The following is a 72,089-nucleotide window of genomic DNA, read 5'->3' as shown; positions in this document are numbered from 1 at the left end:
AGTACATGTAACGAGAATAATCATCAATAAAAGTGATAAATGAAGTATGTCCTGTTATGCCAGCGATTTGGTAGGGACCACTAATGTTAGTGTGAATGAGTTCTAATAAATTAGAGCTCCTAGTGGCACCTTTCTTATTCGCTAATGTCATTTTACCTTTAAGACATTTGACACATGTTCCAAAATCAGAGAAATCGAGAGGAGGTAAGACTTCATCCTTTACAAGACGATTTAATCGTTTTTTTGAAATGTGGCCTAAACGCTGACGCCACAACATGGATGAAGTCTCTAAGTCTTGTTTCTCTTCCATCTTTGTGAGTGATTCATTAATGTTATATGACAACAAAGATTTGGAAAAGCCATCATCTAGTTCTAATCTATAGAGACCACCATCCAGAACACCAGTACCATAAAGAGCAGAATCATAGAGGATAGAGAGTTTGCGATGACCATGGGAAACAATAAAACCGTCCATGTCTAACTTTGGTCCTGGTACAAGGTTCCGAGTTACCTCAGGAACATATAAGGTATCATAAAGTTTAATACATAAACCAGTTTTCATAACTAATTGTAATGTTCCAATGGCCTTCACTTCTAATTCTCGATCATCCCCAACCTTAAGCGTTCTTTGGTTTCTTTCCAGCTTCCGGATTGAAAGGAATCCCTGAGTTGAATTGGTAACATGAACCATAGAACCAGAATCAAACCACCAAGAATTAGCAGGAACACTTAAATTATAGGACTCAAGTATCATAAAATAATCGTTACCTTTCTTAGCCAGCCACTCCTTAAAGTCAGGGCATTCCTTCTGCATGTGTCCTGTCTTTTTATAGAACTTGCAGCGGATACTGCCTAAGGAGTTCTTAGAGCTGGAAGGTGCACTTGTATTAGGATTAGGATTAGGCCTTTGGACTTTTGAAGCATCCTTCCTCTGATAATTGTTCTTCCTTTTCTTAGGATTGGAGGTAATGAAGTTTGCAACATCAGGATGGTGATCCATCCTCATACGCTCTTCCTCCTGTACGCACATGGCGACCAGCTCACTCATCGTCCATTTTTCCTTCTGAGTGTTGTAGTTGATCTTAAATGCTTCAAAGGACGAAGGAAGCGAAGTGATGATAAAATGAACGAGGAAACCATCACTGATTTCCATTTCCAGCCCCTTCAGCTTATTGGCCATGTCATTCATCATCATGATGTGCTCGCGAATGCCGCTCCTCCCATCATACTTAGTTGTCACCAGCTTGAGGATAAGGGTACTAGCGTGTGCTTTAGACGTCCTTTTGAACTGCGCCTCCACATGTTCCAAGTAGGTTTTAGCATCTTCAGAATCAGGAATAGCTCCTCTGATTGCATTGCTTATGGACTGCTTCATAAATATGAGAGACATGCGGTTACACCTAATCCATTTTTCATGAGTTAACTGCTCAGCAGCAGTACTTTAAGTGGTAAGGTCCGCTGGCTTATTCTCTCTTAGAGCATAATCAAAATCCAGCAATCCAAGTGTAAGCATGAGAGCATCCTTCCATGCAGCATAGTTATCACCGGTCAAAGGTGGAATCCCGCAATTGGGCGCTGATAGTGGAAATAAGATGAGCAAGTTATGATACTAAGGAAGAAGTCCTAATGTGATCTAAGGGCACGTTAAACTAAGGCAGGCATAAATAATGACCATTTTACGTTATGAAGCTGTGATATTGTCTATTACTAACATCAAAATAATAGACTTAGTTAAAATACTACTTAAATGAAAACAAAACAGCTTTGGCCAGAAGTGTAATCATTTAAGCATATGTGCAAAGTGGTTGTAACAAATCAGCTTTGGCCAGAAATTGAGAAAATCACTTTAGTTATGCACTTGTTAAGTATGCCATCTATGAAAGAATTAAATCAGCTTTGGCCAGATATTAAGACATTCATGTTTATGATGCATATGTAACATAGCTTTCGTAATACTTGGATGATAAGTAGATGTATCAAGTCAGCTTTGGCCAGAAATGATACATCAAAACTCATTCAAGTTAAGCCATTTTGGTTTTGTAAAACATTATCTGATTCTGATTAATTAACTAAGTAATTACAAAACCAATTATTTAATAGCAAACCACCCGTTAGCGCGGATCGAACTCCGCGGTGAGTTCGCTGGGGGGTGCAGAGGGACAGCGTGCCCCCGCACGGGGTTCAGGGCGGAGCCCCGAGCCAAATTTTAGCTCACATTAACTGCCAAATTTTATGAACACTCATGATTTCGGATAGATGATGTCTTGGATTCATCCGAAATGAATAATTTCGAATCATTTCGGATTATCCGAAATGGATGATTTCGAATGATTTCGGATGTGTCCAAGACGCGTAAGTCAAGTCATTTCGGATGATTTCGGATGATGATACTTAGTCTGAGATTCATCCGAAATGGTCAGTTCTTGATGATCCGTGATGGATTTCGAATGATTTCGGATGGTAATGTTTAGTCCGAGACTCATCCGAAATGGTCAGTTGTTTGATCATCCGTGATGCTTAGTCCGAAATGGCCAGTTGTTGATCCGTATTGGGTGAACAATGTTCATCCGGAATGATCAGACAGTTGCTGATCCGTAATGGGTGAACAATGTTCATCCAGAATGATCAGACAGTTGCTGATCCGTAATGGGTGAACAATGTTCATCCGGAATGATCATCCGTAATGATCATCCGAAATGTGTTCTGCAAGCTGTTAAATGCGAAATCATAACTGAAAATTCGAAAAATTTGGGATTGTGATAGAGTTTCCTATTTTATTATTGATCTAATTTTATCAGTAAATTTCGAAAATCATAATCTGTTTATCCTATTAACAGATTTCGGAAACTTATTAGATAAAAATTAGATCAAAATTAAGAAAACATTCCACAATTCAAATCATATTCCAAAACATAAAGGAAATTTCGAATTTTAACTAAGAACATGATGAACCCTAAACTAAAATATTCAAACATTCAAATAAAGTTCATCCGAAATCTGGAAATTTATTACACATTTAAACATATTTTGAATATCCTGATTTCGGAACAGTGACATAAGGACGAGCACATGATCCGAGATGGATCCGGAATGCATCTCGAATGACAGAAACCGAATTTTATAATGTTTTTTCAAATCCTGTTTTCCAGTTTAATCCAGATTTACGGATACAAAACAGAACTGACTAATCAACATATGCTCTGATACCACATGTTGGATCAGTTCTGTTTAAACATAATGGAAAACATGAAAACATACCTGTCACCGCAGACAGTGCAGTGGAGAATCCAGTGAGAGAAGACGACATGGAGTTCGACATCTTTGTCAAGGTGATCTGGTTCCTCCTTAGGGTGCTGACTGATGATGGTGACTAAGAAAACCGAAAAGGGTATCGGTTATAGGAAAGGAGGTCGAACGTAATGATGTTATGCTTATGGGGTGTGTCTAATTGTGTAACTGTCTAACCCCTTAACCTCCACATAAGTCTCCTTATATAAGCACACAGGAGGAAACCTAATTAGTTAATAAGGGTAATATGGTCCATCAACAATTACCAACTAATTATCTTAATAGGTTATTAAATATTTTGATCTATATTATGTAAATGATTATAATGGCTATAGATTAAATATTAATACATAATATATTTAATCTTACATAATAAACTTTCGAAGTCTGAGTCAAACTCGAGCTTGTAAAATTATTAACAAGACAAGCTTGACTCTAGAATCAAAGATACAAGCAAACCGAATTCGAACTCATCTGCCCATATATGTTACCAAAAAATCATTGTCATCCGTACAAAAGAAAATATTATTTGTTTTGTAAGGGAAATATATTTTTATAGTATTAGATAATGTTTTGCAAGGGAAATATATTTTTATAGTATTAGATAATAAAAATATTATTTTTATAGTATTAGATAATAAAAATATTATTTGGGACCATACAAAATAGTCATATCACGTTTTTATAAGTGGGCAAAGTAGCCGAATATTCGGAGGGCATTTGGAAAAAAAATGGTCATTACCCATCGGTGGAGTATATTCCTCATTTCTTTATATCATCACCATAGATTCCATTCATTTTAAATACTCATGGATCGCCTACTTGCGCCTAATTATAATTGTTTTACTTTAATGTCTTTGGATATTAGTTTTGGGTCACAATATTATTGGTTTGTGTCCTTGAATTGGCATCTTTTATACGAGTCATATGAGTCGTATTCGTATAGTCTTATACGATTCGTATAGGGCAATAACAATTACTAAGGTCAATCAAAAACTGACAATGTTGTCACATGTGAACCCTATACTAGTTGTATAGGGCTATACAACCCGTATTAAGTACGAGATAGTACAATGTCACTCTACAATGACAAAACAAGATAAATGTGATATTATGTCAGCCGTATACGACTCATATAGAGTTATACGAGTCGTATGGAACTGTGAAAGTTGTTTGCTTTTTGATATGCATTCTCCCTTTATAAAAACGAAGGAAGGAAGATGAGTATTCATTCTTTTTCTTCTTTCTTTCTTTCGAAAAACAATTAGGGATGTCTTGGTTCGACCTAAATTACTTTTTTGGCGAATCGTCCGACAAAACGAGCACGTTTATTTCGGAAATCCGTGTGGTATAGTACTTATTAACTTGTTTTGTTTGTGAAATACATATCACGCCGTTGTTTTAGGAGGAGCCTGCCGTCCATGATTCTTACAATGGGAGAGTAAATGATGATCATGCGGATCAACGCCCACCGTGCCCGTATTGAGGCTCTTTTGATGCGGGTGATCTAGGGCGATATCCAAGGGCTATCGATCGTGGTAGGAATCCGTACCGATGCCGATGATGCCGCCATACCCAGGTCAGGATCCGCAACCGTCTGGCACCGCTTAGGATCTAGGGTCGTCTGGCACCACTCAGGACCCTCAGGATCTGGATCGAACAATTTAGGATAGTTTGTTGTCCTTTTTTTCGTATTTAATTTATTATGTATTTTGGATTATATCATGTATAAACAAAATTATTATCTAGTTAAATTTGCAGTTTTAGTTTATTTATATCTGTGATGTTTATTGATAATGTTTAGATTGGTTGGTTTGTTACGTCTAATGTATAATACGGTATGACACATCACGATACGATACATCATAATATGATACAATACGACACGTTCAACATAAAATAATACAAAATACAAATGATGATAAGATACAAAGAGAATACCCAATGCTTTATACTCCAAATTAATGATTTAAAAGAAAGAGTAAACTGCTAAAATCATCCCCGAGGTTTGACTCAAATTGCTAGATCAGTCCAAAATCAACTTTTTTTTGCTAAAACAGTCCCCGAGCCTAGTTTCTGTTGCTATTTCAGTCCAATAAATTAACACCGTTAGAACCTTCGTTAATGAATGGGTAAAACTGCTAAATTCGTCCCTGAGGTTTGATTCAAGTTGCTAGATCAGTCCAAAATCAAGTTTTTTGAATTTGTTAATTATAAACTTATTTAGGTATATAATTTTTCTAGACTTGCATTAATTTTTTGAATTTGTTAATTATAAACTTATGTAGATTATAAACTTATTTAGGTATATAATTTTTCTAGACTTGCATTAATTTTTTGAATTTGTTAATTATAAACTTATGTAGATTATAAACTTATTTAGGTATATAAATCATTAATATCACAAGATTATAAACTTATTTAAGGCGGGTCCAGTTATATTTATGTTCGTTGAATAAATCATTAATATCACAAGAGAAAAAAAATGGTAAATGACAGGTTCTTAATGCATCAATACTTGTACAAAATGCATTATATATTTTCTTAAATGTCTTAAAATTTAAGATAAATTACAAGTCTACCCTAAATATATAATTTAAATTTGTGTTTATAAAAATATAAACAGAATGTAGCTCTTTTGGAGAGCGCAATTTTATTTGACCTGTCTTAAACACTGGTTTGACCCGAACCCGTTTTGACTCAAACCAAAATAATCCTTTTTATGAGACTTGTTCTGGCACGACATGTTGTTCGACCTCACCTGAATGATAAGTATTATTAAATAAGAAACCACTTAATTAAGTAGAAAAAATGAATAAAAGAACTTTATAATACAAATATTAAATTAAAATAATTGATAAATATTAAACATTAAATATTACGGTTTAAATAAAAACAAATAAAAATTATGTTAATTTCTTAATATTTAAATTTACATATAATGTTAGTATTTTTCATAACTAAATATTGTTTAAATTAACTGTTGTCTTATTTAAATCCTTAAATAAATACTAAATATTTACATGGTAACAACAACAACAACAACATCAAAATAAAATCAGTATTTAAGGTTGGACTGATCTAGCAACTTGAATCAAACCTCAGGGACGAATTTAGCAGTTTTACCCATTCATTAACGGAGTTTAGCAGTTTTACCCATTCATTAACGGAGGTTCTAACGGTGTTAATTTATTGGACTGAAATAGCAACAGAAACTAGCCTCAGGGACTGTTTTAGCAAAAAAAGTTGATTTTGGACTGATCTAACAATTTGAGTCAAACCACAGGGATGATTTTAGCAGTTTACTCTAAAAGAAATATGAACAACAATCATACGGGAAATCATGTATATTGATATATCGATAACTTTATCTTTCCAATTGAAAATGTTAAGATGCTATTGAAGTTAAATTGATATCATTTACTTAGTCTTGTAAAATTAGAAAGTCGTAGATAGAATTTTAAACGGACTCGGATAGAACTCATTCTAGCGGCATTGGAATTGTCTTATCAAACTCTATGATCTTAGATTTTAGGTTTTCGCCTTTGGATTTTAGCTTTTAGATTTTATAATTTTTGTTTAGATCATTAACTTTTTTATTTAGCATTGTGTTTTTTATTTATTTTCGTCATTGTAAATTTTTTTCCAATTCATTTTATCTTTCTTTTTTCTCGGCATTGTGTTATATTTTATGATTTATTGAGTCTTTGTACTCTTTCTAGATTTCAGAAACTTTGAAGAATAACTTTACTCACTCTTAGTTTACAATATATTTATTAGTTGTAACTTCTTTTTACTTATCTTTTATCTATACTGACTAATTTTATTTAGTTTATATACAATTTTACTATAATATATATTTATTTTTATATTTGTGTATGCCTTTTATAATAATAATAATAATAATAATAATAATAATAATAATAATAATAATAGTAGTAGTAGCAGTAGCAGTAGGCAGCATCAGCAATCGTCGTCCTCGTAGTAGTAGTCGTAGTAGTAGTCGTCGTCGTAGTAGTCGTAGTAGTAGTAGTTTGAATTGAAAGAAAACAATAAAACGACAATACCTCTATATAGTAGAAAATAAATGATGTAACTTTAACACGTTACATGTAGGATAAGGTGGAACGACACTTAGCGTTGCGGCGAAACTTTTAAAACAAACAAAAAGTAGAAGTAAAAAAAGATTAAACTACAATTTATACTAAAACATAAACATTATGGTAAAAAAGAAAAGCTAAGTCGAATTTTTAAAAATCCATCTTCCAACTTCTAACTAATATAGATGTCATATAATTTTAGAAACCTTATTATCATAACATCAATTATTCTATCGTACAAAAATTTAAGGTTGTTGAATAGTAGATTTAGATATGGAGGTTTCTGCGATGGTGCTAAGTTAACCAACAGGTAAAAGTCTCACAAAGTAAGATTGTAAAGGGAAAGTCTATACTTTAGTGAGTTATACATATAGCTTTATACACTTGTAAGAAGTTGAATAGTAAAAATACCTCAGAAAGTGAAATTTCAAAATAATATAGAGGAAATATCTAGTTTTCATTATTAACAAACTAATGTTTTTTTTAACGGCCAACGGATTTTTCAAACAGGCTAATGGCGAAATTCACCACATCAGGAGCTACACTCGTCTCTGAACTGGGGAAAACCCTCGCCTAGGGCAGAAGCTCGTGAACACTCGCCCAAAGGCACGACAATGCGGTGAGGTAAAACCCATTCAGTTCAAGGATCGAACCAGCGATCGCCGACTACTCGCCTAGTCTCCTATCATCACCAGGTACCGCTAAAAACTAATGAGGAGAAGCAGGTCGGGTCTCTTGAAAACTCAAGTCTCTCCATTACCACTCCACCACAAGCTCATTGACAACAAACTATTGTTATTACCTTAATCAAAACTAGATAGGCTTGTAAAATAAATTAACTTTTTATATTTATTGTTCTCGATATGTTTAGATGCACAAATGCACAATATAATTTCTTTTAAAATAACGAAAATGTGGTATTTGAAAAAAAAAAAATTAATACGTCCCTTGGGTGAATGAATGGTCATTTGTCTCTTTCTATTTAACAGGAAAACCTCATTAAATTTATACAAAAGGATATTCAAACGCTAGATATAGACGCAACATGTAATTTTAATTGTCGCATAGCATTATTTAAAAGTGACAATTTCTAACATGACACGGATAAGATCTGTAAATAATTAGGTTTTTGGTTTACCAAGAAAAGAAATATAAATACAATGTAAACTTTGATATTATAAATGTGTTGAAACAATGGTTAGCACAAGGATAATCAAGAGGGTCGTTTCACTTATGGGGTTCAACCTCTTCTCTTGCTCGTATCAAAGGCCTGAGATCTGCAAAACAGTAAACACCGTCAGTCTCGTTAAGAGGGGAAAAGGGGGTTTTCCCTCTTAACCAGGCTCCGGCGTGAGAATAAGTACTGCTCTGAGATGAATAAAACAGTGTGTGTATAGAGTGAGTAAAGAGAGCCAAGATCCTCAACCTGAATGATGAAGGGTCCTATTTATAGCCGGATGGTGAAGAAGGAGGAAGCAGCTGTGCCAGCTGTGGGTGTGTGCCAGCTGTCCGACCGAGGGGAATATCCTCTTGGTCTGCTCTGTCGCGAAGGGTGTAGTGGTACACGTGGCGTCCTTCTATTTGCCTACGCTGGATACCTCGTACTGGTTGCGTCAGACTTGCTCCCTGGATTGTCGCAGGCCTATGTGGCCTTCTCTCAATGGTGACACGTGTTGTCCTTTATGTTGGGCAAAGCATCTTTGATGCCAGCTATGAACCGCCTAGATGTCTTCTGGAAGCTTCTAGAAGGTTCTGGTGACATGGGTGCCTTGTGTGCACAAAAAGTGGTGTGGTCCCTGCCATGTAGGCAGGGAATTGGGACCATACCTCTTCAAGTCCCCCCAGTCCAGTGTGCCTTCTAGTTGAGTTGATCGTCTAGGAGGGATTCTGGACTTATGAGAGTTGTGGTTTCTATGCATCGCGTTGAAGTTGGTGAATATAAAGTGAGCCAAGTGGACGCGTGCCGTCTGGTTATTGGCTCTCTGAAAAAGTGAGCCAAATGGACGCATGCCGCATGGGTTTTGGCCCCTTTGAAAAAAAGTGAGCCAAATGGACGCATGCCGCATGGGTTTTAGCTCTTTGAAAATAATGAGCCAAATGGACGCATGCCGCATGGGTTTTGACTCTCTTGAAAAAAGTGAGCCAAATGGACGCATGCCGCATGGGTTTTGGCCCCTTTGAAAAAAGTGAGCCAAATGGACGCATGCCGCATGGGTTTTGACTCTCTTGAAAAAAGTGAGCCAAATGGACGCATGCCGCATGGGTTTTGGCCCCTTTGAAAAAAGTGAGCCAAATGGACGCATGCCGCATGGGTTTTGACTCCTTGTGCTTCCTTCTGTTGGAAGTTTGGTGGTTATGTGGAAGTGTTTGGTGTGACCGTCTGACGTCCCTGTCTTTTCGGAGGCGAACAGTTGCTTTTGCAGTGACTTTCTGTCACATCAGCAGACCCTGTCGCCCATGCTTCCCGAAAAATGAGCCGACGTCTTCTCTCTCCTGTGACGTGTCAGTCATCTATTGGGCGCTTTTTCTGTTCCCTGACGGTCCACTACCCATCGCATTAAATGCGATGGGTATAAATATGGGGCGGTTATCTCTTTCTTCCCTCACTTTCGAATTCTAAGTGCAATTTCTCTCTATCTTCTTCCCCTTTGTTCTATCTTTCACCTTTTCAAGTCGTCTTCTTCTTGATTTTTATCATGGCTGATAAGAATCCTACTCAAAAGAAAAGGAAACATAGGAGTAGAGCGCCTCCTGGTCCTGACCAAGCTGTGATTAACTGGAAGGAGGATGAATTCCAGATGCTTGTGAGGGGATATAACTTTCGTCCTGAGTGGGGGGCTCGTTATCCTCCCTCTGGATCCACAGCATTGGATGCCCCTCGGGGTTTTATCACGCTGTATGCTGCGTATTTCCGGGAAGGCAATTTTAGGTTGCCGATTACAAAGTTCACTGCTGATGTTTTGAGGGGTTATGGGCTCCACATTTCTCAGATAAATGCGATTGGGCTCCCTCGGATTACTCATTTCGAGTTTGTCTGCAGGTCGTACCGTGTTGAGCCTACGTTTGAGATGTTCAACGCTATCTACAGCGTTTCGTATTCCAGTGGGTTCTACTCTTTTCAGGCTAGGATGGGAGTTGCTCAGGTGTGTTCGGTGCCGATAAAGGGCATTCATGATTGGAAACAAAAGTTTTTTTACATTCGCCGTGGTGTGATTCCGACGGATATGTCGTATAGGCAGGTGGGTCAAGGGGTCCCTAAGGTGGATGTGTTGCCAGATTACGCTGCCCAAGAATGGTATGGTAAGATAACTGCTAAGCCGACTGCGATTTCTCAACTGGATGAGATGGCTTTGGTTGGTGCAGGGATGAGTTTGCTGTGGGTGCCTAAACATCCGCTGGGTCAGCCTGCGTATAGCCATAAAGGCAAATGTATTGTTCTTTCGTGTCTTACCCTTTGGTTATTTCCCTCTATGTTTACTATGTGTCCTAATTTTGTTGCCCTTTTGCAGTTGGTTACAGTTTGTTAAATGCCTTGGACCCTAAATCAGCGGGTGCCATGGTTGAGGCTATCCAGGCTGATGGGAATCCAACCTGGTTGGAACAGATACGGGACCGTTTCTTGCATCCCACCGACGCTAGTTTGAGCAGATATGCGAATGAAGTTCTTGGTGAGGATGGTTGGGATGACTTTGTCGACTCCGGTCGAGAGGAAGTCGTTATCCTTTCTAGTGGGAGTTCTGACCGGGATGTTGAAGATCTAATATCTCCTTCCGCGCGTGCAGGTACCGCGCCTGGTGGTGTTGATGAGCCGGTACATGGAGTTGAGGATGATGATGATGCAGAGCCGTCTGTTGATCCGTCTGCCCAGTTGGAGACGAGGAAAAAGGCACGGAGTGATAGGTCTGGAAGGAGGGAAGAGAAGAAAGAAAGCGGAGCTGCTGGATCTTCTCGTAAGCAACCTTCTACTCTTCCATATCTAGATTATGTGGTAGTGTCTGATACATTGTCTGGCCTAGGCCCTGGGGAGGTGCGTCAAGGGTCAGATCCTGATGATAAAGCCACTTTGACTGAGCATATGAAGAAGAAAGCTCTTGATGATCATAAGCGTCATCTTGATGAACAAGCTGCTGCCCTTCTTGCGGCCAAGAGGGCCAAGCTTCAAAAGGATGCCCCCCCAGCCCCTTCTGAATCTGAAGTTGATTTGGGGGTTTTTAGTGGGGGTCGAGGGAACTTGTTGGAGGAGATATTTGCTGCCTCTGCTCCCCGCCCTGGTAACTTAGTTTCCGCGTATGTTTCTGGTATCTTTCCTTTGGTGCTTTTTACTAATTGTAGTTTTATGGCAGCAACCAAGATTAGCAAGAAGCCGCGGCCGGTGGATATTTCTCAGATTACTCCACCTACTTCTCCTCCTTCGAGGACTGTTGGCTTGACTCCTCCTCGAGATGGTGCTGATGCCGCTGTGAGGGGCGGTGAAGGGTTTTTTGAGGGTATTTTTGAGGGAGGTGACGCTGCTGGAGGTGATGTTGGTGGTGATGCTAGTGGTGGCCACGGTGCCGGAGGTGATGTTGCTGGAGTTGATAAGGGTAAAGGTGTTGAAGTGGAGATGGGGTCTAGTGAGACTACTCCGCAACAAACCATTTACACAAAGCCTGGTGGGGGTGGGGCTACTTCTGGCACCGTGCGGGACTCGCACTTTGAACGTGTTCCTGATGATTCATGGGGCAATCCGGCTTGCGATGATATGCCTCATGTCCCTCGTTGGAGCCTTACTCAGGGTTCTCGCATGACTGACTTGCAGAATTGTCAGGAGTTTTTCTCTTTGTCCCTTCCTCCCGCCGAGAGAATGTTTCAGAAAAACCGCAGCCGCTTTGCCCTTATAGATGATCATGTTACGGCTGGGGTTAACTTCTTTGCCACCTCTCAGGAGATTCTTCGCGAATGGCGATCTATGGGAGAAGAAACTATGGCGTTTGAAGAGGCCAAGAAGGCGTTTGCTGAAGAGAAGGAAAAATTTAACGCAGAGCAGAAAGGTTTGCAATGGCGGGTTACTGAGGCTGAGTGGAAGCTCGAAGAGCAAAAACAGTTGAATGAGCAAAAACAAAAGGATTGGGAATCCGCATGTGCTCGTACGAATACGGAGATGCAGTCGCAACGTGATGCTATTGTGCGGCTGTCTGGTGAGAAGACGGCCCTTGCGGAAGAGGCTCATCAAGCGCGTCTTGCTGCGGAGAAGAAGGAGAAGGAGTATGTTGCGCGGATCGATAAGCTGGAGCTTCTTGTGCAGGAGAAGGCTTCGGAATGTGAGGCTGCTCAGCGTCTTCTTGATGAGAAGACGGCTGAGTGCCGTGCGTCTGAGCTCCTTGCTGAGGAAGCCTCGGCTGATAGTAGGTGGTTGCTATCCCGTGGTGTTCCATTGGTAATGTTCTTTGCTTATTCTGTTGCTGTCTTCCTTTATTTTTACTTTTGTGTATTTATTTCTGCTATCTTATTCGACCTTGTTTTTCATGCAGCTTGCTGATCGTATCTTGCATTCTCCTGAGCTTGCCCGCTCCATGTTTGAGTTGGGTGGAGCAGGCTATAATAGTGGCCGCAAGAATGGGTATGCTGAAGGCAGGTGTGCCGCTGTAAACAATGAGAAGGATTACCACTTTGAGTTGTTTAAAGAGGATTGCGAGGGTGCTTATGCTGCTAAGCGCCGAGAATTTTCGATGCTTGATTTTGCTGTCGTTCGAGCCGCTGGTAAGTTGGCTCATAAAGCGAATGGGGTGGCTTTGTTGAAAAAGGCCTTAGGAGAAGAAGGCGATGATGCTGCTGGAGGTGCTGGCTCCAGCCATACTTAATAGTTTGCTTCCGGCCTGCGTGCCGTGTATGGCCCTGAATGGGTTTGTAATGATTGTTTTTGAGACAATTTGAAATTTCTTACCTGTGGTGTTGTGTATTTGACAAATGTGTTGCTACTTTGATTATGTTTATGCAAATTTTGAAATCGTCATAATATGTGCATGTTTTAATTACTTTGATTAGGTGTCACGAATGAATGATGGCGCTGACAGGTGATGTTGTGTTACTACAACGTTTTTATTCTGTCGTTTAAGTATGCGCGCTTGCATGTGACATACGAAGTGATCGAGTTGCAGGTTATTGTGTGAGCTCAGCTGGGATCACAGCCTTGGGAGCATTACAATGTTTAGTTGCCTTGCTATCGATATTTTCGTGTTTATGTGGGCACGAAGTTATGTTTTTTGGCGTTTTTGTAGGCTTTGGTTGTGTTTTCGACCCGGCTGTGCACTTGGTTGTGACGAGCATTGGAGGTCTACAACGTTTCCTATGGTCGAGCCATTGATGTTTTCGTGTACGCCCGAAGTGATAAATGCAGTTGTGACAAAAAATTTGCATGAAGTAAATATAGCCAAACACTTCTTGTATTAGGTAAATGTGTCGGCGATTCGCCCTATACGATTACATGTTTATATGTAGCATTTTCGTAACTGTTGGGCATTCCAGGTTCGTGGAACCTCTTTGTCGTTCATGGTGCGTAGCTTGTATGCTCCCTTGCCGAGGACCTCATCGATGATGTACGGGCCTTCCCATTTGGGAGCCAGTTTTCCCGGTTTTTCTGCGTTGGACGCTTCATTGTCCCTTAAGACATAATCGCCTGGGTTGAAGGTGCAGATCCGGACTCGGGAGTTGTAATATTTTTCAAGCTTTGTCTTGTATTTGGCTTCGTTGATTGCTGCCATCTCTCTCCGTTCTTCTAGGAGGTCCAGGTCGATCCTCCTTTCTTCTTCGTTATTGATCAGATTCATGGAGAGCATTCTCGGAGATGGAAGCCCGATTTCTGCTGGGATCACAGCCTCAGACCCATAGACCAAGCTGAACGGTGTTTCTCCGTTGCTTTTCTTGGGCATTGTTCTACGGGCCCATAATATGCTTGGTAGCTCGTCGACCCATCCTCGTCTTTTTTCACCGAGTCTTGCTTTGATGCCATCAACGATGCTCTTGTTGACTGCTTCAACTTGACCATTCCCTTGCGGATGTGCGACCGACGAGAAGGTGTGTTCAATGTTTAGTTCCTTGAACCATCGTTCGAGATCATCTGCTGCAAAATTTGTACCATTGTCGGTGATGATTCGGAGTGGCAGGCCGAAACGGCATATGATTTGTTCCCAGATAAATCGTTTAACGACTGCCGATGTGGTTGACGCAAGTGCTTTTGCTTCCACCCACTTGGTGAAATAATCGACCGCGACGATGATGAACTTGACTGCCCCCGGAGCTTCTGGGAAAGGGCCCACCATGTCTATGCCCCATTGCTGAAAGGGCCATGCGGTTGTTACTGGCACCAACTCGTTTTTTGGACGCATGGTTTTTGGTGTGCCGTTGGCAGCCGCTGCATTTTCTTAATTCCTTCACGGCATCGAGGTGCATTCCGGGCCAGTAGTAACCGGCGTTCATTACTTTAGCCACTACCATGCGCGGCCCGGCGTGGATGCCGCAGATGCCTTCATGTACTTCCCGGATCAGATAATTTGCGTCGTCGGCGTCAACACATCTTAGCAGCGGGCCGAGATATGACTTTCGGTACAATATCCCGTCCGCCATTTGATAATGTTCTGATTTATACTGGATTTTCCGCGCCTCAGCTTTATTTCCTGGAAGTATCCCGGACTGTAAGTACATGATGATGGGTGTCATCCAGGACGTGGTTCCTGTTTGGATGACGCTGACTTCTCGGAGTGGGACAGACGGGTTGCTTAAAACTTCTATGCGTACGTCTTTGGCTAGGTGCTGAAAACTTGTCGACGCAAGCTTGCTTAAGGCGTCTGCCGGCTTGTTTTCACTGCGGTTTATGTGGTGCACCTTGTAAGAATAGAAAGTTTGCAGCAACGTCTTTGCTTGGTTGAGATAGAGTGCCATTATGTCTCCTTTGGCTTCGTATTGACCGTTGATTTGGCCTGCCACTAGCATGGAGTCCACATGTGCCTCAATATGTCGGACTCCCATTTTGATTGCCAAGCGCAAGCCGGCCAGAAAGGCTTCATACTCTGCTTCGTTATTTGTGCTCTTGAAGTCTAGACGTATGGCGTAAGTGAACTCGTGTTTGTCAGGGCTCACTAGCCGTAGCCCCGCGCCTGCCCCATCTTCGTTGGACGCACCGTCAGTATACAGCAGCCATGGCTCTTCGGTTTGTTTTTTCTCCGCTTTCTCCATCGCCTTGCACTCTCTGTCTTTGTCATCCGGGACTTCCGTCATGAAGTCTGCCAAAACTTGGCCTTTTATCGACGGTCGTGGTCTGAAGACTACGTTGTGTCCCCCTAGCTCTATCGCCCATTTGGCCAACCTTCCTGATATTTCCGGCCTTGCTAGGATATTCCCAATATTGTAATTTGTTAACACGTGGATGACGTGATTGGCGAAATATCGGCGCAGCCTTCTTGACGCGTGAATCAGTGCAAGGACAAGCTTTTCCATGATTGCGTATCTTGTTTCTGGGTCGGTTAAGGTTCTGGACACATAATACACAGGTGTTTGGACACCTTGTCGATCAACCAGCAATACGGCACTGACGGCCCTGTCGGAAGCTGAGAGGTACAAGACCAAAGGCTCTCCTTTGTTTGGTGCGGTTAAAGTTGGCAGCTTGATGAGACAGTCTTTCATCTCGCGGAACGCATTTTCTGCTTCCGGAGTCCATTGGAATTGGGTTTTCTTCATGCAGTTTCGCAAGGTCTTGATGAATGGGAAGGATTTTGCCGCGTGGTTAGCTAGGAATCGATTGAGGGCTGCCAATCGTCCTGCGAGCTTTTGCATATCTTTGATGCTTGCTGGTGAAGACATCCTCTCTATGGCCTGGACCTTTTCTGGGTTCACCTTAAAACCATCTTTGGTGACTATGAAGCCCAGAAACTTTCCTTCCTCCATTCCGAATGAGCACTTTGCTGGATTCAGTTTGATGCTCACGCTGCGCAGCGTGTTGAAGGTTTTCTGAATATTTGCCAGCATCGCGCTCTCCTCCCTGCTCATGATTACCAGATCATCCATGTATACCTCGATGTATCTACCGATGGCGTCACTGAATGTTTCGTTCATCAACCGTTGATACGTAGCACCTGCATTCTTTAAGCCGAACGGCATCTTGGTGTAGCAGTATAGCCCCGTTGGCGTGCGGAATGCGGTTTTATCCTCGTCTTGAACAGCCATCTGGACCTGGTGGTATCCTTTGTAGCAATCCAGAAAACATTTCCATCGAAACGTTGCCAAAGAATCTATTTTCTCGTCTATGTCTGGCAACGCATAGCAGTCACGGGGACATGCTTTGTTCAGATCCTTGTAGTCGACGCACATTCTCCAACTACCATTCGGTTTCTTTACCATAACTGGGCTTGCTACCCACGTTTGGTACCGGACTTCTCTGATGATTCCTGCGTTTAGCAGTTCTAACACTTGTTCTTTCATTGCATCATGTTTGATGTCCCCCAGATGTCGTTTGGCATGCACTACTGGCTTTGCATCCTCTGAGACGTTTAGCCGGTGTTCCGCTATATGCCGTGGAACACCAACCATATCGGCCGGTGTCCAGGCGAACACGTCCATGTTGTCATGCAGTAATTTCTTTAGCGCCGCACGCGTTAGGTCAGACATTGCGGGTCCCAGAGTGACCGTTTGTTCTGGGTATGCGCTATTCAATACCCATTTTTCTGCCTCTCTGCGCGGTGCGGGCTTGCTTGCTTTTGCCGGCCTGATTTCGTCTGTTGTTAGCACTTCCTTGCTTGCGTATATCAACGCAATGCCTGTTTCGGTTGGAAAGCCTATGGCAGAATATGGTGCGGAACAGATCATACTGAAATCTCCTTGGGATTCTCGTCCTAAGAGGATGTCATGTCTTGAATGTGCCGGTAGCACCATGAATGTGACTTCTTCAGTTCTTGAATTTCTCCCATCAGAAAGTAATACTGGGAAAGATATTTGTCCTAGGGGAAAGACGGCCTCGTTGCAGAATCCAGTTAATGGGTAGTCAACTGGTTCTAAGCGCGCCTTATCCTCTTGGTCGAATTGATTGAAGCACTGTTCATATATGATGTCTGCGGTGCTTCCGGGATCAATAAAGATGTAATCTGTTTGGTAGTGGCCGATCACCCCTGGAATGACTATTGGCCGCTTTTCTCTTGGACCTCCCCTGACAACTGGGAACACTACTTGCTTCTCGCGCCATGAATCATCCTGCGCGCGTTTGTTGTAGTTTTTTCTTGGTCGCCGTGGTCCTCCTTGCACCATATGAGTTTCTAGCTTTCTGAGCTTCTTGTTGTCTGGACCTTCATCTCTTCGTTGTATCTGGCGGTAATCGCGCTTTCCTCCTTTGACTAAGTGACCGAGCTTTCCGTCTCTTAGAGCTCTTTCGATTTCTTGCTTTAAGCTAAAGCAATCATCGGTCAAGTGGCCCGTATCTTTGTGGAATTCACAGAAGAGATTTGGGTCCTGACCCCTTTTGTTGCGCATCTACAAGGGTGGTTTGAACTGATGGTTCTCTGTAGCTAAGACTTCAGAAGGTGTTTTGGTTAATGGAGTCCACTGCTTTTCTCTATTTTCGCGCTTTACTTCTTTTCGATGGGCTATTTGATTGATCGTATGGCGTGCGTCGTCCCGTGGGGGGCTTCTTTCTCTGTTCCCAGAAGCCCTCCAGGGTTGATTTCTGCCCCTTCTGTTGTTTCGATCGTGATGGTTGTGTGCGCGCTGACGGTGATCGTCACCGGTCAGTTGCCTATCCGTCTGCGCAATGGTCTTGGCCGCTTCAATGAAGGTTTCCCAGTCTTTGGGTCCTCCATCTCGCCCTTTGATTCTTTTAACCAGATCGTCGCACTTGACTGCTCGCATGAAGTGTGCACGCATCATTTTTTCTGGTATGTCTCCGATCTCTAGACATTCTTTGTTATACCTCGTAATGAAATCTTCTACGCTTTCATAATCTTTTCTCCATATGTTCAGACAATCACCTGGATCTCTGGCTTGTCTTCGTTGCTGGGAGAAGTGTGCCAAGAACTTCTCTCGGAAGTCGACCCATGATTTGATTTTGCCAGCCGGTAAGTTGTCGAACCAAATGCGCGCCGCGCCAACGAATGTCTGAGCGAACAGGTGGCACCATGTTGGTAAGTTCCATCCGCCTGTTGCTCCTGCACCTTTAAACACCTGGAGGTGATCGTCTGGGTCCGTCAACCCATTGTATTTACCTACGTTGTGGGGTAACTTCGTTTTGTCGATGGCTGCGCACGCGATTTCTGGAATGAATTTTGAATTTTCAGCCATGTCCTCAGGACGATAGCTCAAAGTGTAATCATGCTCTGCTTTGGGGTTGTACCCCGCGCGCTTGGTTGGTTTGTATGCCTCGTGTTCTGGAGGAAGTCTGCTGAACACTGTGGATTCTGCCTTGTACGTTGGGTCGTCTTCCTCCTCTTCCCATTCTGTATTCATGTTGCGTGCGCCCAAACGGGTTTGGATCGGCCTTCGTTGTTGATTGGAAGTTTGGACGAAGTTGCTCTCTGTTTCAGCATAGGTATCGCGCGTGTCTTGTATGCTGGGTCTTCTGACCTGTTGCACTGGTTCTCTTTCTGGTCGTAAGTTCCACGCGTTTGTCTGCTGAGCCGTGTGTGTACTCAGAGACCTTGGTTGTGGAGTTACGAATGCTGATTGGTTAGCCTGTGCTTGGAGCAAGGCTTGTTGTGCGCTGAGCTGCGTATAAACGAGGTTTATAGACGCCATCTGTTCGGCATACCAGGAAGCCAGAGTTTTTCCTTCGGGTAGCCCTAAAAGTGCAGAATAGTTGAGTTGTGCTTGTTCCGATGGTACAGAAGGGCCTGGCCCATGGCTTACAGTCTGCATCGGCGGTGGGGTTTGATGTAATATCCCCGTTGGAGGTTGGAGAGCAGCCCCGTTTGTGGTTTGAGTAATGATTCTTGTTGGTGTTTGGAAAATGGGTCCAGTTGTGGTTTGGCTAGCAGCCCTGGACGCACTTCCAAAAATGGATGGAAACTCGTTGTTCAGCTGACCTTCTTGGATGGTCTCGTTCCTTTGACCTCGTTGGACGTGTGCCGTGTCCGAAACGAGTTCAAAAGAAGAGATTTCTCCGTCAGCTGGGTGTGAATGATTCTGGTCTGCCATTTTCACGAGTGTTTTCTAAAAGAGAAAAAGAGGTGAGAGTTGTCTTGGAAAAAAGTCCCACGGATGGCGCCAATGTTGAAACAATGGTTAGCACAAGGATAACCAAGAGGGTCGTTTCACTTATGGGGTTCAACCTCTTCTCTTGCTCGTATCAAAGGCCTGAGATCTGCAAAACAGTAAACACCGTTAGTCTCGTTAAGAGGGGAAAAGGGGGTTTTCCCTCTTAACCAGGCTCCGGCGTGAGAATAAGTACTGCTCTGAGATGAATAAAACAGTGTGTGTATAGAGTGAGTAAAGAGAGCCAAGATCCTCAACCTGAATGATGAAGGGTCCTATTTATAGCCGGATGGTGAAGAAGGAGGAAGCAGCTGTGCCAGCTGTGGGTGTGTGCCAGCTGTCCGACCGAGGGGAATATCCTCTTGGTCTGCTCTGTCGCGAAGGGTGTAGTGGTACACGTGGCGTCCTTCTATTTGCTTACGCTGGATACCTCGTACTGGTTGCGTCAGACTTGCTCCCTGGATTGTCGCAGGCCTATGTGGCCTTCTCTCAATGGTGACACGTGTTGTCCTTTATGTTGGGCAAAGCATCTTTGATGCCAGCTATGAACCGCCTAGATGTCTTCTGGAAGCTTCTAGAAGGTTCTGGTGACATGGGTGCCTTGTGTGCACAAAAAGTGGTGTGGTCCCTGCCATGTAGGCAGGGAATTGGGACCATACCTCTTCAAGCCGAAAAATGAGGTATGGTCGCAAAATCAAGCATCGAAAATTCTCGGCGCTTAGCAGCATATTCCCCCTCGCAATCCTCTTTAAACAACTCAAAGTGGTAATCCTTCTCATTGTTTACAGCGGCACACCTGCCTTCAGCATACCCATTCTTGCGGCCACTATTATAGCCTGCTCCACCCAACTCAAACATGTAGCGGGCAAGCTCAGGAGAATGCAAGATACGATCAGCAAGCTGCATGAAAAACAAGGTCGAAGAAGATAGAGAGAAATTGCACTTAGAATTCGAAAGTGAGGGAAGAAAGAGATAACCGCCCCATATTTATACCCATCGCATTTAATGCGATGGGTAGTGGACCGTCAGGGAACAGAAAAAGCGCCCAATAGATGACTGACACGTCACAGGAGAGAGAAGACGTCGGCTCATTTTTCGGGAAGCATGGGCGAGGGGGGACTTGAAGAGGTATGGTCCCAATTCTCATACCTCTTCAAAATGTAACCGGGATACTTCAACAAAAATGTTATAGGTATGCATCAAAATCAAAAACTATAAAAGCTTGTGTTGAAAGCAAATTGAAACTCATTCGCGATTTCAAAAGGTTAAATTGGAACCCATATTCAAGAGCTCAAATTTTTTTTTGAACGGCAATTTTTTTTTTATTCCATGTCGTTTATGGGATTTTGGACCCGAGACCTCCCTCTTTCAAGGTGTTTAAAGGTTTTGCCTTTGTCAATGAACCACCACCCGATTTGTATTAAGAGCTCAAATTAGCAAGCAAACAAGAAACCAATGGTCGCCTCGGTTTGAGGCGGCTTTGTGTTTAATGAAGTTTACTTTTCAAAAAAAAAAAAAAAAAAAAACAAGAAACCAATGTAATCATTGAACTAGATATAGGAGTAAATCTATTTGTAGATACTAATAAGGTAAACTAAATGAGGGACATATGGCCCATGATCCCTAGAGTAAACCTTGTTATCAAATATACCAAAGTCTTAAGTACATTTCTATTCTTATTTAGTGAAATTTGTCATAAATAATATTTATTGAGATAAAATAAAATTTCTTATATCAAAGATCCAACTTGTACAACTAGTCATAAACTATCAAAATAGTTTTAGCAAAACTAAATGTAATTATTAAATTTAAATTACGTAAGTTGCCACACAAGGTAATGAGATTTGATTTATCTATAAGTTATAATCTATAAATCGAACCATGTCTAGTTGTTTGTAAAACTTTAAAATCTAATCTAACGATATAAGTAAAAAAAAACCCAAGTATTTCTAAAATTGTTGCGACTGTAGTCACTAAACCGACGTTGAAGTGATGAAGACGGTATCTTGTTACACAGATGCCAGATGGAAAGAGAAAGCACAATGCTAATCTCGTCACGAGGGTTAAACCTCATGATCAAGCTTTAACACAAGCATAAAAACTTGCATTGTATATATTTTTAGAGAAACTGGTGTAGCATGGTATAGTAAATGTGTGGGGTCAATGTCTACTTTTTTTTTAATGGCAAATATTACATCTTCTAAATTACACCAAATTTTGAACTACACCTTGCTTGGGATTGAACCCAAGACCTCCCACTAAGAGGCAAGAGCCTTTACCAAGTGAGCTACAATTAATCATGGTCAATGTCTACTTGCCTCTTGAAGGTAATGTATATTTATAGTTGAAACTAACGGTTAGATTAAGTACTTGCAAACATTTATCTTGAAGGTGATGTATATTTATAGTTGAAACTAATGGTTAGATTAAGTACTTGCAAACATTTATGGTGAGTACAAACTTTATGGCTAGTACAAATGTGTAGGACTGAACATGCTTTGTGTAAGATTGCATTTATGATTTTTTCACTATAGCCAGTTGTGTTTTTTTTTTTTTTTTTTTTTTTGAACGGCTAATTTTTTTAATCCCCTGTCGTCTGTGGGATTTGAACCCAAGATCTCCCCCTTCCCAATCTTGGTGTTTTTAAAGGCGACCATGGATAGAACTAAGCGTTATGTCTACTGAATATCAAGAGGCCCCGTTGTTGCATAATCCAAAGGTCAGATATTCGTTTGTTCGTTTTAGGGGTATTTTTAGCACACAATATAAATTGCATCCATTGATCCATACGTTACATCGTATGCACTTTCGCATAATTATTACAAGTACATGTTAAATCCGACAAAAAGTCAATATGTAAACTTTCCGATATCCATTCATCAAACATTTACGAACTTTGAACAAATACTCGAGACTGAAGGAAGACTAGAGCTTACATATACAAGTAAAATCTATCACCACCAACATTAGCGACTTATCTAAGGTTTTGTATACACTACTGTAACGAAAACATAATTCGAATATGTATCACCGTAGCATTACTTTTTTAATTTTTTTTTTGTAGGAAAAAAATTGTAAAATTTCAAGGTATATGGAGGGGTACACCAGGAATAGGATCTAGCGTTTTTGCATCTGGTAATTCCTTCGATAAAAGCGCCTGCATTATAAATAGATAGATCAAAGTTGTAAACGGGCTGTAATAAATTGGTTAATAGCTAGTAAGCGAGTTGGCGGGTTGACATTATAAACACGCTAAGTAGCACCGGAACGGGTACGGGATCGGGGTACGGGGACGATACGGGAACGAGGAACGACAAAACTCAAAATTCCAAGATACGGGTACGGCAATAAAAAATATAAAAAAATAAAAATACATTAAACAAATTCCAAAAATACTACATCTTCCAAAGGTAATTAATTATCAATAATCAAATCATTTTCAAATTCCGGTTCATCTAATGAGAGATCGGCAATCGATAGAGAATTAGAGATGATGAGACTTGAGAGTTTAGAGATTAGAGAAGCCGAATATGATAGGTCTATTTATTTAATGGCCGGTTGTGGAATCTGAAAGGGTAAAAACCCTAAAAATAAATGGAAACGGGCTGGATACTTTTACCAGATACGTCTCGACATTGGAAACGTTTAGGAAACGTCCCCGACGAGTACCCATGGTGTTTCCGTCCCCGACAAGTACCCGAGACGGGTACGGCCACATAAATGGAGTCCCCGTGCTACATAGTAAACACGCACACACACATATCCACTTTTTATTTTTATTCTAATTTTAAACTGGTTGATGGGTCGGCATGTTTAATTAAACAAGTTAAAAATAAGTCAAGCCAAACACAACCTGTTTATTAAATGGGTCAGACAAGAAAACCCAAAACCTGACTATTTCGTGTCAGGAATTTTCACCCCTATACACTGCATTATTTATAGAATTAAGACCTATATATATATAGGGGAAGGTTTAAATGAGAACGCTAAATATTGTGAGAACCGCAAGAACTTGGTCAAAAACAATTCAAATTCAATTTTTTTTACACTTATCATTATTATTCGAATACAATGTTAAAAATTTAATTTACACATTTAATTTTTTGTGAATTCGTAAATAAAGAAAAGTTACACATGTGTAAATATATGTAAATTTGTTATATTTACACATGAGTAAAAGAATTAATAAGTGATTTTGAGAGGAGAAATGAATTATTTGATGTTGTAAATTCTTTTTTTTTTTTTTTTATGTTGTACTTTAATTACAATGAGGTTTGTATTAAAAAATGGTTTTGATTGAGGTTTTCATTCGTTCTCACGGTTCTCGCAATATTTAGCGTTCTCAAGATAACCCTTCCCTATATATATATTTTTTGAGTAAATTGCCATTTTAGTCGCTGAGTTTTTGTCCAAATTGCTATTTTAGTCCAAATAGTTTTTTTTTTCTCCTCTGGGTCCCTTACTTTTCCTTTTTCTTGCCATTTTGATCACATTGCCTAACTTAGTATAAAAACCAAGTTATAATCAGGGGTATTTTTGGCATTAAATTATTATGAGGTTTATAAATTATGTTGTAAACTACTCCTGGTTATCACTACACAACAGTTATGCCAAAAATACCCCTGGTTATAACCAGATTTTCAAACTGAGTTAGGCAATATGATCAAAATGGCAAGAAAATGAAAAAGTCAGGGACCCAGAGGAGAAAAAAAACTTTTTGGACTAAAATGGCAATTTGGACCAAACCTCAGGGATTAAAATGGCAATTTACTCATATTTTTTTGATCAAGAACTATATATACCTTAAATGATTCTACGGTTCCATCAGACGTTACGAGCTTTGCAAGAACACCTTTGCTATCAAGATCTCCATTTTTCAGTGGCACCACAAATCTATAAAACAAGAAACGAAAAGAGTAAACATTATATCGATTTCCAAAATAATAGAAACAATTTACTTAATATTTTTGTTTATAATACTTGGAATTTAGCAGTTTTGCAAGCTGAACCGCGTCTTCTTGGCCCGACACCAACGTAAAACTCGGTAAAAGCTGCTTGATAACAGGTGTAATGACGATATCGGCCCTTTCTTTTCCGATAATCTCCTTGTCATATACACAATGTGGCTCATAGTATAAACTTAACTCTCCTTGTGGAGAAGTGACAATATACCTAAATCATCGAAAGCACATATAGCTTAAAATAAGTTTTTTTCTCGTTCTCCGATCATCTTTCTGACAACAATCATAACAATAATATGTACCCGTTTTCAGGTCGTTGCCAAGGGGGACCAAGAACTGGCCCGGAGGTAGCCCGTATTTTGACATGAGAACCGTCACTTGTTTGAATTTCCGAGTTTTGACCAGGTTCCAAGTATATGACCTTAAAAAAGGAAATAAATGGACAAGATATGGGATCAAAACAGAAAAAAATGTCATAACAAAGTCATCAAAATCAAAGATGTTTAGGGCTGTAAACGAATCGAAGGAACAGAACAACAAGGCCTTGTTCGCAGTGGCGAAGCTTAAGATTTCCGACCGGGGGGTCGAAAACGTATATACCCAAAAAATTCTAGAAAACCGGGGGGTCGAAAACGTATATACCAAAAAATTTCTATACGAAAACTACATACTCTCTACTACTGAGCGAAAAGTTGGGGGGGGGGGGTCCCGCCCTATAGAAGCTGCGCCACTGCTTGTTTGTGTTCGTTCATTTAGGAATGAACATGTTCATGAACGGTTACCGAATGAGATTTCTTGTTCGTGTTCCTTCGTCAAGGAAATGAACATGTTCATGTACTGTTCATAAAAAAACGTACCGAACGTAAACGAACACAAACAAATGTTCATGAACATAAATGAAAACAGGCGAACATAGTTGACATAATTATCACAAACATAATTAACACAAAATTAAAGAAATTTGTCAAGCTTTAAAACAAATAAAAATTGAAATGGTCAAATGAGGGATGTTGGCGGAGGCTTATAGTATAACTATGGTTTCAATTTTTTTTTTTAAATTAAAACCAATAAAATTAAAATGTAACATAAAAAAAACCTTTGAACGAAGGAACACAAATAACATAAACGAGCGAACATAAATGAATACATTACAAAAAAAGAAGGGTAATTGCACGGTACCTCTGACCGCGGAAGGGATCTCCCTTCCCAAGCTAGCGAGCGGGCAACGGTGCCTGGCGGTGACTACCCAGCCGAGTTCGAGGGGAGCGAAGAGCCTGCAAGCAGGATTCGAACCCGCGCCACTTTGGACTCCCAAACCGGTTTTAGATGGGTGCCGGTGGCCATTGGGCTGACACCCCGTGGTTTAAATGAATACATTACTGAACGTTCACGAACATAAACGAATGAACACGGCCTCTGTTCATGTTTGTTTGTTTAACTTACCGACTTTCTTGTTCGTTTTTGTTCAGTTATTAAAAACGAACGGACATAAATGAACTTCCAGCCGAACGGTTCACGAACTGTTCGCTGAACGTTCGGTTCGTTTACAACCCTAAAGATGTCAAGTAAAAGTCAAAATTGGTCAACGCTAGGAATATCAATAAAATCTCTTTCTAGCCAAGAAGTACATGATATTAACATTTTTAGAATGAGTAAAGTGTAGCATTATACTTACATTGGTGAATAGGGGATCCAAGAGTGGTTTTGCATTTGGAGTGGAGATTACTTTAAGATTTGGTAACTTTTGAGAAAGCGGTGTTAATGTCTTTAAATGGCAATGATCATCAAGGCTTTGTGTGATTAAGACGCAATCGATTTCCGGAAGATCGCTAAGCTGCAATAATGATACGCATTGTTAGCGCATTGCACCACTTTAAGACCAAAAGTGAACACGAAGATTGTGTAATTGTTCGTGTTCGTTTGTTAAGGAAATATATGTGTTCACGAACTGTTCATGAACACTTACTAAAATAGATTATATGATCGTGTTCGTTTGTTAATGAAATATATGTGTTCACGAACTGTTCATGAACACTTACTAAAATAGATTATATGATCGTGTTCGTTTGTTAATGAAATGATCGTGTTTGTGTTCGTTTGTTATTTTTAGGCAACAAATACAAACGAACACAAATGGAAACAAACAAACAAACACAAATAAGTGTTCATGAACAGGATATATAATACACTAAGGGGCTGTTTGTTTACCTCTTAATGCGACTCTTAATGGTTCAGACCTCTTACTGGCTCAGCACTTAATGGTTTAGACTGTTTGTTTCGTTAGCAGATGTCTGAATGGTTCAGACATTTGCCTCTGAATGGTTAAGCATTATACTGGCTCTTAATGGTTCAGACCTCTTACTGGTTCAACACTTAATGGTTCAGACCTCTTACTCTCACTGGTTCAGCACTTAACCATTCAGAAGTTGCCAAACAGCACCTAATACTTATTAAATATTTTATCTGTCGGCATTTTGAAGTATTTGAGAAAAATATAAAAACTAGAAACACTAATGAACTATCGAACATAAATGAACACGTTACTTAACGTTCACGAACATAAATGAATGAATATGGCCTCTGTTCATGTTCGTTCATTTAACTAAACAAACGCCATTTATGTTTGTGTTCGTTCTTTTATTAAACGAACGATCACAAACGAACTTCCCACCGAACGGTTCCTAAACTGTCTGCTAAACGTTCGGTTAGTTTGCAACTCTAATTATGATTGATTTTGTTTTCTTAATAAAACGCACGGATCATGGATTTCACTAATTCACGCGTTTATATAGTCATTTAAGTCAATTCTTGTAAATCACAATATCACATGATAAAAAATTATCCCTTAAGGAGTGCTCTAGGTCAAATTATCCCTTAGGCAAAGTGATCAAGTCAAATCTAGTTTCATTTAAAGATGCTTAAAAGCTATAATCGAACTAGATATGCTTAGGCGTTTGGGTATACTTTAACCCATCTTCAAGGAAATGGTTTAATCTCGTTAACTAATAACTTCATAGGGGAAGGTTCATTGGGGAACACTAAAAAAGTAGGGAACAGCGGGGAACCGGCTCAAACGAACTCCGATTGGACTCATTCCAGCGGCGTTGGAACCGGCTCGTCGAACCCTAACTAAGATCTCGTAACCCTAAACCCTAAATCCTAACTCCTAAACTCTAAACCCTAAAGCTAAAAACTAAGGCTAAAACCTAAGCTAAACCGTAGAATCTAAACTATAAACCTAAAAACTAAACTCTAAAGGCTAAACTAAAGCTAAACCCTATAGCTAAACCCTAAAGCTAAACTATAAACCCTAAAGCTAAACTCTAAACCCTAAAGCTAAACCCTAAAGCTAAACCCTAAGGCTAAACCCTAAAGCTAAACCCTAAACGCCAAACCCTAATATATTTAGGGTTTAGGGGTTATGATTTAGGGTTTAGGGTTAAGAGATCCTAGTTAGGGTTCGACGAGACGGTTTCCACGCCGCTGGAATAAGTCCAATTGGAGTTCGTTTGAGTCGGTTCCCCAATGTTCCCCACTTTTTTAGTGTTCCCCAATGAACCTTACACTAACTTCATATAACCCTATTTTTGGTTTAAAAAGGAAAAGTATAATTAATTCAATCTGTTAATATCCGGTTAACATGTTAACATATAACCTCTTTAATGCCCCTTAACACAAGGAGAGAGTGGTCTGCAGTGTCGGTTAACACGCCATGTCACCGTTAACACTCCAAATGTAATAGTACACCCCGTAGCCTTACTACCATAAACACAATACATATAACCGCTACATTAAAGAAAGAAACGGTTAAAGGCTTTGAAAAATTTACCTGGAAATTCTTCAAATATTTCTTGCCTGCATCATAAAGCAAAGGTATTCCAAAATCCAAGTTACCCACCAATATTGGATCAACCAAAATCTTCACTCCACCCACTTCCCATAACCAACTATTGCCCTGAATCAAAAGCATTAGCAAATTTGTACGAGTGAGCGCAAAAACCGAATAATCCAACCATAACCGAAACAATTGAGAAACGATGATTTAGTTACGATAGTTTAGATAACTGATGTTGATGGTTCGGCAATGGTTGTATGTAGGGGTGCAAACGAGCCGAGCCGAGCCCGAGCAGGCTCGGGCTCAAGCTCGTCTAACATATGAAAGCTCGAGCTCGGCTCGATTCAAGCTTTATTTCTAAAGCTCGAGCTCGGCTCGAAGGTAATTTTTCAAGCTCGAGCTCGGTTCGGGCTCGACTCGTTTAGTATTTACTAATTAATTTATATTAATTATAATTATTATTATACATATAATTCAGTTATTTTTTTATATTTATATAAATGGCAATTATTATTATATAAATATATGTTTAACATATTAATAAAAAATATATAAACAGAAAGCTCGTTTAGGCTCGCGAGCCGGCTCGAGCTCGATAAGTGAAGCTCGGGCTCGTTTACTAAACGAGCTTGTTTTTAGGCTCGGGCTCGTTTACTAAACGAGCTTGTTTCTGAGGGAGATTTTTAATATTATAAAAAGTGTTTGTAAGTGGCTGTGAGTGGAGGAGAAAGAAAATGTTACTGTTCAGCTACATATTTGAGGGGACAATGTTCACCCTCTATAAGTTGCCGTTTATTCTCTTTTATATAAATTAAAACGGGTTGCAAATGTAACTTGATTTACTAACTGAAATTAGCTTGACCCCCCGAGTTAAAATAACCAAATTAACTGACCCGTTTCTAACCGGAACCGATCGAATACAAAAATCTAAAAACCAAAACATCTGTTATAGGTAGGGTTGTAATCAAACCAAACGAACATGAACAAGGCCATGTTCGTGTTCGTTCGTTAAGAAAATTAACATGTTTACGAACTGTTCACCAATGCATACCGAACATAAGTTTATGTCCGTGTTCGTTCGTTAAGGAATTCAATTGTTAGCGAACAATTCGTGAACACCGGTCTCGAACACAAACGAATGCATACGAATAAAAATGAATGTAAACGAACATTTAACTTGAAAACAAAAAATAAAAACATTGTTGACCTTAACATTGGACATAAGTAGTTAAATGCAACCATCAAATGATAAATCAAACCACAAGAAGTCTACTACAACCACCAAACTAGGGATGAGCAAATACCGATCCCGTCCCGATACCGATAATCCCGATCCCGAAATTTCATGAATATTTGATACCGATACCGATACTGAAACATGTCGGTTTGGTACGGTATCGGTATTTTGAGGGTAAAAGTCGGTATTTTACCGATACCGTACCGTACCGATACCGAAAAAACCAAAATGTGGATACCGTTTCCGATACCGAAACATGTCGGGATCGGGATGGGATCGGTATTTTATACCATTTGCTCATGCCTACACCAAACGATGAATCAAGTTTAACTAAGTTAGACATAATTATTCCAAAAAAACGTCTTGAATGTCCAAATTTTAGCTAACTTAGAAAGGAAAAAAAACAGGGTTTCAAGTTTTCAATATGTTTAGTAAAAAGGTTTATTATTTATTTATTATTTTTTTAATATAATCAAACGAACACGAACGAACGTAACCAAACATATTACCGAACATTCACAAACGCATTCGAACAAACGAGACCTTCGTTCGTGTTCGTTCGCTAAGCTAATCGAACGAATATAAACAAACTTCCCGCCGAACTGTTCATAAACTGCTCGCTGAACGTTCAGTTCGTTTACAGCCCTAGTTATAGGTTCATTTTAGCCCATCACCAACCCGAGCCGACCCATGTACACCCTACACAAGTTTAAAAATCAAGTGAACAAACACCCATCAAGATAAAGGGTTTAAGTACAAAACCAGACCTCCAAGTAAGTTAGCTTGAACACACCAGTATCCGAAGAACTCGATTCAGCAACCGTCTCTTCAGAAATCAAAGCAGAAACGACAACCCTACACACCCACAAACATTAGTATCCCCAAATGGCACTTACAAAGCCCTAAATTAACAAAATTCACATCAGTTTTATAATTAAGAGTACCTGCTGGTGTTGGATAGCTTCTGAGATTTGGATATTGTTGTAGCAGATGGGTTTCTTGGGGTTGAGAGGAAACGGGTGTTGGAGATTAATGGTGTAAATGGTTGGGTTGATGTGGGTTTGATTGATAGTTTTTGGGGGAATTGGGGAAGATGGATACACTGAATAGACATCATAATAATAATAATCTTGATGAATTTAGAAACAGAGTAACTGAATTGGGGGATTTTGGGTGTTGATTTGAGAAATTAGAGTGTGTTTTTGTTGGTGGGTATACGTGGATTGTTGAGATCCACCACGTCTGTGATTTGGCGCCAATTGGTTATGTGTTCTCACCCATCTCATTGTGTGGCTTGTGTCCAAACTTCCTATTACTATTTACTACTATTTCTTTTATCCGCGTGTCTTAGTCCATCGCACTCTCTAAATTTGGAGAGTCTTGTTGTTCTATCCCGATTAAATTATGGTATCTTAATTAAGCCTACGCTGACTTTTGAGTTTGGTTTGGGTATTCACCCGAGAAACCATGCCATCGGCTGTCACTTGACAGTTGTTGTGCCACCACAAGAGTAAAAGTCTCGGGTGGGCTCGGGAGTCGAACTGACAACCTCATACAAGGCCTAGCTCAAATCCTTCATTCCCATAATACACAAAAGTAATACAAGTAGAGATCAAAGTTGAGTCTCTACCGGAGAACCCAAACCTCCTATTAGACCACAAGTGAGGATTTGTCTTCTGTTTACATACTTGAACTATAAAACTTATATATATATATATATTATATAAAAAACATTATTTTTATTTGAAAAGCGGTGAACTAACTGGATGAGCCCACCTCACCATCCATATCACCGGTCTAAGTCGGACAAACCCACCCCCTCACAACTCGTAAATTCTCGTCCGGACTTCCCTCAATCACTAACGTTCTCTCTTTCACTTTCCACCTGGAGACCAGCTTGATCCAGACGTGCCACCAGACGAACATTGTGGGTGTTTTTAGGCCTTTGGGTATACTTTAACTCATCTTAACTCCACCTAAATGTCACATCAACCTTTTTTCCTCATTTTATTTTACCCCACTCCAAGGAAATACTTTAATCCCTTTTAACTTCATCTAACCCTATTTTTTAGTGGTTTTTGGTTTAAAAAATAAAAGAATAATTAATTTTGTCTCTTAACATTGAGTTAACATACAACCAGTGGCGAAGTATAGAAGGGGCGGGGAGGGGTGCCCGACCCTCCGAACTTTACGCTCAATAGTATTATATATGTAGTTTTCGTATAAATTTTTTTGAGTATATACGTTTTCGAACCCCCGGTTCTATAAATTTTTTTTGGTATATACGTTTTCGAACCCTCGGTCATTTGGGTCAAGATTCGCCACTGCATACAATCTATTTAATGCCCCTTAACAAAAGGAGGGGGTGGTTTGCAATCTCGGTTAACATGCCATGTCACCGTTAACAGTGGCGGTACTAGCTCTTTAATTCAGGGGTATCCCAAGAAAAACTTTAGCGTGCAAACATACAATAATAAGAAAAAAGAGAATAAATACAATAATATAAAACGACAATACCTAATAGATCTGCCCTTTTCTTTTTTCATAGCTTGAAATCATTCCATCACATCGTCGTCTTTTACTTTATCAAAGGTTTCTTTTTCGACCGCACAAACCATAACATTGTTCAAATATTTTGAGCTCATTCGATTGCGTAAACTCGTCTTGACAAGCTTCAATTTAGAAAAATACAATAAATGGATTGTTTTATTTATTTGGGCTTTAGTATAATTTGGGCTTAATTATCATGAAACTTAATATTTGGGCTTAATTATTTAACAAGTTTTTGGCTTAACGAATAATTCTCTTAGGGGTATCCTACTATATGTTTAGGGGTGATCGATGTCGTAAGGTCGGTCAAAAATAAAGTTAAAAGTGTCCTATTCACCTTTTACTAGTAAAGGGCAAGTAGGGTGTCGAATCCACGGGGAATCAGTGGAAAGTATGAAAGTTCGTTGCTTTAATTACCATCTACGTCTAAACTAATTGCTTTTTGCAGTTTCTAGAATGATTGTGAAAACAAAATAAATTAGATTTGTAAACAATTGTGAGAAGAGGGACCAATCTACGGGTTTTCAGGTTGTGTAGAAACACGGGTTACCTAATTACTACCAATTAGAAATCACATAGACATGATTTGCTAACTACTTGTTTTGATAAATAATTAACAGATAATATATTTGATTGCAATGATCCACGATCGAAACCGAAAGATTGATGCAACTGAATAGTAACCTAGATAATTACCAATCCTAGATTTCATAAACATGAACAAGTTCAATGGTTAAAGGTTGAAGACAATGACAACTTAGAATTTAATCCCAATTGTTGATGACAAAACCAAATAACTGATGAACAAGTATGCAAATGATAATCCAACAATGTTTAATCAAAAACAAATAAACAATAAAGATAAACTAACCGAATGATTAGTCAAACTTAATCCAAAAGTTTGTAAAACTAAGTCAACCCGGTTCCTAACACAAACCCTAGTCCCGGAGATGATCACGAGTGGTTTAGCCGCTCATGTTCTTGATTTGATCTTCAATCTTGATGAGGAATTGCATGATTGATGATTGGATTGAGGTTTGGAACTCCAAAATTCGTCCTTGGGAAGTGGAAAACGGCTAGGGTTAATGATAATTTCGTTTGGGGAATGTTTGTGCTTAAATATGGTGGGAAAACAAGAAATTCGCGAGTCATATCTGGCAGTCAGCCCCCAGTGCGCTGAAATCAGCGCCTAGTGCGCTGAACTATGATTTCCTTCTGTGGTGCGCTGAAATCAGCACCTAGTGGCGCCGATTGCTACCGAACTTCCCGTTTTTCATATTTTGGCCTTCCAACTTGTGTGTATGCTTCCAATACTCCATAATGCTTCCCGAAAACCTTCCGTCAAGCTCCAAAAGCCATCCGTTATGCTCCGAGTACCTGTAAATCAAAATCAACCCAAAGTAAACCGTTTCCATACACAAAATCATATAAAGCCTCATAATTAAACACTTTAAAACACGATTAAACACCCTCACATCACATCCCCACACTTACCCTTTGCTTGCCCCCAAGCAAACCAATATGGAACTACTCACCATAGTAACAATACCTCTGAACTCCTAAACTGATGCAACCGTTTAAGTACCAAATCATACCCGTTCCATAGACTGACACAATCAAGATTGACAGTCCAACAAGCAATTGGTGCTATTTATAAAACTTAAGACTTGTCTATTCAAAACTAACATGCTTAGGATTATACACATGCTACACGCCCCTCACAATAAACTCTCCTCTCGGTTTAACAACTGAACTAGCGTATAATGTGCTAGCATTTATATCACTCAAAACCAAACATGAAATCCTGTAATCATATGCTTGTATGACAATCACACCTCCACTGTGTCATGTAACACGGCACATATCAAAAGGACTTTCGGTTTTGGGCTTAGGTTAAGGGTAGGAAATTTTTGGCTTATATTTATATTTTTGTGTGGTGAACAAACAAACGACCAACCGTGACAACTTTATTCACAAACATAACATACTTTTGGGTTGGTTTCTACCCAAGAACATAAACGATATTCACAACACTTATATTTTTTCCTTTTTTTATTTTTTTTATATTTTTTTCTTTTTTTTTTCTCTTTTTTTTTCTTTCTTTTTTCAATTATTCATAATTTGTCGTTCACGGTCGATATCAAACAATTCACATTGGGTGGACAAACGAATTGGTAAATAGGCTCAACAGGGCTACTAAGGGTGATGGTTTGGTAAACACAAAACAAATAAACAGGTGTAGGGTATATCCTAATGCCTTTATCATTTACGTGCACATATCAAATCCACAATTTCAGCATGCATCAAATCGTACAAGTTCTAACACAGAATAACATGCGGCCTGCTCTCAACAAATGAAGTCATACTGTAAATCATAATATCATTCTACAGGCTCAAAATTCTCACCAAAGAAAAGGTAAAAGGCTGCCGACACGTAGCATATGCAATCTAAAGCATGTTACCCCTAAATAGACATCTCTTCTCAATTTTTTTTTTTAAAAACAGCTGTCGGACCTACTCTCATGAAACTTAAAGGAACAACCATGACAAGGGACTATGTTAGTTTACTACCGGCAAGGAACCCATTAGTGATCGAAACATTCGGTTTCCGTATCCATTTAGTTCACTTAAGGCGATGAAATTCTTTAAAATTTTCAAAATTTTCAATTTTTTCAACTTTTCATCGTTTTCGATTACTTTCAACCTCTGTCAAGCTCTCGTCCCAAACCTTTTCCTTCTCGGGTTTCCATATCCCCACACTTGGGCGACATTGTCCCCAATGTATAGTGTTTTTAAAACAAACCCGGGAATACCAACTAACAAACCTCATGAGCGACCATTCCTAACACAAAAGACATAAACACGTTCCCTAACACATAAATTGTTCAACGCCACCAAAAAAAACACGAATAAAAATGAAATAATAAAAGTGGAACAGACTCCCCTGGTTAAAAGCGTAGAAGCATCATGCGTCATGTTCCACCACGACCGTATAGCATTTCCTTCGCGGCCGTGTCCACAAGTACTCGGGTCAATCTCTACAATTATTGTTCAGATCATCCCCGTCCAAATGGAGATTGAGTATGGACAGTTCTAACTGAACTCTAATCCGTGCATTGTCCGCAACTGCAACTAGAACGTATCGGGACTTCACCAAACATCCCCACACTTGGACCATTGCATCCGTAGAGATTAATAACCTGATAAAACCTGAAAAATACTCACGCAAAAACAACAAATATACACTACTCTACATCCTCGGGCTGCCTCCCGAGAGCGCTAAGTTTATAGGTCTTCAGCCAGACCGTACCCGACGTTCGTTCATGGGGGTCGAAGTGAACATTTACCCATCGAATTTCCTGCATATGCTCGTTGGTTGACATTCCAAATTCCTATCTGCTCTCTTCTGCCAACGATATTTCTCGAATCAAATTGGAACAAGTGAAATCCACATTTGCCTACCGAATTTCCAAGGTGTGCTCGATAGTTAACATGTCGAGTCTTCACCTTCTTTCCTCTCATGAACACGTCTGTTGGATCATTGTATAGCCACTTCAATTTACCTTTTCCGAGGTCTTCTCTACTCACCTTTCTCTTATTCCCACTCGAGCCATCATTCCCGATATTGTTAGTTGGAGTAATCAAAATATGCTGTGGTTCGGGATAAACTTGGACTACATCAGTCTCTAGTTCTTCAATAGGTGCTAAGTCTTCATGTAGGTTTAAACATATAATTTCAAGTTCAGGAAGACTTTCAACCTCTTCTTCATCTTCGACAACCAAAACTGGTATTTCTTCAACAAATGCAGGAATGGATGTGGTATTATCCCTCACAACCTTCAATGCTGCAATTTGTTCATCTATTCGATTCGATCGTTGGACCATAGCCTCAGTTCTCGACCTGCTCTCTTGTGCCATCTCCAGCATAATATCCATGATTTCATCAAGTTTAGAACTTTGGTGTTCACCTTGACAATCATTTTGACTTTGGTGTGGCTGATCTGAACTCCCTTGGTAATTACCATGAGTACACCATTGATTCCGCATATAAAAATCATTGTATGTTGACTCAGAGTAGTCATGGTAACGACCATTATAATCTTCTTGGTATCTTGAGAAGGGCACCACCTCGGAATCGTAAGTATCGTAATCCAAATTTTGCTCATACCTTTGGTTGACATTTGACTGATAGTGTCCCTCATATGAAGGTGCCTTGTACCCAGACATCAATTTTTCTTTCCAAAACACCGGGTCTGTCCAAAACACTAGGCAATCTTCATCTGTGTGAATTTTCCCACAACAAGGGCATGACTGCTGAGCTCTATCCATGACCCAAAGATTTCACTTCCTGCACAAACAAACTAAAATACCCACGTAGAAACTAACATATATAAAATAAAACTAAAAACTACAAGAAATATTTTTGGATAATTTTGGTTATTCTAACTTTTTTTTAAATTTTTTTATAAGAAAAACAACTAACCAAACACTAAGCGCACCGATTCCCCGGCAACGGCGCCATTTTGATCGATGTCGTAAGGTCGGTCAAAAATAAAGTTAAAAGTGTCCTATTCACCTTTTACTAGTAAAGGGCAAGTAGGGTGTCGAATCCACGGGGAATCAGTGGAAAGTATGAAAGTTCGTTGCTTTAATTACCATCTACGTCTAAACTAATTGCTTTTTGCAGTTTCTAGAATGATTGTGAAAACAAAATAAATTAGATTTGTAAACAATTGTGAGAAGAGGGACCAATCTACGGGTTTTCAGGTTGTGTAGAAACACGGGTTACCTAATTACTACCAATTGGAAATCACATAGACATGATTTGCTAACTACTTGTTTTGATAAATAATTAACAGATAATATATTTGATTGCAATGATCCACGATCGAAACCGAAAGATTGATGCAACTGAATAGTAACCTAGATAATTACCAATCCTAGATTTCATAAACATGAACAAGTTCAATGGTTAAAGGTTGAAGACAATGACAACTTAGAATTTAATCCCAATTGTTGATGACAAAACCAAATAACTGATGAACAAGTATGCAAATGATAATCCAACAATGTTTAATCAAAAACAAATAAACAATAAAGATAAACTAACCGAATGATTAGTCAAACTTAATCCAAAAGTTTGTAAAACTAAGTCAACCCGGTTCCTAACACAAACCCTAGTCCCGGAGATGATCACGAGTGGTTTAGCCGCTCATGTTCTTGATTTGATCTTCAATCTTGATGAGGAATTGCATGATTGATGATTGGATTGAGGTTTGGAACTCCAAAATTCGTCCTTGGGAAGTGGAAAACGGCTAGGGTTAATGATAATTTCGTTTGGGGAATGTTTGTGCTTAAATATGGTGGGAAAACAAGAAATTCGCGAGTCATATCTGGCAGTCAGCGCCCAGTGCGCTGAAATCAGCGCCTAGTGCGCTGAACTATGATTTCCTTCTGTGGTGCGCTGAAATCAGCACCTAGTGGCGCCGATTGCTACCGAACTTCCCGTTTTTCATATTTTGGCCTTCCAACTTGTGTGTATGCTTCCAATACTCCATAATGCTTCCCGAAAACCTTCCGTCAAGCTCCAAAAGCCATCCGTTATGCTCCGAGTACCTGTAAATCAAAATCAACCCAAAGTAAACCGTTTCCATACACAAAATCATATAAAGCCTCATAATTAAACACTTTAAAACACGATTAAACACCCTCACATCAAGGGGTATCTTAATGTATAAAACTGGAAAAAAAAATACACTGTGAATACGGGGTTGAGCCGTAGCCCGTGCTACGGCTAGTTCCTCATTAGTTTCTCCCCTGATCGTTAACACCCAAAATGTTAGAATACACCCCATGGCCTTATAGGTATTTACAATTGTTTTTGTATACCAAAATAATAAATTGAGAAAATTTCACTTTTTGTCCTTTATGTTTGCACTGAATTTTGAAACGTGCCCTTTAAAACTTTTAGTTTCAATTTATGTCCAAAAAACACATGTTTTGTATCACTTTATGTCCTTTACACCAAACTGAGTTAATTTACTCAGTTAGGTTTATTTAATGCGAGGGTATAATTTTCATTTGAAGTTTGATTGCAGCTGTGTCCCTTTATATTCTTCACAACGTATAATTATCCTTCTAATTTCACTCATCGATCTCAATCATCCTCCTAATTTCTGCAATCAAACTTCAACGATGAACCCTAATTCAGACACCAATGGAAGACAATTTATGATCCGACAACACTTATCCCAATCTGAAGTCGATGCCTTCTACGGTAATTTTTAGGGTTTTGAGTTTCGTTTATTGAAATTATGAATAATACTATCGACCATTGCATAATGCAGTGAGGTTCCCAAGTCTGTTCACCATTAAGCTTCATCACAGTGGCAGATTCACCTGATTTCCCGATAAGGCTTATGTTGAAGGAGAGTGCAATTTTATTGACTTGTTAGATGAAGATAAGTTCTCTGTGCATGAACTGGATTGTATAGTGGACACGTTTGGCCTTCCAAGCGATATTGAAAGGTATTATCACTTTCTTGTTCCTGGTGAGAATCTTGATTTTGGGCTAAGGGCTTTAGGAAGTGATGCAGATGTTTTAGATTTTATCAAAGTTATTCCTTAGTCTAGGGTGATGAATGTGTATTGTGAGTATGCTATAACAACTGTGCATACTTATTTTTGCTCCCCAACCAAGTTTAGGGTGCAAGAAATAACTGATGAGGAGATTATGGCGATGGAAAACATCAATGCTAGTAAGAATAGGTTATTGTTAGGATGGAATGGTAGTATTAAAAATGATGTAGGACAGAGTAGTGCTGAACATGAAGTAGGACAAAGTAGTGTGCATTATGAAATTGATATTACAATGGATGATCTTGAGTTTGACCCATTCTTTGGTGAGAATCATGTGAATCAAAGTGATAGTGTACAACATAAGTTGAATGATGTGGCTGTGAATGAAAGTGAAAGTGTGCAACATAAGTTGAACGATGTGTTTGTGAATGAAAGCGAGCATGAGGGGGATGTAAATAAAATTGAGCATGAGGGGATGTAAATGAAAGTGAGCATGAGGGGGATGTGAATGAAAGTGAGAATGAGGGGGATGTAAATAAAAGTGAGCATGAGGGGGATTTGAATACCAGTGAGGATGATGATAGTGATTTCATAGCAGATGATGGAAACAACATAAATGATGTTGAAACTGATATGAGGAATTACAAGTTTTTTACTGACTATGTTGATGATAGTGTTATTGATCATATTGTTGACACTAATGGTGATGAGTTAGGAGAAGATGCTATAGACAATGAAAATTTCCATAGTGGTTCAGAGTCTGATGACAATGATACAATCTTTAGGAAAAGGGCTTTAAAGACCATGAGAAAGGATGGTGAAGGAAAAAACACTTTGTATCTTGGGCAAGTGTTTGGAACCAAAGAAGAAGCCAAAAAAACTGATCAAGACACATGTAGTTAAAACTAGGAGGCAAATTAGGATTATCAAGGATGACATGCAGAGGGTAAGGGCTGTTTGTTGGGGTGATATCCCACAGTTTGCTGAAGATGGTAGCATACAAAACAGTGTTGGGATTAATATGACACAAGGTTTAAAAGTTAAAGGAGTGTGTGGAAGGTGTAGGGGTACTGGACATAATAGCAGGACATGTACTAAACCACAAGTTGAAAAAGGACATAATGTGAAAAATAAAGAAGTTTGGGGTTATAGCAGTTGTAGACAACCTGAAGGACCAAAAAGCAAAAACACTGGTGGCAGGTGTAATAAAGCAGAAACAAACAAACATAAATGCCCTTGGACCCTGTTGCTTTCTAAAGTGAATAGATCTGAATCTTGGATGATAAAAACCCTAGTAGATGAACACAAATGCTTTCAAAACAGGCATGTTAGAGCCTGCACAGCCACTTTTCTATCCAAACAGCTAATGGAACATCTCCAAGATAACCCCAAAATACCAATCAAGGCTGTACAAGAGTAGCTACAAAGAAAGTTTGAAGTTGGTGTATCAAAGCAGAAAGCATATAGGGCTAGACAGAAGGTTGTCATGCAACTAAATAGTGATTATAATTCACAGTATGGGTTACTTAGAGCTTATGTAACTGAATTGATGAACACAAATCCAGGGAGAACTATGAAAATTGAACTAGAACCACCAGCAGATCCTGAGTCAACTGAAAGGAAATTTAAAAGAGTATATGTGTGCTTGGGGGCTCTGAAACAAGGTTTTAAAGCTATTGGAAGAGATAAGTTGGGACTTGATGGGGCTTTCATAAAATGTCCATATCCAGGCCAGGTTCTTAGTGTAGTTGGGGTTGATCCCAATAATGGCATTTACCCTGTCTCATATGCTATAGCAGAGGCTGAAACACTAGACTCTTGGACTTGGTTTCTAGAATGCTTAGGTGATGATTTGGATTTGGAAGCCAATTCAAACTTTACATTCTTAAGTGACAGGCAAAAGGTCAGTCTTCATCCATTATTCTTACATTATTCTTCATGTATTGTTACATTATTCTTCATGTATATGTTCTTATTAACAGTCTTCATCTCTTTATGGCCTATTTAGGGCATTATTCCAGCAATTATGAAGGTCTTCCCACTTGCTGAGCATAGATTTTGCCTAAGACACATCTATGAAAACATGAGATTACAATTCAAAGGAAGGGCCTTCAAAGACCTTTTGTGGAAATGTGTAACAGCAACAACTGTTGTTGAATTTGAAAAGGAGATGTATGCTTTAGAAAGTTTCAACAGTGAGTGTCACTTGTGGTTATCTAACATACCTCCTAAACATTGGTCAAGGTCTCATTTTTCTGGTAATATAAACAGTCTTTACAAGTATAATATTCTGTTATTTGTTAAATAGGGCATTAATATATTGTTTAACCTTGTGTATTATAGGAAGGGCAACATCTGGTATGTTGTTCAACAATATGTGTGAGGTGTTCAATTCAAAGATACTTGAAGGAAGGGACAAGCCCATCATTGCAATGTTAGTATTCATTAGAGAGTACTGCATGAGAAAAATTATTAATGTTCTTCGGTTGATTGAGAGCAGTGATGGTTTACTAACACCATATGCAACTGAGTTGTTTGAGGAAATTAAGAAGGAAGCTACCAGGTTTGTATTTCTTTCATGGTTATAAATAACATGTTATTTGATTTGTGATATGTATTAAACACTGCATTGACAGGTACACTATAATTTGGAATGGTGAAGGGCACTATCAAGTAACTGGTGGTGTTAATCAGTATGTGGTGAACGTGGAACAGAGGACATGCAGTTGCAGAAGATGGGAACTCAATGGCATACCTTGTAGACATGCTGTGACAGCCATTTGGAACAAAGCTTCACATGGGCAAGTGGGCTTACCAGAAAGCTTTGTCCATCCTGTTTATAGGATGGATAGGTGGAAGCAAGTTTACACATTCAAGGTGTATCCAATTAATGGTAAGTCAATGTGTCCAAGATCTCTACTGCCAGCAACAATCACACCACCATATTACCATAAGTCTGTTGGGAGGCCAAAAAAAGCAAGGAGGAAAGCAGCCTCAGAGTTAGAGGACATCACAGACGGTCGGAGACTAAGGAAGGTTGGTACATCAGGTACTTGTGGCAAGTGTGGTAATACAAGGCACAACAACAGGTCCTGTAATGGTAGGTCAGAGGCTTTCCTAACTCAGCAAACTAGTGCTAAGTCCACTAAACTTGGTGTTGGATCAACAAAAGGGTAGAAAGGGAAAAAACATTGTGCTGGAAGTAGCGAAGGTCTGAAAGGGAAGAAGGATGTTCAAAAGCAGAAGGCTTGTTGAAAGTGTAAGGGGATAGGTCATAACAGTAGAACTTGTCAAGGAAAGAAGGTGTAGGAGACCATGGAACCTGTTTATGTATTAGTAGTATGTATGCAATAATGTTTATGACCATGGAACCTGTTTTGTGATGAATTTGAACATGGAACTGACACTTATGTATTATCAGCCTTAAATGGCCATTTTGGTATTGCTTATGTTAAGGGTTTTGATCATTTTGGTTGTTTTGTTTTCATATTGGTCTCGTACAGGTCATTAGCTTCAACAGGTCATATTGGCAATTTGTGCATTTGGTCGTTTTGTTTTCATATTGGTATTGTACAGGTAATTAGCTACAATAGTCTGTGCTGTTGGCCATTGTGCATATTGTGCTTTTGGCCATTGTGCATATCGTACAGGTAATCAACCACAACATAATCTACAAGACCATTTTATTACATTGCCATTACTAAACAAAAGTCATTACACTTCCATTACTAAACAAAAGTCAGTACATTATAGCTACAACAGTTGATTTCATTGACGGAATACAAAAACATAGACACAAAAGAAGACCCAGCTGCAAATCAGGTATTTCTTCCAACTTCTTGCTTTTTCTTCTAGTCTTCTTCTTTCTTCTTCATATTCGTTCTTGAACTTCAACAAACCGGGTATGATGTCCATGCAAGTTTGACACATTTTTGGCGGTTCAATCCACATAAAAAACCCACATTTTCTATTCTAAAACAATGAAATGGAACAAAAAAACCCACTTATCTTCATGCTTGTTCTTGCAAGTTCAGTACATATAAAAAACCCAAATTTTTGAACACTTACCTTGTCGTGGCATTCATAGAACTTACGGCCTGGATTTTTGGAGGTTTTTGATGTTCGAATCGCTGCTTCCTTTCCACACCCACAAAACACCATTATCGACACCTTGAAAGAAAACCTAAGGAGGAAGATGCAGATGATAAGAGAGAGAGCTTATGAAACCCTAAAATAATTGAAGAAGAAGATGCATATAGTGGTTAAATATGGGGGCGATAAATAGAGTAAAAACTTCAAATGACAATTATACCCTTGCATTAAATAAACCTAACTGAGTAAATTAATCCAGTTTGGTGTAAAGGACATAAAGTGATACAAAACATGTGTTTTTTGGACATAAATTGAAACTAAAAGTTTTAAAGGGCACGTTTCAAAATTCAGTGCAAACACAAAGGACAAAAAGTGAAATTTTCTCTAATAAATTAGCTACATCTTTTTATAAGTAGCTTTCTGTTTTTGGCACTATTAGTGGAAAATTAATTTATATGATTAATAAATATGTGTGTTTCTAATTTAGTATGAATATATTTTACATTTTATTACAGTTTTTAAAATTTTGTATGGCTGACTTATTGTGTCATCTTATGAATCTATAAACCTCTTAGTGAAAGAAATGTTTGCAAAGTTCATGCGTCTTATACTAGAAACTAGTTGTTTGAGAGCTTCAGATTGTTGGACATGATAAACAATCCGTCTTTTTGAGTCGTCACACACGAGAATTATTAGAGATATGGGGTACATTGTCGTCTTTTTGAGTCGATACATCAGATTGTTGGACATGATAAACAATCCGTCTTTGTTTATTGTGGAAATGGGCAACGAAGATGCGGGTTACATGACAAACATCATAATCATGAAGACGTTTGAAACATGGGAACTAAATTGGCTGCACACTCGAAAATGAGAAACTTTTTGTACAATTTTGTGTCTAGATTATCTAATCCTTTGATGGTTTGTTACTCAAACTTTATAAAAGTGTTTTTAACAAGTCTTAATAAGAGAATTAACTTATAGTGCTAGGAGTTTTTTTTTATGTACATGTTGCTAGAAAGATATGTGTAGCTCGTACGTCGATCTGCAACGATGCATAAGCATGTATATGTGTATGAACAATGTGTAGTTTGTATGAGAAGCAATGTTAAAACTTAAAATATAATATCAAAATTGGTGAAAACTACAATAGAAACAAAACCATTAGCTCAACTCTCACCACCACAACACGACCCCGTATCAACCGTTACCGCACCCTTAGCACCCGAATATCGTTGTGTGAAGAAACAATTACCACTTTGCCACTATGCATATCTACTATATAACTATATCTTCAGTTTAAGAGTTCTTTCCCATCTTGCAGGACAATAAGGTATGCACGTTGCTATCTTTTTCCCTTGTAACAACGGTAAATGCTCATCGCAAGCTACTTTTTCACTCCACACAAAATCATTCTCATGCTCGTATCTTCTTAGCACCTCGGTCAACGCATTAATATCTTGTTTAATAACCTTTCGCCATGATTCCAACCCTCCCACATTCTTCTCTACTTTACTATTTAAAGCCCGTTTAAGGAGCCCGATCGCAGTTCCCATTTGCCCCTCGGTTTTCACGCCTTCTGCCATGTGCTTGTAACTTCTTAGCTTATGCAAAGCTTTAGAACATGAAATATAATCCTGCACCGATAAATATCAAAATGGGACCGATAAAACGTTTAATAGAAAATTTAATTCGTACAAACCATTAAGCCAGGCGAGATCTCTTTGCATTCTTTGGCTGCCGTTGAATAAGAATCCGTCGCCTCGTCGAGTAACTGTACAACACCGTAATGCAACTTTGACAAAAGCCCATCCGCGGTTTTTTTCTCTTCGGCCTTCATTATAGTTACCATCTTTTTAAGAAAAAAATTTTGTTATTTTCATGTGGAAACGTTAAGAAACCTATGTTGTCAAAAGCGCAAAAAGCGCGCGTCTAGGCGCCCGGGCGCAGCGAGGCGCACCTATAGCGCCTGGTGGTAGCCTAGGCGCAAAAATGGTTTTTTTTGAAAAAAACGCTGCCGAGGCGCAAAAAGGCGCGCGCCTAGGCGCAAAAACGGTGCTGAGGCGCAGTGGATAAGCAGGAAAACTGAAAAAAATGAAACCGACTATTAGCTACATGATCTTAAATGGCATATATAATAGTTTTTTTAGTTTTATATGTGGAATCTTATTTATTTTTAAAGCATAACGTATTTTTTATATTTTTTTCTCTATGTGCGCTTTTCACGCTTTTTTTGCGCCTTGCGCCTAGGCTCCGGGCCGATGCGCCTCGCCCGCGCCTTGCGTCTTTGACAACATAGTAAGAAACTATTAACGAGCACGTAAAAGATGATGAATCTTGAACCCTGACCTGAGCCTCAGCCAAGCAAATCAAGCTCATAACCGATGAAACCGACGATGTGGCTTCTGGTGGTCCATGGGGACTAGGTTTGGCTCTTATAAAGGGTAGAACATCATGACCCAGATACTGATAAACGCCTGCGGCTTTTCTAAACAGGGTCGCGGATTGTACTAAATCTACAACAATATATAAAAATCAAAACATAATAATTTATTAATTATAATAGCAATATAAAAATGGGCAAATTGTATTAAACGTAAGGAACTTTGATCTAATTTCTGTTATGAGTACCACTCTTTATTTATACTCACCAATGTTTCCGGACCGGACCAGATGTTAAACCGGTCTCCTTACCAGTCCACTGGTCGGGCCGGTCGAACTGATCAGATCGATGTGAGAACTGGGTTATGCCGTAAAAATTATAAAAATAATTCGGGTAAGATTGAAAAAAAAAATTAATCAAAATCCTACCTGTATGTAGAACTTGAGAAGCCCGTTCGCGAAGCAACGAGCCATAAGAGAACAGAACGAGTCCAAGCTCGAACCGTAGACTATCAATCTGAAAGAACTTTGGGCCCATGATGTTCAACGAACACGTAGAACTAAGAGGACTAGTCCACCTTATTTTAAGATTTGAAATCAAACGAATCACTCGTGGATCGTTATAACCAAGGAAATCGACATGTTGTACCAGGTTATCCAATGATGGCAAGTATAGTTCTAGCTTTTGTATATCCTGAAATGTATATATAAAGTCACAAGTTTTATAAAAGGGGAATTTACCAAATTAGCCAAGAATAAACTTTGACCACCAAATTAGCCATTTGATGCCTCCTTGGAGCAGGGCATCACGGATTCAAATGTGCGGGATGCCTCTTTCAAGACCCCTCATGCCTCTTTAAATATGGAAGTGACACGTGTCTCAATGATTAGGTAGACTCCTCCAATGCCCCTCAGCAGACTCATCCAATGCCTCAGCAGACTCTTCCAATGCCCCTGAGCAGACTCTTCCAATGCCTCAGGTATGAGTTAAAATTTTATGTGGGACCTACCACCCACTTCATCTTCACCACCACTGCCACCACCTCCACCACCACCGCCACCACATCTTCAAGATCCTTCATGAGCTCCAACACATCAATAACTTCATATCCTTGCTCTAAAACACTGTTCTTAAATTCTTTGCGAAGTCAATTTTATGGTGAATAATCTGCATTATGTACGAATCTGAATAAAGTTGCATTATATGCTGCATTCGGTCTATGCAAGAACGTGGTCCCTATAACTTCAGTTTTTATTAATACTATTATTTTCGAATTCAAAGATTAGTAGTATATTTTATGGTGGTGGTGGCGGCGGCGGTGGTGGTGGTGGTGGTGGCGGTGGCGGTGGTAAAGATGAAGTGGGTGGTAGGTCCCACATAAAATTTTAACTCATGCCTGAGGCATTGGAAGAGTCTGTTGAGGGGCATTGGAAGAGTCTGCTGAGGGATTGGATGAGTCTGTTGAGGGGCATTGGAGGAGTCTACCTAATCATTGAGACACGTGTCACTTCCACATTGAAAGAGGCATCCCGCATATTTGAATCCGTGATGCCCTGCTCCAAGTAGGCATCAAATGGCTAATTTGGTGGTCAAAGTTTATTCTTGGCTAATTTGGTAATTTTCCCTTTATAAAATTGACAAAACTAATTTTTTTTTCAAAATATGTGTTACCTGTTCACATTCAGCATTCGGTCCTGGAACGGATTTGTTTTTGTTCATTGATTCGATATTCAAGCGCTTGGAACTTAATTCTTTTAGCTGTTCAAGAGTGCCTGAATCCTCAGCACCGAATACTGCTTCAAATACAATCTGTTCGAATCGAACTAATGTTCATTAATTGATTCATTAATGATATTTTTAAGCTTATTCATATCAGAATATTCTCTGGACAAGTACAAGACACAAAAAGTAGTCAGGTTTAAGGCTGTCGTATCTAACTCGTTTCTAAACTGGTTGTGTTGGGTAGACCTTGTTAACGGTATAATTTAAACACGTCATGTATAGATTGACCCGTCACCTGTTTAATTAAATAGGTGAAACCCCCAACTCGTTTACGACCCATTTATAACATCCCGATTAACACGTTTACAACCCTTCATCTTGTTTGGGTTACATACACAAATTTAAGTCTATCAGAACCAGGGTTGATGTCTATGATACGAATAAGTATATGGGTGGTGTTCAGATTTAACCATTCAACCCGTTAGCGGGACACAATTAACATCCTATAAAAGGTAAAAAAAAAAAAAAAAAAAACTCGAAAGCTGAATCACAAAGGCAACAAAACTAACGTTGAGGCTTAATATTGATGAACCCCAAACAAATAAATCCCCTTCAGATGCAATAATAACAACAACCGTACCCAGAAAATCCCACAAATAGCAAAGTATTGGTAGGGTCTGGGATGGTAGGATGCAGGCAAGCCTAGGGATAGACAGACTGCTTCAGAGAGACCCCCGGCTCTAAAACAAACCGACTTAAAATATATTAATAGACTAAATCTAACCCCTAAAGTACAATAACAATGGGTCAATAGCAAACTCTAAATCATCAAGAACGCTGTTCATCAATGCATGCAAATTATAACAAAACACGTTCTTTTCGAAAGTATTGTGCAATCGGAGATGACCCACATAAACCATTCACACAAACACACATTCTTTGAATTAAATTACACAATTGATGAACTCATAAATAAAAAAAAAAAAAAAAAGATTACCTTTTTGGTTCTGAGCTTTGTGGGCTTGAATTGCAGCATTATGAACTCAAATCAACAATAATCTTTGAGGGTATTAATGAATGTTATTATATGGTTTTTGGTTGATAGATGAAGTGATCATCGGTTGAATTAAAGTGTGACGATAATGTTAAGGCTTCTTTCATGATAAATGATAAATTTCAGTTTGTGTATGATTGTAAGGCTGGGTTCCCGCGGATTGTTAGGGGAGATATATCCACTTTTTAAATTATATTCTAAAAAAATAATGATTCTATAAAAATAATAATTAATAAAAAATGATAATAGATAAGATAATATAAATGTGTTTATGAATTAATTATTGTTAATTGAAAATATATGTTTTTGCATCTTTTAAAATTAGATCTGATGATTAGTGGGTTGGTCTGCGTGATATGACGGATGTTACCGAGACTCTTTTGGAGAACACAATCTAACCCAGCATCCATAGAGCACTTGTATCTTATGCTTCGAAAGTTGTAATAGATGTCTTAAAAAGTTTTTGAAATTACAATGTTGTGCAAAGATTATACATATTTACAAAAAAAATGATATCATAAAACCGAGAATTTTACTATCTTTAGTTTGGGTAAGTATTACTATTTACTATATTTTTTTTTATCGGCAAGATTCTATGATTTATAGAATAGGGCCAGCATATCCTGTAAAACCCCAAAATAAACAGTACACAAATACACAACCAACGACAAACACAAACGCCCAAACCCCCTCCTACTTGATACATCTCGAAAATTAAAATCTACCCACCTACCCCAATCCAAATCTACCAACTTAGACCGACTCCTTAACCAAAGAAAAGAGTCACTTTTTATCTCATCTATCACCATATCGTTGGGGACTTGATGACCTTTAAACTCTTTCTCATTACGGGTCTTCTAAATGTGCCACATGGTAGCCTAATAAATCAAATTTAAAACTTGTTTCCATTGTTTAGAGCCTTTCATACCTTCAACAAACTCCAAAGCATCGTTAGGGGATCCAAACCCACATTTACCGGAAGCTTAACCCAAGCCAAAACATTCCACCAAATGGACTTTGACATTGAGCAACCGCAAATCAAATGTTCTACCGATTCAATATGACCATCACACCTAGAGCAGTTTAAGCAATTTACCGTGACACCCCTCTTCACAAGCTGGTCTTTAACCGGAATCCATCCTAAATCGGCCCTCCATGTAAACAGATTAGCCTTAGGAGGAACCCACCTGTTCTAGTATCTCCAAACATTTTCATTAACAACCGACTGACTCTGAATATGATCCCGAACCGCATCAATCGTAAAACTACCACCATCAGGTTTCCACACCCAAGTATCACACCCCTCTTTGAGCTTAACCACATATAGAATACACATCAAATCTGACCATTGAGCCCATTCCGATTCATTACAAGGAGGCCGCAAACAACGTATGTTCCATTGAACTTCATTACTAGTTCTAAAATGATTATCTGCCACATGGCTATGAAGTTTTAAATTGCAGCCAATTGATGATTTAATGCCTTAAAAGTCACTGTTGGTGGTGTTTGCTTTGGGATTGTATGCGGTTGTCATGGTGCTTAATTATTTCATAGGTGGGTTAAAAATGTGGGCAATGATGATCATTGACTTATGGGATTACAGCCATAGGTCTTGAGCCCATATATTGTTGTTCACTGTTGGTGATGTTTGGTTTCGGTTTTTTGTGGCTGTCATGGTGCTTATTTGATAGATTACTTGAAAATGTGGGCAATAATGATCATTGACTCATGATGATGTAGCTTTAAATTGTAGCCAAGTCTTGAGCCCATCTGTTGGTGCTGTTGGCTTGACATGTTATTATCTAGAAATCTTAAAAAAACCAGTTTTGTTGATTTTTACTAAAGTCACTTTGTTCAGAGCCATCATACATTATGCAACCATGGTGGATTTACCTTCTCTTTTGTATCTTGGCATGTCATCGAGTGTGATTATTGGTGTGCTCCACATTACGAGGCTATGTTGATAAGTATTTTGTATGTTGCAAAACAAGCTATTACGGTTATATGATATGTAGCCATAGCAGATATATCTTAGTATACTTTATCTTCATAGGGTATTGCTTGTGATTGGTAATGTGGTACCTATTTTAGGATGTTATGTCTGAGCCTCGTTACTGTCAGAATTTCAAGAACATATTCATTCACACAACAAGAACAATTTTATTCAACTTCTTTCCAGATCAATACAAAGAAATCAACCAGTCATCACAGATTGACTGGTGAACATAAACAACCAAAAGATTGAAACCGAACAAAGCCAACAGCCTCACGAATGTACGTGTGAGGGAAAGAAGGCAAGAGCACAAGTGTATTCGAGAAGGATCTAAGTGAGGCGGTGTGTATGAACCCGAGGCAGAGTCCTCTTTAAATAGTACAAGAAGCTCCAAGCCCATAAGCACAAGCAGCCCAGCAAGAGGCTCTAAGCCCAACCGACAAAACCTCAAAAAAAGGAAACAAAAACTAACGGTTAGAATATATAGAAGGAAACAAAAATAAATAGCAAAAATAAAACATTTAAACTGACTATATTTTTAACATCTCCCCTCAGTTTGAATGTTTAAACAAGTTTGTAAGCCTCAAAGACTTACACATTTCGTCATGGTTTCTTGGCAGCAGCCCTTTTGTAAACACATCCGCAAGTTGGAAATCTGTTTTTATACTGGCTGTCTTGATAATAGCAGCTATTTTTTCTCTCAGAAAAAATAGATCTACCTTAAAATGTTTCGTTTTATCATGAAAAAACGGGATTAGCCGCTATAGATAAAGCTGTAGTATTGTCACACTTGAGAGTAACCGGAAGATCAACCTTGATTCTTAATTCCCTTAATATGTTTATAAGCCACAAAATTTCACATGAGGCACTGCACATAGACCTGTACTCAGCTTCCACCGAGGAGCGAGAGACAACACTTTGTTTCTTGCTTTTCCAAGAAACTAAAGAATTTCCCAGAAAAATACAGAACCCAGTGACAGATCTTCTACTGTCAATGCACTTAGCCCAGTCTGAATCAGCATAGGCAGATAAATTAAATGAGTCACTTGGTTTAAACATGATTCCGCAACCAGGTGCACTTTTTAGGTATCTCAGGAGCCTAAAAGCAACCTGAGAGTGGGCTTCGGTTGGCTTATGCATGTATTGGGACAAGTAGTGAACAACATAGGCAATGTCAGGACGTGTGTGGGAAAGATAAATAAGTTTCCCAACAAGTTTTTGATATTCGGTGATACTAACTAACTTTAACTCTTCAGTTTTACTCATTTTTATCAAAATATGATTTTGTTCTATGGGACAATTAACCGGTTTACACCCGCTCATCCCATATTCATTTAAAAAATCCATGCAGTATTTTCTTTGAGTGAGACAAATACCATATTTGTTGTTAATGACTTCAATACCAAGGAAGTATTTCAAAAAACCAAGATCCTTGATTTGAAATTCCTTCTTTAAGAAGGATTTGATTTTATAAATTTCATCAGAATTGTTTCCTGTTAGTAAAATATCATCCACATAGACTAATAAAACGGTAAACACAGAGCTATCAGCTTTAACAAACATAGAATAATCACATTTAGACTGAACAAAGCCAATCTTAACGAGAATTTGAACAAGTTTTTCATTCCACATGCAAGGTGCTTGCTTTAAGCCATATAGGGACCGTTTTAATTTACAGACCTTGTTTTTGTTATTTATATTTAAACCATCAGGCGGGGTCATATAGACTTCTTCCTTTAGGTTACCATAAAGGAAGGCATTGTTGACGTCAAGTTGATAAATGGGCCAGTCATTTTGCACAGAGAGGCTGATAATGCATCTGACTGTGACCATTTTGACAACAGGAGAAAAAGTCTCCTCAAAGTCTATACCCTCAACTTGACTAAAGTCTTTGGCCACTAGCCTGGCTTTAAACCTATCTATTTCACCATTTGATTTGTATTTGACTTTGTAAACCCACTTGTTCCCAATGGGTTTTTTTCCATATGGAAGGTCAACAATGTCCCAAGTATCATTACTATATAAAGCAGAAAGTTCATCATTCATTGCGTCTATCCACCTTTTGTCTTTACATGCTTCTTTGTAGTTACTAGGTTTAGAGGTTTTATTTAAGTTGGCAGCAAAGCACACATTTTCACTAGATAGATTAGCATAGTTAACAACATTATTATAACTATACTTAGCATTTCCAACAATGAAGTCATTGAACCTCTTAGGGGCAGACACATGTCTAGTGGACTTTCTAAGGTTAGATTGGTTACCCTCAGGAAGGACTGATTCGTCATTTGTACCACTAGACTCAACCCTCACAGACTCACTTTGAGACCCACTATGATGCTGAACATTAGCCATGTCATCAGGGGTGAATGACTGCTGAGCTTCAGCAACATCAACTGGCTCATTTGAGCTACTGTGTTGCTGTGTCTCAGGTACAGAATCAGACAACTCCTTCTCTTCATCATTGGGATTTGTATCACTTGAAGACTCATAGATGTCAAAAAAGTTTGAGTGATTCAAAAAAATTGTTTTGTCTAAACCAGTTTCAGAAAATAGTTTTGTTTTGAAAGGGAAAACAGTCTCATAAAAACTGACATCTCGTGAGAAGGAGAATGTCCTTTGATCCAAACTCCAGAGTTTGTATCCCTTTTTTAGATTTGAGTAACCCATAAAAACACATCGTTCAGCTCTTTCTTCAAGTTTATCGGAATTTGTTAAAACAGTAAAATAACATAAACATCCAAAGACTTTCAAGTGATCAAGAGAAGGTTTAAACCCATAAAGTAATTCATAAGGGGTTCTACCACCTAAGACAGAGGAGGGGGTCCTGTTAATCAGATAAGCAGCAGTGAGAACACATTCAGACCAGAACCTTAAAGGAATATTAGATTGAAACAGTAAAGCTCTTGTAACATTCAGAAGGTGTCTATGTTTTCTTTCAGCAATCCTATTTTGTTGGGGAGTGTAAGTACATGAAGTTTGATGGATAATGCCATGAATTTTGACAAAATTTTCCATTTGAGAGTTAATAAATTCAGACCCATTGTCGCTTCTAAAAATTTTGATTTTTGTTTCAAACTGAGTTAGAATCAGATCATAGAAACTTTTAATGTTTTCAAACACCTCAGTTTTGGATTTCATCAAATAGACCCAGACCGATCTAGAGTAATCGTCTACAATAGTGAGAAAAAATTTATAACCATCAAGACTGGGTCGTTTGTAAGGACCCCAAACATCGAGATGAACAAGATCACCTACCTTTTTTGATTTATGGTCACTTAATGGGAAAGGAATTCTATGTTGTTTGGCCTTGTGACAAGTGTCACATGGTTCAGCTTGACTTGATTCATTTTTAAAATTTAGAGCATGTAGGACTTGGTCTGAGGGATGACCAAGTCTGGAATGCCAAAGCTTTATTGTTTCAGTCTTATTATAGCAAGCAATAACAGGAATACTAGAATTACCACAGAAATAGAGCCCATCAGTTTGCCTACCAATCACCAGGTTTTTCCTTAAGGATACATCCTGAATGTAACAATTGTGTTCGTCAAAAACAACTTTAAGTTTATTATCTTTAGCAAGTTTGTGAACAGAGATAAGATTCACACAATATTCAGGGACAACAAAAACATCTTTCAAAATCACATCTTCAGACAGTTTAAAGCATCCTATTTGTTTAACTTTTGCATCTGTTCCATTAGGATGTTTAATAGTAATATCATATTCAGACACATCTACAAGGTTAAACATGTTGTCATTATTCATAACCATGTGTTGGTTGGCCCCTGAATCAACTATCCATTTTAGTTTATTTTGACTGAAAAAACTGGAGTTAAAGCAGTAGGTGTTTTTATAGGATCCTAGAGAAGTGAAAGCATTATAACACTTACCACTCATATTAGATTTGTGAGAATCTTCCAGCTTATTCTCATTTAGAAGCCCTAGCAACTTAGAAAACCGATCAGCAGTTAAAGCATTCAAGGAAGAATTAGCAGGTTAATCATTCATAGTGTTGGCAACAGAATTACTGGCAGACAAGTTGGTTTTAGGCCATTGAGAGTTGTTTTGATTTGGTTTATTTTTATAATTTGAAGGATAGCCATGAAGTTCAAAGCACTTTTCAATCACATGACCAACCTTATTGCAGTGAGTGCATTTTAAGCTGGGATTAGGCCCTTTGTTAAAACATTTTTTGTTGTCATTATATTGAGTTGCCTTGGCAACAAAACCAACATTTGGAGTTTTTGAGGATTTATTTGAATCTCTGTGAGATTCTTCCCTGGAGATGACAGAGAAAGCAGTTTTAACAGTAGGTAAAGGATCCCTAGTTAACAGGTTTGTTCTAACAGGTTGATAAATGTCATCTAATCCCATTAAGAACTGCATAAGTTTGATCAATTGACTGAACTCGTTGTATTTGGATGAAGAATCACAAGTACAGGAAGGTTATTGAACCATGGCATCAAATTGTTTCCACATAGTGTTGAGTCTATGATAGTATTCAGAGACACTAGTGCCATTTTGGCTAACACAATTAATCTTTTGGTATAACCCAAACACAACCGACCCATCAACCCTATCATAGGTGTCCTTTAAGTCACTCCAGACTTCACTAGCAAGACTAGAGTAGACTTGACCTACATATAATTCTTCAGATACAGAGTTGAGAATCCAAGTTAGCACAACAGAATTACACCTATCCCATTGACTTGCTAAAACATCATCTTTAGTGGACTTGGTGCAGGTGCCATTTATAAACCCTAGCTTATTTTTAGCAGTTAAAGCAAGTTTCATAGCATTTGACCAAACCACATAATTCTCAGTTCCTTTTAGTTTAATATTGACAATTGAGAGACTACTAAAGTCACTAGCATGAAGATATAACGGATCACTAGCATCCAATTTACTAACCAAGGTGACAGAAGATTCACCTTGTTTTTCCGTATCAGGCATTTTAGTGCACAGTTACAAGAAGCAGATAGGCACAGCAACAGTAAATGGCAGATAATCACACAACCACAGAAAACAGATAGCCACAGAAACACCACAACAAGAAGCCAAAAAAAAGGCAAAAAAGGCCAGGGATAAAGCGAAGCCTGAACAGAGGTCCGATCAGAGGTTCGTCACTCAAAAGGTGTCGCCGCAGACAGTATTCAGGGAGCTAAATGACACGGATAAATGCAACAAATAAGCAAATAGGACTCGATCAAGAGCCGGCCCGACTAGTCTGGTAAACAGGGGATGCCTAGACACATTGACTCAATGATGCAAAAAAAAAAAAAAACTAAATAAAGTATAGAGATAGAACAATCTCACAGCGGGTGCTAGCAAACTCCAAGAGATCAAGTCTTGTAACCTTCACTTAGGGTTACAAGAACTTGGTCAGAAGACAGAGGATTAGATCTGTTGGTTTGCCCTAGCGGGACCAACGAGAAATTCTTCAACGCGACCAGATGAGAGAAACCCCAAAAACTAGGGTTTCGTGTTCCCAACAGCGGCGCAGCAACCACGATGAAATGGAACCAGGAGAGGATACATCGGACCACAGGACCACGGGAAAAAACCACCACCACACAGTAACCTTTAATCGGAGTCCTTAGACCGCTCCAACCGGAGAATCAGACAACGGCGAGAGCAGCGGAAGAATACCAGAGCACCAAAATCAGCCTTGGAGCTCTGATACCATGTCAGAATTTCAAGAATAGATTCAATCACACAACAAGAACAATTTTATTCAACTTCTTTCCAGATCAATACAAAGAAATCAACCAGTCATCACAGATTGACTGGTGAACATAAACAACCAAAAGATTGAAACCGAACAAAGCCAACAGCCTCACAAATGTACGTGTGAGGGAAAGAAGGCAAGAGCACAAGTGTATTCGAGAAGGATCTAAGTGAAGCGGTGTGTATGAACCCGAGGCAGAGTCCTCTTTAAATAGTACAAGCAGCTCCAAGCCCATAAGCACAAGCAGCCCAGCAAGAGGCTCTAAGCCCAACCGACAAAACCTCAAAAAAAGGAAACAAAAACTAACGGTTAAAATATATAGAAGGAAACAAAAATAAATAGCAAAAATAAAACATTTAAAGTGACTATATTTTTTAACAGTTACAACTATAAATGCTTATGTCAGGTTGTTGAATGTTTTAATTTATTGGCATGGTTTAGTATTTTGTTAAGGGAATGCATGGAAAACATGACGGAGAAGTTCATAACATTTTTTTATCGGTCGGCATATTTTTCATGCATTTACCTTTAACCATAGCTCTGGATAGATGAACCGAAGAATCAAATGCAAACGTGATGGAGTTTGAGGAAGGCGTGTACGTTGAAGGCGAGTTTAACCTCTATTGTGACCTACTACTTGAGTTTGGTCGTTATATATCTGATTATTATTCTCTTATCGGTTTTGATTTGCTTGGTCTGTTAATTTAATCTGTTGTGGTTGAACATTTTTTTATAATTTTGTGTTGCTGATGATGGATGTGGAGTACAATGGCTTGCATACAAACCCTATTTTGGGTGCTGGTAGTTATTTGGCATAATGATAGTTTTTGACATGTCTATATGGCTTGCTTTGAATAAAGTCATAAACATGCCATAATGTGAAAATACCATGAAAATAGGACGAAGGGTTTAACCAAATTTTCAAGGGGTGCGGACAGGATTTTGCCCTATAAAATACACTAACTTTTTAAGGGGTGCGCCCGCCCACCCAGTCCCCTTACTAGGTCCGCCCCTGCTAGTATATATCAATATTAAGTATTAACTAGTACAAAATGGCTATATATAGACCTAAAGTAATCACTCAATTGCTAGAAATGAAACGTAAGTACATACACAAACTACTCAATTCCTAGTATAACTATATGTTCATGACATTGTTTGCTCCATTTAGTTTGTCGGATCTGACCCAAGAAGATTGGATCCGTTGTCTTAACCTTTGCATCTATTAATGTTCCAAGAAACCAGCCATGTTATTACTAACATGAATCTTTTGTTCAGCAAATGAATGCATCCTCCTTCCATATTTGTTTTTTCTTGATTTATGATGTCTTCTTCTCCTAGGTTTGCCCCCAACCACCTCACGAGGAATGAACACACCGGTTCCACCGCCATTATTCGCCCACAAGCTCTCATCCAATCCAGGGCCGGTCCAATGGTAATTAAATCCAAGCATGGACTTTGGGCCACCACTTGAATAGGGCCTCCAAGTTAAAAAAAAAAACAAAAAAAAAACAGTTATTTTATATATTTGAGAAGTAGGCTGGCTAAAATTAAACACGCTGCTGGTTTAGTGGTAAACTACATTTCCGTGTAAAAGCAAGTCAAGGGCTCGAGACCTCTGTTGGTCGCCCAACACACTTTAAGGCCACAATGTATTTATTTTGTTTTTTATTATTTTTTGTGGCCGACTCAGAAAGTTGTACACTTTTACCTCTATATTCATAAAATCCCTATCTTTGTTCCATTGTACAAGAACCTGGTTGTTGTTGGTTTATCAAATAATTAGTTAAAGTGTTAAATTGGAGTGTTCTAGTTCTTACTAGGTTACAAAATCTAAAAATTCTTTATTTATAACGTCAATTTTGGCACGAGTGTAGGCTCCAGATCTTTAGTTCACTTTGAGCCTCTAAAAGTGTTGAGCCGGCCCTGTCTCCATCCCACCCTGATTCCAACCACCTAAAGTACCCACCATCACCGGGTCCAAAACTAACCAATCTTCTTCCAAAATCCGGTGCACCCTTTATAGTTCCCTTTGCATGTGTTTCATCATCATCTTCTTCCATAAGAAGCAGTATTTGCTGTGTAAGTTGAGCATAACAAGCGGTATCTTCGGGATCTGTCGCTTCTAAGCTCATGTTGGCACGATCGTGGTGTTTTCATTTTTTTTAATGGAGTACAAATTTATATAGATTTATGAGCTCGAGGTTGGGGGGGGGGGGGTTGGTGTTTGCCGTTTAAAAATATATGATGGATGTGAATTATTGTTGAGGTTCCAAATGGAGTGATGAGGTCAATTTGTTTATCTACAAGTGGTGTGTTTGATGTTTAAATTGAGTCAAAAGTTAAGTGACAACCGGCCTACTTGACTAATGGTGTCTTACAGCCTTCAAATTGAGAATATTACCAAACAAGGAGTTTAATTCAAGGAAGAAGTAAAGTTTACTTTGGTCAATGAATCCAAGACCTAACCAATAGTTCAATAGCATAATCTACTTTTATTTATCTTATATTATAAGTTTAAGGGGTATCATAAAAGACTTATGTATTTTAATGATTTTTTTCCCAACTTTTCTATGATTGTTTAATTCCTTATAGTTTTGTGGTTGGTAAAATTTCTTTTACTTAAGCAACATGGGATGATATATAATGTAGAGTTAAACTGAGAGGAACGATTAACAAGGTTAATGAGACATAGCCGGATCTATAGTACAAGTAACCTAGGCTTGGGCCTAAGGCCTCTAAAAAAATAAGGCCACCACTTAATAGAAAATTAATACGTTAACTATTAATATTAGTGCAATCTTATTGTTTTAGATTTGTTTGATTCCTATACAAGCAAACCATTATGTGTGTTAGATGTGTTAGATTTTTATTTGATTCCAAACACGAATAAAGGAGTATCGTTATAATAATCAAAAAAGTAAAAAGGGACAAGTTCATTTCTCCTTGGCCTCCAAAAAAGTTAGAACTACCCTGAATGAGAAGATTCAAATTTGAGACTCCATGATACAAATATAAATTTTATGTAAACTTATCAACTTCATTAATAGCATAACTTTGTTAAATTTATATATATCTATATTGTAGATAAGTGGAGGGTTCAAATGAGAATAATTTTTTTGTAAGAAGAAAAGAGAAGAAGTTTCAACCAATAAGAATGTTTTATTTTAGTTCATTTAATATTTGTATTAAATTTTAATATAAGGGTATATTGGTAAACTTACTAAATCATTAATGTGTATTCTTCCTATTTAATAACTAGCTAAATTAAATTTGTAACTCCTTTTCAAAATATATATATTTTTCCAAATTAAAAAAACAACTTAATTTAAAGTGTAGAATAAATTAATACTTGTGTAGGATAAATCACGAGTTGTGTAGGATATATTTCGAGGTGTGTAGGATAAATTTTGAATGTGTAGGATAAAATTCTATAATGTGTAGGGTATATGTAGAAAAAATTTGATATGTAGGTTTTGTAGATTATATGTAGGATAATTAATAATTAGTTGATTAATTAATTAAAGAGAGAAAAATTAATGATATGAGTTATAAATGAAATGACATTTTACTAATATGCCTTTTCTTCTTTTTCTTCTCACATTAAATTTCTTCTCAAATGAACCTTCCCCTTTAGATAATTCCTATCATTTAGCTGACTTAACTAACATGTATATTTATTTTTACACTTTTAGGTTATATATATATATATATATATATATATATATATATATATATATATATATATATATATATATATAGGGGATCACTAGAATGAAAACCACCTCGAGTTGTAAGAACCGCGAGAACTACACCCCACGGAGGGGCGTTCGCCGCGATTTTTTTTTACAAGTAGATGTGTGCATTATAAACACGGCCGTAAAAAATCACGGCGAACGCCCCTCCGTGGGGTGTAGTTTTTTACACCTCAAGTTTGGTGTTTTTTAATTTTTTTTCTTTTTTCTTTTTTTTTTTCACCAAACTTGAGGTGTAAAAAAGTACACCCCACGGAGGGGCGTTCGCCGTGATTTTTTACGGCCGTGTTTATAATGCACACATCTACTTGTAAAAAAAAATCGCGGCGAACGCCCCTCCGTGGGGTGTAGTTCTCGCGGTTCTTACAACTCGAGGTGGTTTTCATTCTAGCGGCTCCCTATATATATATATATATATATATATATAATTTAATTATAGTATACTAGTGTGAGGTTCATTGGGTGCCATCAAATACGAAATAAATAAATGTTCTACAAATTCATCAAAATTACCACACAAACTAGATTCGGGGGAGCCGAGAGGGACATTTCCTTTCACCCAGTTATCCCGTGTGGGGATGCGATTCATTTCAGCTTGCCAACTAAAAATATTCAGTTTTTGGGGCCCAATTATTCCAAATAAGTTTGTAGTACTCACCTTGGCTACATGTAAGGCTGGCAAATCGTGTCTTAGCAGGTTTTACAGGTCTCCGACGACGCGAACAACACAAGTTCTAAACATGAATACGACTAATTTAACTACTTTATATTTAATGTCTATAAAACAAATATATGTTGTATCTAGCAAGAAGGAGTAATGATAGATCCTAATCTTCTAATTTTGATTATTTTTATAAAAAAAAGTAAAAAATAACATTGTGTACTTTTCAGTAATAGGTCTAATCGTGTCTTATACATGTTAACTATTGCAACCCTAGCTACATGGAGTGGAGAATAATTTTTTTACATGCTTACAGAAAACGTACCATTATCTCCATCATCCCACTTCCAAGTATCCAATTTATCCGATAATTGAACTAGATCAAGCAAACCAATCAAGAGGTGATACTCATTTCACTCTTCTGGATGGCTAACACCCCTCTTCCAATGCCATACCAATTATCCCATACCCCTGTTGTGCCTATCATAGTTAGCCACCGTGACTGTTTTCAAATGTTCTAGTACAAACAATCGCGGGAACCGACAAGCCAAGGGACTTTCGCCAATTCACCGATCTAACCAAAACATAATGTTTGTCCCATTACAGAAATTACCTATCATCAACTTCTTCCTGATGTCTATATTTACCTGCAACAAATCAGTTTGGACATTGAAAATATTCTTTCGATATGGACACATGAATCGAACTCCAAGATCTTGAATTCTAAAGCCCATATGATGTTCCACAACAACCTATGTTTCTCTGTCTTAATATGCCACCACCACCTTGACAACATCCCCAAGTTTGTGGCCTTTAGAGACACAATGCCAAGGGTTCCCCGATGTTTAGGAGCAGTGACATGCTCCCACGAAACCTAACTAGATTTTTAACGGTCCATGTCACCACCCCATATAAAGGACCTCTATACGGTCCAAAGAGTCCAAAATCGTTCTTGGAGTCCTATATAGAGAGAAATAGTAAATGGGTAGTGAATCCAACACCGACTTCATCAATGTTACCCGGCCACCCATAGAGAGTGTCTTGGCTTTCAACTTTGAGAGTCGTGAGTGTAAAATATCCAGAATTGGTTGCCAATTTTTAACGAGGTTCGTATTTGTGCCAACAAGCAAACCAAGATACTGAGAATAGAAATGACCTTGTTCCACAGTTTAGGAACGAGGCAATATGTTGTAACTCATCCTCACCCACACCAACCCCAAATAGTTTACTTTCAAGACCCGGTATTCGATATAAACCCCTGAATATTCCGCAAAGGTTTCTAATATTCACTTCGGACAACTCTCCCACAAAAGCTACATCGTCCACATAAAGCAGATGAGAGACTATTGGGCCGTTATTTGGCAATGTAATACCCTGAAATAATCCGAGGGAGCACGCATATCTAGTGTTGTTTTTGGCCCCGTCTATTCACGCACCCCTTTTGTCTATTTTGACATCTAAAGCGCTGAGCTTTGGCCAGAGCTCAGCGTTTCGGGTAATACTCAGCGCTTTGGCCAAAGCTCGGCGCTTCAGGGTAATACTCAGCACAATTAGACTACTTACACTTAGTCACGTAGCATGATTTAATAAACTAGACGCCTACGTAAAAAAAGTATATTTCAAATTTACATACATGCCTCAGATTTAGGGACGACAAAAAAACTCAAGCCCGACGGGTATACTAGAAACCCAAAATATTCGGGACGGGTATACCCAATACCGACCGGGTATGGGATCGGGTATAGGATTGGAAAAAAAATATTTCGCGGGTATAAGACATGTATGGGATTTGATGATACCCGACCCGATTACCCGAAACCTTATACCCGTTTACCCGAACCATATGCCTAAAAATATTTAATTTCAAAAATAATTTTTATTTCCTATTTATATTTTAATCGTCTTTCTTTTAGCATTTTTTCCCTTATTTCATTTAAAACAATATGTATTGCATAAGAACATGAATGGTATTTAGTTTTTAAATTAACCACTGTTATATATCTAATCATATCATTATATACGGATAACAAACGTTTCAATTGTTAGAAAAACGACACTATACTTCTAAGATATTGGAACATACAACCGTTAACTATGAAAGGTAACTTTTTTGTTGTTAGAAAAACGACACTATATTGGAACATACAATCGTTACTATGAAAGGTAACTTTTTTGTTAATTTGTATTTCACCATGAATTCATTTGTTGTAATTAGAAAATGCATAAAATATACAAAATTTAAACCATATAAATGTACTTGAGATCCCAACGATTGTTTTTAATAAACTCGTGGGTATACCCTATACCCGATGCGTAATTACCCGACATACACCCGACGAGTAATGGGTCGGGTATAGAACACTAGTTTGCAACCGGGTATGGGTATGGGACTAGTCATACTCATCCCATACCTGACCCATTACCATCCCTAATCAGATTGATTTCAAGTTTAAATTTAGTTTTCGTCAAACTCATTGGCGTGTTGTCCTACAAACATTTATATAGGCTACAAAATAATACTATTATTTCACCCTCACAATTCTCTTTGAATTTTTTTATCGGATCTTATGATCACATCACTAATTTAATGTAGCGGTTAAGCATGATTGATATTCGTATAATTATACATTTTTTACATCATTTTAACTCACTTAATGGTTTTCTTGGAAATATATATGAAATATGCTTAAATTAGTTTATTTTTTATTTTCACGACAAATCAGACAAAAAATGGACAGACAAAACGAAAAAGACGAAAAATAAAGTTCTATAACGGAAATGGCCAGACACGCCCGAACACCGAATGTCACCAACACGACCAGTACGGCCAAAATACACCATAATACGACCAATAGAAACATAATACGCCGTAACAATCAATCTATGCACTAATACGACACTTACAGACAATAAACGCCACGATACCGAATGTCACTGACACGACCCGTACGGCCACTACAACAAAAATGGCCTTTTAGGACCTTTTATGTGGGACGCTTGTAAAAGAGGGTCCTAAAAAACTATTTAATAGTACTATTGAACTTTTGGGGTCCTTTTATAATATACTCTACTAAACCGGTGTCCTAAAAAGCTATTTAATATGATGGATGATTTTTTGGGGTCCTATTATCATATAATTTAATAGGACACTTAAAATGTAGATCCTAATAAATTATTTTATAATACATTTAATTGTTAGTGTCCCATTATGTGCTACTGTATCAGGACACTTGATCATCTGGGGTCCTATTATAACATAACTTAATAGGACACGTTGTAGTTAAGTCATAAATGTTCAGTGTTATAGGACCCTTTCTAGTCGAAGTCATATTAGAACTTAACTTAATAGGACACTTGACGCTTGGGTCTTATAACTTTAAACTTTATAGGACGCTTAATCATTGTGGTGTTATTCTAATACACCGTAATAGGACACTTGATATTTGAGTCATAAAACATTAGTTTTATAGGACGCTTATTCGCTAGAGTTTTATTATAATATAACTTAAAAAGACACATGACAATTGGGTCTTATAAATTTAACCTTTATAGGACGCTTAATCATTGTGGTATTATTATAATACACTGTAATAGGACACCTGATATTTGAGTCGCAAAACATCAGTTTTATAGGACGCTTATTCGCTAGAGTTCTGTAATAACATAACTTAATGGGACACTTGACACTAGGGACTTATAACTTTAACCTTTATAGGACGCTTAATCATTATGTTGTTATTATAATACACCGTAATAGGACACTTGATATTTGAGTCGTAAAACATAAGTTTTATAGGACGTTTATTCGCTAGAGTTTTATAATAACACTAGGTTATTGACCCACTTAATCATGGCCGGTGAGTGGTGGTGGTGGTGAGAGGTGGTGGTGAGAGGTGGTGGTGAGTGGTGGTGGTGGTGGCCGGTGAGTGGTGGTGGTGGTGGCTGGTGAGTGGTGGTGGTGGAGATGGTGAGTAGTGGTGGTGGCCAGTGGTGGTGGCATGTGAGTGGTGGTGGTGACTGGTGGTGGTGGTGAGTAGTGGTGGTAGCCGGTGAGTAGCGGTAGTGAGTGGTGGTGGTGAGTAGTGGTGGTGGCCAGTGGTGGTGGTGAGTAGTTGTGGTGGCCGGTGAGTGGTGCTGGTGCTGGTGCTGGTGAGAGGTGGTGGTGCTGGGGGCGTTGGTGAGAGGTGGTGGTGAGTAGCGGTGGTGGCCGGTGAGTGGTGGTGGTGAGTGGTGGTGGTGGTGAGTAGTGGTGGTGGTGGTGGCCGGTGGTTGTGTTAGTGAGTAGTGGTGGTGGCCGGCGGCGGCGGCGGCGGTGGTGGTGGTGGTGGTGAGAGGTGGTGGTGGTAGCCGGCAGTGGTGGTGGCTGACGGCGGTGGTGGTGGTGGTGGCCGGCAGCGGTGGTGGCCGGTGAATGGTGGTGGTGAGTGGCGGTGGTGGCTGGTTTTTATTAATAAATAATAAACGAGCCGAGCCCGGGCTTGAAAAACTACTCACGAGCCGAGCTTGAGCTTTAGAAATAAATATCGAAACAAGCCGAGCTCGAGCTCTCTGCAAATTAAACGAGATGAGCTCAGGCTTGACTCGACTCGATAACACCCCTAGTTACATTGATGATGTTTAGCAACAAAAAAAGGTTATGGAAAATTTTAATATCGTAACTTTTACGTTCTAGAGGGGGCAATCCTGACGCAGAAGCTATTAAATGGGTTGTTTTAGGTTTTAATGGACCATATTGGGCTTAAATGGATCACAATGGATAATAGTAGATAATACATGTCATAATGGACCATATTGGGCCTAAATGGATCAAACACCAAATTAAGCTTATTTTATAAAATAAGCTAAAAAAAAGCTATAAGCTTTGTTAAAAAAGCTAGGCCAAACACCCCCTAATACCCCAAAATTTTACACCCAAAATTTATATTCCCTCGCTTATCTAATTCTAGATTCTAAACCCTAACCATCCCCCTCCATCCCCATTCGTCATCTTCTCCCTAATTCCACAGACGAATGTCGAAAACCTTGGATAATCAATCAGCGCTCCTGCTCCAAATGCAAGATTTCACTGGTGATGTGATTCAGATGTGCGATGCTTCTGATCTAGGGCACTTAACTCCTCTCAATCCTGGTTCAAATGAATCAGAACATGAAGTTATTCCTTATCCGGGTGTTGTGGCATGGCCGTTGTACCCTACTCCGATGCATCCCAAGGGCATTTCACATCCAGATCTGGCTTCCAGCATAGTTGTTGCTCCTTCGTTTCCATCTGGTTCGATATACTCTGACTCAATTCTGTTTATTACAGCTGTTACGAATCATGATCAGGTAATTCCTAGAAACGCCATCACTGTTGCTGTTAGTGTTAATCATACTCATATTGGTAGTTCAACTACCCTAGTTGCTGGCACTGGTTCAAATTTTGGTGCTGAACGATGACATAAGGAACCAGATTTGCGAGCCCTAGATCAGAAGCATCGCACATGTTGATGTGAGTAGGGAAATACAAGCCGATTTAGATTCACATATTGTTATTAATAGTTGTGATGATCACGAGTTGATGGGTAATATGGTATTCATATCTTGTGGGTTGCAATGTATACATGTCTCAGGGAGCATATCAGTGATGCACTGGCAAAATAATCTATATCGTGTCACCTTTGCACCAAGTCATCCGCTTCGTTCTCATATACATGACAAGACCTGGTGTAAGGGACTGATGGGAATCATAGTCTGGATAGGAAATACATCTTGTAGTAGAGGTGGAACCGGGTCTCGTTTTGGTAATGGATTACTCAACACATATAAGAAGGTTGTGGTGCAAAGCAATTGGGTATATTGGCAGGAAGGTCTGATGATTATTTATGTGCCTCCACTATACATGAAAGGGAGATTTATGAAGGAGAAATCTACCGTATTGAAAGGTCAGCAACAAAAAGGTCCACTGTCCTGTTTTATATGAAAATTGCATGTGCAAAGCAAACAATGGCTGCTTCATTAAGGGTCGATCACATGCTGCTGGAAATACACTTGCCTTGCAGGAATTTACGATTCTTCCTATTGGTGTATCACACTTTGCTATGCTACACTTGTTTTCGAAACCAATTGTCTTCAGTACCAACTTACCAACACCTATTTCCAGTCTACTCTGAGATCTTTTATTCACACACTTGCTGAATAGCATCTTGTTTGCCAACTTTGACTATTTTCGTTCCTCACCTATTCGTGTTTCAGTCTCTATTCTCTATTCAACCCTTTCCTTTCCCATCACACAAAAAACATGTGCTCGTGCGCTTGGACCCAACAAAACCATCATTTGCGGCTCTATATGGGCATAAATCGCCAATTCTCATCAGTTACCTCAAATTACAGCCACCTAACCAAGGATTTCTTGATCTAAATTGTTAGTTTCTATTCTATATGTTCTTAAATTTAATAACAAAACATATGAACTTTTATATTGTTCTTCACCTTTTGTATTGTTAATTAATTGGTGTTTTATGTTACTGATAATGTGTAGGTGTCAAATACCTATAGCTCTTGCTGGTTTGGTATCTAGTTTGGCGCTTTGGGATATGATTTCATACGGCGAGAAGCGATTGGGGTTAGATAATCATCCTGTTACTCGAGAATGTTTGCTTCGGTTGGTACACTGTGGTTAGTTTTCATATCCAGATTCCATAGTTATTAAAGGCACTAGGCGCACTCAAGGCGCATAGGCCTTGCCTGGGCCTAGGCGCAAAGCGCAAAAAAGCAAGGGCCTGAGAAAAATAAAGCGCATAATGAAAAAAATTAAAAAATATATTATGTATTAGAAAAAGAATACTATTCTTCAAATAAAATAAACAAAGTCTATTATGTAACACTTTATATCATTTAATTAGTACCAAAATATTAGTGTATTAGTGTAGAAAAGTAGTTTTCCTTGATTAAAAGTAGAAATTTGGCTAGAATCTTGTCGGAATTTAGCCGGAAACTCTCCGCAATCTAGGAATCTTGCCGGAATGTGCACCTGAACCATCACCTGGAGAGTTAAAGCGCAATTTCCTCGACTTAAAGCGCAACTGCCTCGACTCGCCTCGCCTGAAAAATGGGCCTAGGCGGAAGAGGCGATGGCTTTTAACAACTATGCCAGATTCATATGTTAGCATCTGATTAGAGTGTTCGTGCAAGCAGAGTTAATTAAGACAAGTAACTTATTTTCTCTTCTAAATTGTAATCAGTTAATTATTATTTATATCTTTACACCACATAGATCAGCTGTCAGCAGTTGTTTTTTATTTGAGTTATGTACTTATGTTCTTAAATACATGACAGTTTGAGGTACCTTTAGTAGTGATTTTGTATAAAGTTCAAGAAAGCCTAACTGAGTGGAATGAGTTTGGTTATGTCTGTTTTAAATTTGTTACACTCATAGTAGGTAGTTTATGTCACTAAATGACATTTTCTTTGTAGTGTTTATTCTGTAGTATTTGCCACTGATGTAACTGTCTGCATCTTATGTTTAGTGGTCGCAGGTGATTGTTAATTCACGTTTAGTGACTCTATACCATCTCTGGAAATTTGAGTTTTGGATTGTTGGTTGTTTCACTCCGACTTGTTTCCAACGTTTTTTTACCGGAGAGAGAAGAGGCAAACATGGATGAAGATGAATCAACGACGGTCGAAAAAGATGGACCAAATGTAAGGTACTATATTTCTACTGTAGCTTTAATGAATTAATTTTTTAGCTTTGTTTTGTCAATTTCACTTTTACTTTTACTTTTTGTTTTATCAATTGTGATTACACACGTATCAAATAAAGATTGTTTTTAAATAAATTACATTGATTTTAGTTTGACCTGTTACCTAACTCGCCTGGCAAACCCATGTTGTCACCTATAATAGATGGATGATTTTGAATTTTCTGACAATAAAAAACAAGAAGGGTCTTTTCTTGAAGCTCCACTCAAGTATCAAAAAGGCAGCTAAGAGGCAATATTTATTTTGGTGGTACAGAGATTGGACCAGAATGGTGTGAGGTAAACATTCAAGTACCAATAAAAAAAAAGATGAAAACTTGGTATGGTTTATTTTCTACTATTCAAGATTGTATTGGTGCATCCATCGTATGACCCTATCCATTCATCTCGGTATGTATTTGTTAAACTTGTGATACAAATAATTTTAATATCATGGAACTTAATGCTTATACATGGATGGTTTATTTGTAGGTAGTCCATGAGGATTGAGGACGCATGATGACTCAAGATTTTATGCTTCTTATTTCTTTAATTGCTTTCAATTTCTTTGTTAAATGTTAAGACTTTATGTTAGATAATGTTATAACTTATTTATGGTTAATGTTTTGTTATGAACATGCTTATTTGAAATATAATGAAGTTTTATTTCTTTCATTAGTTGATGTTATACAATAACTATTAGGATGTTATATGTTGATGGTCTGTTTATAAAATTGGTTTTATAATCGTATTTGGGATGTTAGGACCATTTTCTTGATATTAAAGTAGCTATAACGATACATCATAAGGGTCCTATAAATTAATTTTTAAGGACGCTTGTATATGTATCAAAAGATTAAAAATAGGTAATCACATATTAGAACATTGTAAAAGTGTCCTAATAAGTTCTTTTTAGGACACTATTTAAGTTGTCTATAGACATATTATGCGATCATAAAATTGGTTTCATAATTTTATTTGGTATATTAGGACCCTTTTCTTGATACTAAATTAGCTATAATGTTAGATCATAAGGGTCCTATCAATTAATTTCTAAGGACGCTTGTAAGTGTAGCAAATGATTAAAAATATGTAAGCACATGTTAGAACATCGTAAAAGTGTCCTAAGATGTTTTTATTAGGACACTATTTTGGTTATTCAAAGACATATTACGTGACCATAAAATTGGTTTCAAAATCTTATTTGAGATGTTAGGACACTTTTTTTGTTCCAGGACTTATTACGACCCCTTTACATGAAACGCTTTTATCGTTGGTCCTATTAAATAAAAGGTCGTATAAAATAGCATTTTAGGACGCTTTTGCGTGTACTAAAAACCTAGTTTTCTTGTAGTGGGCCAAATTACGCGATAGTACGGAACGATAATGACAATACACGTCATAATACGACATTTAATGACAAAATACGTTGGACTACAAGTGAAATCAAAACAGAATCACATGAAATCATGAAATACGACAATACACGTAACTCACATGAAATCATGAAATACGACAATACACGTAACTGAACTTATCTGAAACATGGCGTATAACTTCAAGGTGTGGAAATAAGAAAACAGGTGTTTGAATAGGATGATCCTTGTTTTTTTCTTTTTCAAGAAACACACCTAGTATAATCCTAATATAGGACTAGAATCTTAACGTCATAGGGAGTGACGACTTTTCAACACATTTTCTTTCATGTACGCCAAGTCATCAATGATTAAGACTTCAGAAGTGTTACCTTTGAAGTTCAATTTCTTTACGATACTAGTGTTAAAAAGTTATACAATGTCCCCGTATAATCCTATCAACACCACATGTCGAGTAGTCGACCTTGTCCACAGCGTTTGGTGCTAGGATGGTTGGTACGTCGTTCCTTGCCGTTCAAAAAATATATATATTATAAAATAAATAAATAATGTTTGATTCGTAAAGTGACACATTTATATAAAATAAACATCATATGTATTTTATCACAACTTTATATACAAAAAGAATTGATCAATCTTAAGAATAAGTATCTATTCAACCATGAATCCTAATTCCTCCATTGTTAACTGTGTTGTTCCTCTGCTTATTACGTCGTCGTCTTCTCGACTTGCCGGCTGCAGCCGCCACCACTCGAGGTATAAACACCCCTGTCCCCGACCCACCACCGTTACTAGCCCACAACTTCTCCATCCAACCAGGCACCTCCACACCCCTCCCACTCTCGGACCAACTAAAGTAGCCACCCGACGTCACCAACGCAACAGTACCCGAGCCACGACCAACCACTGATCTCTTAAACTCCGCCGCACCCTTTACATCTCTCCTAGCATACGTCTCATCCTCATCATCCATGATCATCAATATTTGTCGTGTAAGCTCAGCGTAAAACGCGCTATCTTCACCGTCCAACGAGTAGTCCATGTTCATGTTGTTATGATTACTATTTGATATATGAGAGTGAAGATGAATGTTGATGGTCATGTTTTGAGTGGTTGGTGTGTTTATATAACATTGGGGAAAATGAAAAGATGTTGATTAGGGAAAAGGTCAACGAACGCAAGTGTGTAGTTGAGGGTCCAAATGGAAGTGTAATGTAATATCCAAGAAAATGTCTTTATTATAATTATTATTGTATTGTGGATGGAATCCACTTGAAAGAATCAAAGAAAATGAATGGAAACAAATCAAGGGTCAAAAGATGACAAGTGTACAGTTAGATTATAACAACCTTTGCAAGTGTTGCGTTGATGTTTTCAGTTGTAATGAGTCAAAAGTGTGAACCACACGGTCCACACACCATATACGACAATATATGGACGTCGGCCTGCTTGGAAACTACACTAAAAACACGGAGTTAATTAATTTCTAGAATAGAATTATATAATTAATATATATTTACAAATGGGTCCTAATAAAGATACACCTTCAAAATCTTAATTTCACAATCTGTACATCTGATATGATAAATATTGGGCCGTATAATGTTATACGGCCCGTATAGATGTAAAAAATATTAGGTCGTATAACATTTTATACGAGTCGTATAACATTATACGGGTTGTATAGCATTACATTAGGTTTAGTGCGTATAACATTATATGGGTCATATCATTCTATACAGTTCATATAATATTATACGACCCGTGTACATGGAGACAAAAAATATTCTCTGACATTTTTTTTGTGCGTATGTAAGGGCGTGAAAATAAGATTTTAGGGATAGCCTTACAAATACCAGTGTACCTATGACTTCTTTTAGTCGGTATGTAGAAATTAATTTTTTGTAAGAAACTAGTTGATGCCCCGCCCGTGTTGCGGGGCGATGGCCGAATAATTCTCAATCAATTAAAAAAAGACTACTATAAAAAGACTACTATAGTTTTGCTAGGAAAAAAAAACAAAAACGATGATAAGACCGTAATTTTGGGCTCAGGACAAAACTATACTTTTTCAGGACTAATGAGCTAGTGTTAGGCAGCTCCTTGACACGAAAAAAAATTAAATCGAGTAAACCAATTAAAAAAAACCCTTTAAAGTTTTGCTAAAAAAAAACTAAAACGATTGGAAAACCGTAATTTTTAACTGAGGGCGAAATCATAATTTTAATTCAGGGATAAATCGTAAATTAAATGGACCAACGGGGGAGTGCCTGGAAGCTGCCGGCACGACTATAATTTTACACTGGGGGCAAAATTGTAATTTCACCAGGAAAACAAACAAAAACGATGGGCAAAATGTAAATTTAAGTTGAGGCCAAATCGTAACTTGGGTATGAGAAAAAAAAATAATGGCAAAATTAGAAATTTATACGGGGCAAAATCGTAATTTTGAACCGAGGGCAAAATTAGAATTTTTAGCTAGAAGCAAAAGCGTAAATTTATTTTTATGTGGGGGTAAAAACATAATTTTGAACTAATGGGGAAATCGTAATTTTAAGGGAAAAAAACTAATGACAAAACTGTAAATTGAAACGAGGCAACATGTAACACCTCGAATTTTTGTGTCCAATGATGTGTTAACACGTGTCATTTGTTTACACGTGGCATCTATAATAAATAAAGGACTAATTTTGACAAACCTTGAAAGTATATAAATTCGAGGGTTATAAATGTCAACAAGGGTAAATATACTGTATAGTATCCCTAAATGATGCTCAAACCTTCAAACGAATAAATTATAGATCGTACAAAAAATAAAACGCGGAAGAAAGTGAGAGATTACAAACTACAGGG

General features: G+C 38.4%; 3 protein-coding genes across 3 annotated transcripts; 1 reads left to right on the top strand and 2 right to left on the bottom strand.

The window, feature by feature from the left end:
- Positions 1 to 22,439: 22,439 nt before the first annotated feature.
- Positions 22,440 to 30,925, bottom strand: LOC110920935. The gene is made up of 8 exons (XM_022165173.2): positions 30,573 to 30,925; positions 30,396 to 30,483; positions 28,386 to 28,511; positions 26,232 to 26,390; positions 24,859 to 24,977; positions 24,576 to 24,767; positions 24,398 to 24,488; positions 22,440 to 22,752 (listed from the first exon to the last, which is right to left on the bottom strand). Exons 1-8 carry the CDS (start codon positions 30,743 to 30,745, stop codon positions 22,678 to 22,680), a joined length of 1,023 nt encoding a protein of 340 aa, XP_022020865.1. The 5' UTR covers positions 30,746 to 30,925; the 3' UTR covers positions 22,440 to 22,677.
- Positions 30,926 to 40,330: 9,405 nt separating this feature from the next.
- Positions 40,331 to 42,341, top strand: LOC110925352. The gene is made up of 5 exons (XM_022169306.1): positions 40,331 to 40,660; positions 40,766 to 40,952; positions 41,101 to 41,320; positions 41,394 to 41,806; positions 42,334 to 42,341. Exons 1-5 carry the CDS (start codon positions 40,331 to 40,333, stop codon positions 42,339 to 42,341), a joined length of 1,158 nt encoding a protein of 385 aa, XP_022024998.1.
- A 1,544-nt stretch (positions 42,342 to 43,885) lies between these two features.
- LOC110925919 lies at positions 43,886 to 48,039 on the bottom strand. Its single transcript, XM_022169714.2, has 6 exons — positions 47,952 to 48,039; positions 46,904 to 47,041; positions 45,661 to 45,925; positions 45,199 to 45,365; positions 44,552 to 44,701; positions 43,886 to 44,486 (listed from the first exon to the last, which is right to left on the bottom strand). The coding sequence occupies exons 1-6, from the start codon at positions 47,988 to 47,990 to the stop codon at positions 44,136 to 44,138; spliced, it is 1,110 nt and encodes a 369-aa protein (XP_022025406.2). The 5' UTR covers positions 47,991 to 48,039; the 3' UTR covers positions 43,886 to 44,135.
- Between the last annotated feature and the right edge of the window lie 24,050 nt (positions 48,040 to 72,089).

The sequence above is a fragment of the Helianthus annuus genome, chromosome 17 (genome assembly GCF_002127325.2).
Source record: "Helianthus annuus cultivar XRQ/B chromosome 17, HanXRQr2.0-SUNRISE, whole genome shotgun sequence".
Classification (NCBI taxonomy): domain Eukaryota; kingdom Viridiplantae; phylum Streptophyta; class Magnoliopsida; order Asterales; family Asteraceae; genus Helianthus; species Helianthus annuus.
This window is presented reverse-complemented; position numbering and strand designations above follow the sequence as displayed.

What these genes read in the sequence shown, in the direction of transcription:
- LOC110920935 (XM_022165173.2), bottom strand. Translation starts at nt 30,745, where the DNA reads ATGATGTCTATTCAGTGTATCCATCTTCCCCAATTCCCCCAAAAACTA. An exon ending in AATATTTGAAGAATTTCCAG is followed by an intron (nt 26,391 to 28,385) that starts GTAAATTTTTCA and finishes TCATTATTGCAG; the next exon opens with CTTAGCGATCTTCCGGAAAT. An exon ending in GCAAAACTGCTAAATTCCAA is followed by an intron (nt 24,489 to 24,575) that starts GTATTATAAACA and finishes CTTGTTTTATAG; the next exon opens with ATTTGTGGTGCCACTGAAAA.
- LOC110925352 (XM_022169306.1), top strand. Translation starts at nt 40,331, where the DNA reads ATGAAAATTGAACTAGAACCACCAGCAGATCCTGAGTCAACTGAAAGG. An exon ending in TGCTTTAGAAAGTTTCAACA is followed by an intron (nt 40,953 to 41,100) that starts GTGAGTGTCACT and finishes TGTGTATTATAG; the next exon opens with GAAGGGCAACATCTGGTATG. An exon ending in ATTAAGAAGGAAGCTACCAG is followed by an intron (nt 41,321 to 41,393) that starts GTTTGTATTTCT and finishes CTGCATTGACAG; the next exon opens with GTACACTATAATTTGGAATG.
- LOC110925919 (XM_022169714.2), bottom strand. Translation starts at nt 47,990, where the DNA reads ATGCTGCAATTCAAGCCCACAAAGCTCAGAACCAAAAAG. An exon ending in CAAAGCTCAGAACCAAAAAG is followed by an intron (nt 47,042 to 47,951) that starts GTAATCTTTTTT and finishes CGATTCGAACAG; the next exon opens with ATTGTATTTGAAGCAGTATT. An exon ending in CGAATGCTGAATGTGAACAG is followed by an intron (nt 45,926 to 46,903) that starts GTAACACATATT and finishes TATACATTTCAG; the next exon opens with GATATACAAAAGCTAGAACT.